The 72089-nt window shown below is 35.2% G+C and overlaps 5 protein-coding genes and 4 non-coding genes across 16 annotated transcripts in view; 4 read left to right on the top strand and 5 right to left on the bottom strand.

Moving 5' to 3' along the window:
* The window catches only part of LOC120417143 (protein winged eye), a 370323-nt gene extending 369256 nt beyond the window's left edge, over positions 1-1067 (top strand). For all 8 annotated transcript variants that reach the window (XM_052710731.1, XM_052710728.1, XM_052710732.1 and 5 more), the window contains 2 exons: positions 42-203; positions 269-1067. In XM_052710731.1, the coding sequence (XP_052566691.1) occupies positions 42-203; positions 269-517 (411 nt within the window). In that variant the 3' untranslated portion in view covers positions 518-1067. The remainder of the gene's footprint in view (positions 1-41; positions 204-268) is intronic.
* A 3732-nt stretch (positions 1068-4799) lies between these two features.
* Positions 4800-5643, top strand: LOC120417148 (proteasome assembly chaperone 2). Its single transcript, XM_039579133.2, has one exon. The coding sequence runs from the start codon at positions 4874-4876 to the stop codon at positions 5600-5602; it is 729 nt and encodes a 242-aa protein (XP_039435067.1). The 5' UTR covers positions 4800-4873; the 3' UTR covers positions 5603-5643.
* A 238-nt stretch (positions 5644-5881) lies between these two features.
* On the top strand, positions 5882-11373 carry LOC120417147 (dnaJ homolog subfamily C member 17). The gene is made up of 2 exons (XM_039579132.2): positions 5882-6570; positions 11041-11373. Exons 1-2 carry the CDS (start codon positions 5986-5988, stop codon positions 11371-11373), a joined length of 918 nt encoding a protein of 305 aa, XP_039435066.1. The 5' UTR covers positions 5882-5985.
* A 44-nt stretch (positions 11374-11417) lies between these two features.
* Positions 11418-36513, bottom strand: LOC120417145 (conserved oligomeric Golgi complex subunit 2). The gene is made up of 3 exons (XM_039579129.2): positions 36317-36513; positions 34533-36250; positions 11418-11933 (listed from the first exon to the last, which is right to left on the bottom strand). The coding sequence occupies exons 1-3, from the start codon at positions 36392-36394 to the stop codon at positions 11609-11611; spliced, it is 2121 nt and encodes a 706-aa protein (XP_039435063.1). The 5' UTR covers positions 36395-36513; the 3' UTR covers positions 11418-11608.
* Positions 36514-41554: 5041 nt separating this feature from the next.
* LOC120417156 (WD and tetratricopeptide repeats protein 1-like) lies at positions 41555-67446 on the top strand. The gene is made up of 8 exons (XM_039579139.2): positions 41555-41688; positions 47927-48657; positions 62487-62732; positions 62794-63044; positions 63107-63395; positions 63458-63570; positions 66978-67291; positions 67351-67446. The coding sequence occupies exons 2-7, from the start codon at positions 47956-47958 to the stop codon at positions 67279-67281; spliced, it is 1905 nt and encodes a 634-aa protein (XP_039435073.1). The 5' UTR covers positions 41555-41688; positions 47927-47955; the 3' UTR covers positions 67282-67291; positions 67351-67446.
* On the bottom strand, positions 48686-48757 carry Trnad-guc (transfer RNA aspartic acid (anticodon GUC)). The gene has a single exon. It is a non-coding gene; the product is annotated as a tRNA-Asp (tRNA).
* Positions 59419-59490, bottom strand: Trnad-guc (transfer RNA aspartic acid (anticodon GUC)). Its single transcript has one exon. It is a non-coding gene; the product is annotated as a tRNA-Asp (tRNA).
* Trnad-guc (transfer RNA aspartic acid (anticodon GUC)) lies at positions 59893-59964 on the bottom strand. Its single transcript has one exon. It is a non-coding gene; the product is annotated as a tRNA-Asp (tRNA).
* Trnag-gcc (transfer RNA glycine (anticodon GCC)) lies at positions 62370-62440 on the bottom strand. The gene has a single exon. It is a non-coding gene; the product is annotated as a tRNA-Gly (tRNA).
* Positions 67447-72089: the final 4643 nt, after the last annotated feature.

The following is a 72089-nucleotide window of genomic DNA, read 5'->3' as shown; positions in this document are numbered from 1 at the left end:
CATGGAATATTTTTTTGAAAATACAATTTTTCTCCTTCTAGGTCGGCGACAGCGCCGTCTTCCTGTCGACGGGCCGGCCCGACCGGCCCTACATCGGCCACATCGAGTCGATGTGGGAAACGTCCACCAACAACATGGTCGTCCGGGTCAAGTGGTTCTACCACCCGGAGGAGGCCGAGGGCTGCCCCAATCTCAAGTATCCGGTAAGTTTTGAAGGTTGACTTTTCTTCGAATCGTATTTTTGACGACGTTTTCTCTCCGTACTTAGGGTGCTCTGTTCCAGTCGCCGCACGAGGACGAAAACGACGTGCAGACCATCTCGCACAAGTGTGAGGTGCTCGCGCTCAAGGAGTACACGGCCAAGTTCGGGGCCGACCCGCGCCAGTACAGTGCCATCTACGACAACAACGACACGTACTACCTGGCCGGGTACTACGACCCGACCGTCGTGACGATCCGGATGCAGCCGGACATTGAGGTGCTGCCCGGAGGTGAGCGATGGGTTAAGACGGACTAAACGCGGGAGGGGAAGAGGAATTCGGAGCGGTGCAATTTTTGGAAAAAAAGATAATTTCGAGGCAATTCAAAGACTTGAGCAAAATATTGGTAGAATTAGGCTGGGGAAGTCTTCAAAAGATTTCCGTCGCAAAGAAAATTACATGGAAACAAATCAGTTAAAATTAAGAAGCACTTTGAAAAAGTGTGTTTGTAAAATTACTGTTAATAGTACGTAAGTTCTGTAAAGTTTGTAAATAAAACAAATAAATAATCACAATTTGCATCTAAATGTCAACACTCAAGTGGTTATCTATTGCAACATGTGGCGCCCGAAACAAAACAAAAACAACAACAAAGAGTGGTAATATATTTTTCTACCTGATGAGATTTTTAACGTGTAGTACGGACGAAAGAGCTTTTGGAACGAAATTCGAAATACCTCTGCTATACATTGATATCAAACAAAAAACACTAACGAAAGCAAGACAAAAATGCAACATATTTTGGACTGACAGGCGAAAACGCTTGAAATTGTGAAAAAAGAAACATTTAGAATCACGCAACAAAAAGATAAATTTGAATTCGTTTCCAGGTTTTCTTCTGATGTACAGCAGGGGTGACGACTAAATTTTGCGAAAGAGGCGCGTTTTAAAAAAGAACCTTAATGTTTTCTACTTAATCAAATCAAACTTTTCAACATGATCTCTTTAATGTTAATTGGTACAACAATACAAATCTGTTTCAAGCTTAGAGTTACAAACACACATATAATTGTTGAATTAGAGCACAAGTAGAGACAGGGAACTTAAAACAATACAAATCTAACAATAGTATGGATTAATTTATTAACATTCTTGGACAAACACAGCAAAAAAAAACAGTTGAAAACTAATCCGTAGAAGGCGACAAACGAAACCCAGTGGCAAACGTTAAATCTTAATATCAGAATAAGCAAAAAAAAATTTTCTTGGTGTAAATAGTCTAGAGTTAGATATTTAATTGATGTCAAAAACTTCTTTTTGCGTGGAAAAATCAACCCCAAAAGAGAAAGAAAACGAGCTTTTCGCTACACTACAAGTTTAGCATAAATTACGCATCTATTTGTTTTTTTTTTTTTCTGAACATGTTGAGTTACTCTATCTGTCGTTTTATTAATCATACATTCAAAAGCAAAAACAACTAGCGCTAAGTTAAGGTCATCTGTGTATGCTGAATTATTCAAACAAAACACTCAGAATGAAATCAAAATGTGCGAGAATGGATGGAAGATTGATTGGGAGAGCGCGAAGCGGAAGCAACGAAGTGATCGCTTATTTTTAGAAGAAATTGAACGATTACTTCTTCCCCCACGAGTATGGTATGTTTTTAGTGTATGTAACGTATGCAATGAATTAAAAATAATTTCAAAAACAAATTTTGTTCCTTAGTTCGAGTATGATGACATAAACCCTTGAAAATATTTACTGTGAAAAAACCATTCAAAATAAAAAAAATCACTCCCGGTTTGAAAATTATTCCAAAAAAATATTTATAAAAACATTGTTGAGTAATTCAATCTTTTCAAAATATTCCGTTTCATATGATTGATTTATTAATCAAATAAGGCATTTTGCCGAGCATTTTGCTCCTGAGCAATTCTCTCAGATTTCGATCATTCGATTTTTGTGTATTTTTCAATCCGACTGAAACTTTTTTCGTGCCTTTGGTATGATGCCCAAAGAAGCCATTTTGCATCATAAGTTTGGGCATATAATTTTCCATACAAATTTGGCAGCTGTCCATACATAAATGATTTATAAAAATTCAAAAATCTGTATCTTTTGAAGGAATTTTTTGATCGATTTGGTGTCTTTGGCAAAGTTTTAGGTATCGATAAGGACTAGACTGAAAAAAATGATACACTCAATCCCCGGTGGTTGGTCACTTTTTCGTTTGACACTTTTTTAGTTTGTACCCCGTTGGTTGGTCAAACTAAAAAGTGACGAACTGTCACTTTTTACACGGCGCTCACGCACACTATCAAAACAAACGTTTGGTAGTGTGTGTGAACTCCGAGTAAAAGGGGTGTCAAACTAAAACGTGACCCCGTTCGTTTGACAACAGTTGGTGTCAAACAAGGTGTCAAACCATCGGGGTTCGAGTGTACACGGTAAAAAAAATTGGTGATTTTTTATTTAACATTTTGTTACTAAAATTTGATGAAAAAACACTATTTTTATGTTTTTTTTTTTTTGTTTTTTTTATATGTTTTAGGGGGCATCAAATGCCATCTTTTCAGAAATTTCCAGGTTGTGCAAAACATCTTTGACCTCGTCTTTGACCAAGTTATAATTTTTTTAATCAATACTGTTTTTTTTACAAAAATCGAAATATTGGTCGCAAAAAAACTTCATTTTTCGATGTAAAATCAAATTTGCTAACAAAAAGTACTTTAATCAAAGATGTTTTGCACAACCTGGAAATTTCATTGAAAAAAACTTTTCTTGCTGTATATAGCCTAGAGTTAGATATTTAATTGATGTCAAAAACTTCTTTTTGTGTGGAAAAATCAACCCCAAAAAGACAACTTATCAAAAAATAAATTAAAAATAGTATTTTTCGCAAATCAAGTTTTAGCGACAAAATGGAATAAAAAATGCCCATTTTTTTATTGTGCGTACCTGAAACTAGCGAAGACACCAAATCGAGCAAAAAAAAAATCCTTCAGAAGATACAGATTTTTTAATTTTTATGCATCAATTTTGTATGGACAGCAGCCAAATTTGTAAGGAAAATTATATGGCACCAAAAAAGTTTCAGACGGATCTGTATCTTGGAAAGGATTTTCTGAATGATAAATCTTCATATGTTTCTTTTTTTATTATGCTTAACATGAAGTTAATTTCCCGAAACCACCTTTTTTTTAATTTTTAGAGGGCTAAAAAGGGCACTTTTTGAGCTTTTTTTTTGTTGACGGAGAGATGAATTAAAAAAAAATATTATGAATTTCTGGTAAGAATCAGTATTTATTTATTTTGTTAGAGTTTGTAAAACGTTGTAACAACCATCAGTAAATCTGATACTTATTTGATTTTTTATCCAAAACAAACAGACTTTTCATTGTTTCCATTTAAAGAGCTCTGGAGTTTTTTTTTTTGAAATGGTCCAATTAACGAAATTTTCAGTTTTTGCTTTTTGGGTGTTTTTTAATACCCCTGACTCAAGACGGTTTCAAAAATACCCAAAAAGCAAAAACTGGAAATTTGTTTTAATGGACCTTTTAAAAAAAAACTCCAGAGCTTTAAAAGGGAGCGAGTCAATGTCCGTGTTACGCTCCTCACAATTTCTTTTTAATTTCTTAGGCTAAAATTTCCAGCGAGACTTCCATAGAGTTATCTAAGCCCGATCTCACGCACACTAGCGCACCATTTGTTTTGCTGGCGGGTACAAAATTTAACCTCAATCTTTTTCGTGTACGTACACGCAATACATGCGCACGTAGATAACTCTATTGTTGAGATGGACAACCCTGTTGACACAATCAAGTTGACCTAATCGGTCGAACTCCCTGAAGCTGTCAGAGCTGCCGAATAACAACAACACTGATAATCAACATTACACACTGTTCAGTTCACTTTTACACACTGGTATGGGATTTTTCAGTTCAAGTATTTTTTTTTTTTTATTCTAAACTTATTTTTATTAGGTCCTCTTAGGTGCTAAGACCAGGTTAGGACCGAGGATCGATCAACATATTAAATATACACAACAAAAACAACTCCTTACATTCCATACTTGGAGATCATGTAACTGACTAGGGTTACTTGGTCCAAGCGGGTCTTGCAGGTCTTGAACCTGCCGATGTACTCGGAGAAAATGCCCCACAGCTCAGCCGAACTGTAGAGCACCTCCCCGGCTTCCTCCTCCGTGGCTCCACCGTCTCGGGAGCCACCTTGGCTGCTTTCTGCGTTTCAGTTCAAGTATGATTACACGAAAGTGTGTAATCATACTTGAACTGAAAAATTCCATACAAGTGTGTAAAAGTGAACTGAAAAAAGTGTAATGCGGTTTACCAGCGAACGTTTTACGCGGTCAAAAAAGATCTCCAGTTTTGTTTAGAGAAACTAGGAAACTCCGCGTTTTTTCCGGGATAAATTCGGCTAAACCTGCCACTCTGCTCAATATCTGCGAAACAAAACATTATTACATATTTAACTACTGATGGCATGGCCAGCCTTGCACAGATGGGCCTTAAAGGGTTTTGTGTAAGGTGTGGTCACACTTTCCAAACAACCTTCTTTAAGGTTATGTTCCATCGAATCAAAACAAAAACACTTATCATCACCAGTGAACGATTCAAAAGTATCCGGACGTAAAACTAGTTTGTCCCGCAAAAATGTTCAAATTCACAAAGGAAATCCACCTGTCCGGTTACACACTGGTCCTGCCGAGCGTTAGCGTCGGAAACGTGGCCCAGCTGGCGGTTGATCTGCTCATCGAAACCCTCAAGCTGGAAAAGGTTGGCCTGTTGTGGCACCCGGCACTGATTCCGATCGTGGGCCCACCGGCCTACGACCACGACCAGGACAAGCTGACCACAACCGCAGAATTGTACGCCTGCACGGAACGCCGGCTGCTGGTTCTTCAGATCCGGGCTCCTTTGGTTGGTGCGCTGCAAGCGGAATTCCTCGACCGGTTGACGGATTTCGTGCGGGATCAAAGTCTCGCGGATGTCATCGTGTTGGCCAGCAGCTTCGCCCACGAGAACCACCGGGTTGGGGCACGGCCGTACAAGTACTTGACCAACGAAAAGTTTGGCACGAGTCACGGTGAGACGTTGGAGCGGTTGAAGTGGGACCCGCTGGACGGAACCGTTATCCACGGTGGAGGTTACGCCGCGAAGCTGTTGGAAGTTTGCACCGCCAAGGAGTTGGCATGCTTTACGCTGTTCAACTACGTGTCCGAGGGGGACAACACGCCGGATGCGGTGCAGCTGGTTTCGCTGCTGGACCAGCTGAAGCAGCCGCTTTTGCCACGGGAAGAAGACGGGATCAAGATTAAGCTGGCGATTCCGAGCTCGTGGAAGCATCTGTTTGGCAACGCGGCACCGGTTAATGTATATTGAGTGAGGTTGTGGGAATAAAGGACGTTCGGGTTGAAACTTTTTACGAGTTTTTTTTAGTGCCCTTGGAAACCCCCAAAATTTTAAATGGTTCTTTAGATGAGAATTCGCAGGATTCGCTAAATAAATTCAATTTTAGTCAGATTTTATTTTGACTCATTTCATGATCCAAAAACACACTGTGCGTTCACATTGAAGAAGTGTGCTTACGCCTGAACCTTTTCCCCTCTCCAAACTGTCATCCTGACAAACAGAAATATCAACGTAAATGTTTGCAAACAACCAGTAAATCAACAACTCGAAACGATTTCAATCAAAATTTTGCCGGTTTTAAACCCAAAGAAATTAAATTTTAACAAACAAATTGTGATTAAAACTCAGCCACCATGGTGGACGTGAAAAAGTTCAGCGAAATCGACTTATACGGTCTGCTCGGCGCAGAGATCAGCGCCACCGAAGCGGAAATCCGCAAGGCGTACCGCAAAAAGGCCCTCCAATGCCATCCAGATAAAAACCCGGACAACCCCAAAGCCGCCGAACTTTTCCAGGAGCTATCCAAAGCTTTGGAGATCCTATTGGACGCTTCCGCACGATCTGCGTACGACAAGCTGCTAAACGCCAAAAAGGCGGCCCAACTGAGGACACAACAGCTGGACAGCAAGCGGCAAAAGCTCAAGAATGACCTGGAAGAGCGGGAACGACGCGCGAGGGAGGCAGGTTCCGGGAAGGCATACAAGGTCAACAAGACGCCGGAAGAGCTGTTCCAGGAGGAGTTTGAACGGTTACGGAAGGAGGGCTCCAAGCTGATCGAGGAGGAGCAGGAGCTGATGCGGCAGCAGCTAAGAGAGGAGCGGGATGAAATGCAAAAGGGAAGCGGTGGCAAGCCGAGCTGGGATTCGAGCCAGCACCGGATTAAGATCAAGTGGAAGGTTGAGAAGGGCGATGAGGCGAACAACGGGGGTTATTCGCAGGTATGTGTTCATAGATATTTAACATAATTTTCAATACAAGGGTTCATTTAATCACGGTATGGATAAAATTTGTCACCTTGAAGAAAAATCAAAAAATTAAGAGTTTAAAAATTTGTTCATTCAACAGCTCAGTAACAACATTTCAAAAGGGCGAAACCTACAATCCTGCCGTTCCGGGAAAATCAACTTACAAAATTTTGCAACTTCGATCAATTCCTATTTCCACAAAAAAGCATGAAAACCATCAATTCTGTCACAATGTAATAGAAAATAGCAATAATTTCGTCATAGAGAGCATTTTCAAATTAATTCAGGTGTTTTTGATATTGAAAATTGAGAAAAAGAAATTACGCCTTTTTGAAGAGCGTGCCTACATTTTCGCCCCACCGTATTCGCCACCCACCCAACCAAAACAACGGTATCGCCCGTCAGGTTACGCCAAAAAGCAGAAGTAAATAACCGATTCGCCCTTTTGTGTGTTTTTTTTTATTTTTCGGGTTTTTAAGGAAAAAAGTGGTTAAATAACTATTTTATCATTGTGAAACCTCAATGATAAAAAACGGGTCTAGGAAGCCTTCAAAAGTAGGGACCTACATTGGGAAATGAAATGTTCTGGGAGAAATTTCAAACACCCAAAGTCATTCAAATTTAAGGTTGAAAAACTTGTGGTCCTTGAGTCTTGAGTCCGATTCAGCCCAAGAATCGTTGAGCAAGGATCACGGCTATAATACACAGTAAGTAGCAAGCAAGCTAGCAAGTTGGTTTGAGGATGTGGTCTATAATGAAGTGACGTTCCTTGGGGTGTCCCCGCCGGAAGTGGGAGACATGGCAGCTGACGACTAGGCCACCCCGCGACACCATCCTGCCTTCACAATCTTTGCATAGCTTCAATGGTTACGACAACCTCCCTACACTAACTTTTTGTCATGCAACTGCTCTACCCAGAGTCCCCGGATGTCCCAAGAATCGGTAAATTATGGACCTTCATGTCAAGATTGTGAAACCAGACCAGATCCGATACTACAATAATTTAAATTAAAAAGTTATGTATTTACGATCATACAAATCTGTGTTTGTTGTGGAATTGTGGTCAAAGACATCAGAAATATACATTTTGATCCATTTTGAGGATTGTCAGGTTAAAATTCACTAAATTATAACGAAAATCTGGTATTTCTAAATATACGTCGGAACTTCAAGAAAACAGTACATTCGCCCCTCGTGATTGGGTGAAAACACAAGGGCGGAAACTCAATTTGGGTTGTTTTGATTGATATTGTTGAATAGCCCTTTTGCTTTTTGCTTGTAAAAACTACGTATTTTCGGAATTTTGAGATGTTGGAGGGTATTTTAGAATCAGTTTTGTTCGCTTTACATGATTCTGACGAAAACCCCGTTTGTTTACATCTGAGGGTTTCGCCCTTTTGAAAAGAGTTACTCATAAAACACCAATTTGAAACACTTAAAAAATTAAAAAGATCTAAAAAACACATTACTTACACACAGTACAGTATTTATTTAAATTTTAAAATGTTTAAGAACATTCAAAATTTAACAGTTATCGTCGTACGAATCTGAATAAAATGCATCTGTTTTAAATTTTTAGATGTTTTTGTTTTTTTTTTAATTTAATTTTTAATTTTTTTGGATTTTAGTTTTTATCTTTTTTATTAAATCCATGATATTTATTTTTTTAGCTTTTTTCTATGTTAAAATTTTATATTTTTTTGAATTTCAATCTCTTTTATGACTTTTTGTTTCAATTTGTTTGTTTACGATTATCATTTTTTTTTAATTCTTAACTTTTTTTAAGAGTTTTTTTTTGATTATAATGTTATTTTTTGTATTTTTTATGTTTTGAAATTTTGATATTTTCTATGGTTTGATTAAACGGATTTTTTCGCCCTTTTCAAAAGAGTTACTCATAAAACACCAACTTGAAACACTTAAAAAATTAAAAAGATTAAAAAAAAACACATTATTTGCACACGGTACAGTATTTATTTAAATTTTAAAATGTTTAAGAACATTCAAAATTTAACAGTTATTGTCGTACGAATCTGAATAAAATGCATCTGTTTTAAATTTTTAGATGTTTTTGTTTTTTTTATTTAATTTTTAAATTTTTTGGATTTTAGTTTTTATCTTTTTTTTAAATCTATGATATTTATTTTTTAGCTTTTTTCTATGTTAAAATTTTATATTTTTTTGGATTTCAATCTCTTTTATGACTTTTTTGTTTCAATTTGTTTGTTTACGATTATCATTTTTTTTAATTCTTAACTTTTTTTAAGAGTTTTTTTTTTGATTATAATGTTATTTTTTGTATTTTTTATGTTTTGAAATTTTGATATTTTCTATGGTTTGATTAAACGGATTTTTTCGCCCTTTTCAAAAGAGTTACTCATAAAACACCAACTTGAAACCCTTAAAAAATTAAAAAGATTAAAAAAACACATTATTTGCACACGGTACAGTATTTATTTAAATTTTAAAATGTTTAAGAACATTTAAAATTTAACAGTTTTCGTCGTATGAATCTAAATAAAATGCATCTGTTTGAAATTTTTAGATGTTTTTGTTTTTTTTTTAAATTTAATTTTTAATTTTTTTAGATTATAGTTTTTATCTTTTTTTTTAAATCCGTGATTTTTATTTTTTATCTTTTTTCTATGTTTAAATTTTTTTTTTTGAATTTCATTTTTTTTGTATTTTTTATGTTTTGAAATTTTTATATTTTCTATGGTATGATTAAACGGATTTTTTTAATACCTTTTTTTCATTTTCAGTTTGTTTTTGTTTTTAAATAAAGATTTTTAATTTTTTTTATTTTTTTATTTGTTTTTATTTCAAATTTTAGCTAAGTTTTACGCAAAGGCTATGTTTATAACGCTTTTTGACATGTCGGCGTCGAATTTTTGTTATTTTAATATTTTATCTGCATTTTTTCGAATTTAGTTTTTTTGAATGTTTTAATCATTTAAATCTTTTAATATTTTTACCTTTCTTAATTTTTTTTGTATCTATATTTGTTAAATCTCAGGTCTTTTTTATTCGGGTTACTTTTGTTTTTGAATGGTCACATAGACTTTGAAAATGATTGCAACGGCCTTAAAAAAAAAGACCAAGTCATCGAAAATCGTGCTAAGTACAGAATGTTTTGTCACAGATTTTTTGATAATGTAGTAAATTTCAAAGTCAGTAAGGTGAAGAAGGCAAAAAATTACAAAATAACGTTTTTATTTAAAAAAGTTTAAATTTTCATAATTTTTATATGAGTTTGCTACTAAGCGAAATTTTGAATACGTTTTAAATTTATTCAAATGTTTTTTTAAATACTCAAATTTTCACAAGTTTCCGTTTTTTTCGATAACGCTGAAATGTTTATAAATGGCAATCAAACAAAGTCAAATTGTGCACGTATTTTCACTTAATAATAGTTTTTTTTTTGTAAAATACTCAGATTTTTACAAAATATTATAGTAGTAAAGCACCATAATTTTCGATAAATTTGAATATTTTTGAAAAATAGGTATTATAAGAGCAAAGCACTAATGAAGTTCAAAAATCACTTTGTTTGAAGCCATGTTACGAATTGTGAACTCTGTAGTATTTTCTATAAAAAAACGGTATTTTGTGAAATTTTGAGTATTTTATAATTTAAAAAACTCTATTAAGGGAAAATGCATACAACATTTTGCTTCGATTCATACTCATGCTGCAAAATATGAAAATTAATTATTTCCAAAAAATACAATATTTTGAAAAAGAATAGTTTTTTTGAAAAAAGAAGATATTTTATGTAAATATTAGTATATTACAAATTGTTTTTAATGAAATGAAATGAAGATGCACACTTTCGCTTTTCTTGATACTTAGCCGCGATTAAAAAAAAATGTAGTCCGTACGGTATTTTGTGAAAATTTGAGTACACTCAAACCCCGATGGTTTGACACCAACTCTTGTCAAACGAATGAGGTTACTTTTTAGTTTGACACCTCTTTTTCACGGAGTTTACACACACTATCAAATGTTTGTTTTGATAGTGTGCGTGAGCGCCGTGTATTAAAGTGAAAAATCATAGAAAGAGCAGACAGACTAACAGACTTTTAACAATGGCAAAATAATGTTACTGTTGAAACAGTTCAATTCTGAGAAATGCTTTCAAAATGCTGAAAATTTGCATGCAAAATGAGCGCTCTACTTACACCGACGAGAAGGTCAAGTACGTAGAAAATTGGCCAATAAATAAGCGTTTCTCTAACACGGAAGTAAACTTCTAGGACCTAGAATGCATACAATTTTGACAGAACTTAACATTTACAACCCCTTAACTAATTTTTTCTATTGAAAACACCATTTAAAAAAAATCAATGAATAATCAAAACATTAATAATTTCTTTTTTTACGATTTTTAAATTTATTTTTATTTTCAAATGTTTCAAAAATGTTTTCTCATTCTGTTCCCAGGAGGTCCTCCAAAAATTCCTCTCCAAGTACGGCGACATCAACGTGCTCGTGATGAGCCCCAAAAAGAGCGGCAGCGCCCTGGTCGAATTCCGCACCCAGGAAGCGGCCGAGATGGCGGTCAGCTACGAGCAGGGCCGCCTGGACAACCCCTGCAAGCTCGAGTGGATCGGAGAAGCTCCGAAGGGGGCGAAAAAAGCGGGATCAACTTCCGGCAGCACGATAACCGACCGGGACTACGAGAGTTTGGTGCTGCGACAACTTCGCCAAGCCGAGGAACGAAAGCGGCTGATCGAGCAGATGATGCGGGACGAAGCGGCGGAAGAGGGCGAGTGATAGCGAGTCAGGATTGAAATTCTTGCGTAACTTTTGTGTATCACTTTCTTTTCTTGTAGTTATAGTTGTGTTTCCTTCGTTTTGGTAGATAATTTTTACAATTTAATTTTAGTTTCACTTGCAAACTACTAAAAACTGTTTTTGCCGGACGAATCGCGCTGCGATCGCGATCAAATGCGATTCTTTAAAATACAGAAACAATTGAAAAAAAAAAAACAAAAGTCCAACTAAACACTCACTGCTGCTGCTGGTTTCCGCCTATCCGAATTTTGGTGGCGTCCTCCACAAGCTGGATAAGCTCCGGTAGCTTTTCAATTTCACCCCGCGCCAGTCCGGATCGTTCGATTTCCTGCAAGTAGTGAATCACGTCCACCTGCAGCTGCAGCCGGATCTTGTCGTCGTCGGACATAGAAGTGGTGCTGCTGCTACTGTTGTTGGTATTACTTGCAGGTGTCACGCCGGTTGGGTTGGCGTTGCGATCGCGCAGGTTCTTTAGCCGGCGCAGCGATTCTTCCGTCTTTTGGACCGAGACGAGCACTTCGTCGACCGCTTGGTAGTAACTGGACACGGGAAAGGAAGGGGGAAATGGAGAATCGGTTAGTTTTATTTTTTCATAACAAAAGAAAAAAGATGAAACGGGCGATTTAATTATTTTTTTTCATAAAATTATTGTTATTAGGTCCTTTTTGGTACTTGGACCTGGTTAGGACCGAGTCGGCTTTTGTAATTACATTTGACTTAATAATTACAGAGGATCTTGTGTACGGGCGATTTTGAAGGAATGAAAACAAAAAATCCATTTAAAAATACCTCAAGAGACGTCAAGAAAAGTGTCACTAAAAAAAATCTTTTTGAAAATCAGAGGGACACTACAATAATTTTGACCAATATAAACAAAATAGAAAAATATAAACCAATATTAAAAAAATTCAAAAATCTAATAAATGAAATTTAACTTCAAAAATATTAGCTAAAAAAACAAAATCTAAAATTTAGCATGATTAAATTTTAGATTTCGAAATTCTAAAAATTCAAAAACTATGAATTTAATACAGGAGTAATTCTCGCTGAAAGTGGACCACTATTTACACAAGGTGCTCAAAAATCAAAAGCAATGTACTTTTCCAATAGCCCCCACCAAGTTATGAAAGAAACCATGTTTGGTTGGTTGAATTTGTCCTCACCTCGGCGCCACGAAGCTAAAACATTTTTTTTAATTGGTAATTTTTTGACTTAGGCGCGTCTACAAAATTGCTAATAACTTTGCAAAACTTCAACGAACCCTTGATGTTTAGGGGTGTTTTGGAAAGGAAATGAGCAGAGCTTTCGAATGCACTTGTCAGAAAAATACCGTTCCATACATTTTTTAGCCATAAAACAACAATGTATTTTTAAAAGTCATTTTTGAAGGCCAGCGCCCCGCTTTATCGAAAAACTGACAAATCCATTCGAAAGCTGAGACGATTTCACATAAAGGACCAATCAATCTAAGGTGTATCTTCCTCCTATCTTTTTAAATCTTATTTTGATTCTGAGAGCGCAGCGCTCCGTTCGTATTTCGGGCGCCCAAAATGTTGCATTAGCTTGCCCTAATTTAAGGTTTTGTCAAACAATATAGGTGCTCACTTTTTAAATGATAGTTTATTATCCAAGGATCAAGATGCACTATCGATAATTGACCAATATTTAAGGTTTTGGGTTCTGCCAGGCAATTTAATGCCGAAAAGTTGTTTTTGTTTACTTTTTTTGTTGTTAAATGCTTATTTACAATTGGGTGGACATTTTTACAGTAAAACTAATGAATGTAGCATGTAGGAAATTTCACTACGAACATTTTTCTCGAGGAGAAAACGTAATTTCGATACTCCAACGCAAAGATATTTGAGTTTTAGTGAGAAAAAAGTGCCAATTTTACAAATTTCCCAGAATTAACAAGCACGGCCTATTATTTACATGCGGCATATGGTTTGGAAGCCAAAGTATGGTTTCTTACAGTTATTTAGGTAGCTGAGTTCGGATCTGCAATCAAATTTCAGATAAACAGTGAACAGTGATATTTGAGCCACGCCTAAATGTTATTTGCATGCAGTGAAAATGGTTGGGAGCGATTTTTCTATTCCTTGCAAAGTTATGGAAATCGTCATTAATTAATGACTGACTTATACAATCGTTCCACAAAATCATAAAAAAAATCCTTAAAAATTTAAAGTTTTCATTTATTTTTAAGTTTACATTGAAACCAGCCAAATCACAAAACGAGGTTTTCTGACATTCTCAAAACAATCAGAACTTGAAAAAAAACATTCTTCATAAAAAAATCCGTGAGTAAAATATCAATTAAAGGTGATCAAAAAGATGAAATATGACCGAATTACCTAGCGATTAAATTTACAGCATATTACCGCAAATAACTTTTGGGTGTGGCTCGAAATTTCACTGTTTATCTGAAATTTGATTGCAGATCCGAACTCAGCTACCTAAATAACTGTAAGAAACCATACTTTGGCTTCCAAAACATATGCTGCATGTAAATAATAGACCGTGCTTGTTAATTCTGGGAAATTTGTAAAATTGGCACTTTTTTTCTCAATAAAACTCAAATATCTCTGCGTTGGAGTATCGAAATTACGTTTTCTCCTCTAGAAAAATGTTCGTAGTTAAATTTCCTACATGCTACATTCATTAGTTTTACTGTAAAAATGTCCACCCAATTGTAAATAAGCATTTAACAACAAAAAAAGTAAACAAAACAACTTTTCGACATTGAATTGCCTGGCAGAACCCAAAACCTTAAATATTGGTCAATTAACGATAGTGCATCTTGATCCTTGGATAATAAACTATCATTTAAAAAGTGAGCACCTATATTGTTTGACAAAACCTTAAATTGGGGCAAGCTAATGCAACATTTTGGGCGCCCGAAATACGAACGGAGCGCTGCGCTCTCAGAATCAAAATAAGATTTAAAAAGATAGGAGGAACATACACCTTAGATTTATTGGTCCTTTATGTGAAATCGTCTCAGCTTTCGAATGGATTTGTCAGTTTTTCGATAAAGCGGGGCGCTGGCCTTCAAAAATGACTTTTAAAAATACATTGTTGTTTTATGGCTAAAAAATGTATGGAACGGTATTTTTCTGACAAGTGCATTCGAAAGCTCTGCTCATTTCCTTTCCAAAACACCCCTAAACATCAAGGGTTCGTTGAAGTTTTGCAAAGTTATTAGCAATTTTGTAGACGCGCCTAAGTCAAAAAATTACCAATTAAAAAAAATGTTTTAGCTTCGTGGCGCCGAGGTGAGGACAAATTCAACCAACCAAACATGGTTTCTTTCATAACTTGGTGGGGGCTATTGGAAAAGTACATTGCTTTTGATTTTTGAGCACCTTGTGTAAATAGTGGTCCACTTTCAGCGAGAATTACTCACAGATTGTATTCCAAATTCCTCACTAAAATTTCATTCGAAAACAAATTTCATTTCCAATATTTGAAAAATTTTCTTCTAAAAAACTACGAATCAAAGAATTTAAAAATTTAAGGATTCAAGAATTTAAGAACTATACCGGATATATTAAGAAATGAGTGTAGTAATAATTTTATTTAAGAAATTCTCAACCATACATTTAAAAAATAATTTCGACATAATCTTCATCTTAATTTTTCGACGGTTCGTATTAAGAAAATACAAACAAACATTTTAAGAAAAAAAATCTATTAATAAGAAATTGAAATTGCACTCAATGGAAAAAAACAATTTCTCGAAATTCTTGATAATATTTTTCTTAATAACTTGAAAGTAATTCTATATATGTATCTATTTATTTATCAAAATTGCCATCCGCGCCTGAGCAAAATTAGTCAGCAAATCCGCGCCAAATCCGCGCCGTCCGTAACAACCTTGGAATTTAAGATTACTCGACTCTTTTTGAATTTTTAATAGTTTCAAAAATTTAATATAATTTTATTTTAATTTTGGACCTCACGAATTCCTAAAATTTAAATGTCTGAGATTTGTAATTTTTAAATGCTTAAAACAATATTTTTTTGTAATTGAGCAATTCCATGCCAAATAGGGAATCGGTTGTACCCGACCCTCTCCGATTTCAATGAAACTGGACCGAGTCGGCTTTTGTAATTACATTTGACTTAATAATTACAGAGGATCTTGTGTACGGGCGATTTAAACTTGCGAAAATATTTGCGACGGTCTAACTGAATTCTGCATAGGGACCATCCATAAACCACGTGGACACTTTTTTGGGAATCTGTTACCCCCCCCCCCCCCTCGTGGACAATTGTCCATACAAAAAAAACCTTTTTTGTATGGATCGTGGACAACCGTCATAACCCCACCCCCCCCCCCTAAAGTATCCACGTGGTTTATGGATGGTCCCATAGAAATATTCGGATAATCAAATTTCAGCGTTGTTACGGGAAAGTCGAAAAATAATCCGCGTTAAATTCGCGCCGACCGAAACCTCAATCCGCGCCATATAAAAAAATGGCGACCAGCATTTAAGAAATGTTATTTCCAAAGAAAAATAAACTAATACAGAAAGTATTTGATAAAAAAATGAAACTCGTTTTATTTTTGAAGGAATGAAAACAAAAAATCCATTCAAAAATACCTCAAGAGACGTCAAGAAAAGTGTCACTAAAAAAAATCTTTTTGAAAATCAGAGGGACACTACAATAATTTTGACCAATATAAACAAAATAGAAAAATATAAACCAATATTAAAAAAAATCAAAAATCTAATAAATGAAATTTAACTTCAAAAAATATTAGCTAAAAAAACAAAATCTAAAATTTAGCATGATTAAATTTTAGATTTCGAAATTCTAAAAAATCAAAATCTATGAATTTTAATACAGCTTGTATTCCAAATTCCTCACTAAAATTTTATTCCGAAACAAATTGCATTCCAAATATTTGAAATATTTTCTTCGAAAAAACTACGAATTAAAGAATTTAAAAATTTAAGGATTCAAGAATTGAAGAATTGAAGAATTTAAGAATTTAAGAATTTAAGAATTTAAGAATTTAAGAATTTAAGAATTTAAGAATTTAAGAATTGAAGAATTGAAGAATTTAAGAATTTAAGAATTTAAGAATTTAAGAATTTAAGAATTTAAGAATTTAAGAATTTAAGAATTTAAGAATTTAAGAATTTAAGAATTTAAGAATTTAAGAATTTAAGAATTTAAGAATTTAAGAATTTAAGAATTTAAGAACTTAAGAATTTAAGAACTTAAGAATTTAAGAATTTAAGAATCTAAGAATTTAAATTTTATTTGAGATTTTTTAGAATTCCGTTTTTTTGTTTTCAAAATTGTTTTAAATTTAATATGTTTTAGTTTTTAAATTTCGATTTTATTTAATTTTTTTTTATTTTGATTCTTTTTAATTTTGAATTTTTCTTCAAATTTTGATTTTTTAGTTTTTTGGAGTTTTGAATTTCAGATTATTAAAATTCTCAGGAGCGGCCGTGGCTGACTGGTTACGGTGTTCGCTTTCTAAGCGAATGGTCCTGGGTTCGATTCCCATCTGCTCCCAACGAGAAAGTATAGGACATATTAATCTTGAAACTCTGAACACGAACGAAAAATCAAAGTCGCCCGAGTCGGGGTTCGATCCCCCGTCCTTTGGATTGGTAAGCAAAAATGCTAACCACTAGGCCATCACGGCTTGGTGAGCGATGCCTGGAATTAGGAATACTGTTACTATCAAACTATATACGCGCTGGATCCTTGTCCATTTGACAAGGGTTCGGAAGTTCTAAATAACGTTTGAACCCGATTGGTGCAAACGTTCTTCAGGGCGGGGCTTGTCGATAAAAGCTGAGGGACTTCGCGCTCGGCTAGCCAGCGTAGAAATGGGTCACTGGAGCTCGGCAGAGCTAACACCTTCCAAATGCCTATGCGAGTTATTTGCATGTATAGAATGAAGATCTAAAAATACATGGAAACAACTCAATTTGTAAGAAGTGACCGCGTGGTCCCGTTTGGTTGGTTGCACACACACACACACACACACACACATTAAAATTCTCAATTTAGAAATTTCGGTTTTAATTCCAATTTGAAAATCGAAAATTTTTTAATCTGAATTTTAAACATTTTTAATAAAAAAACTATTAAAATATAAGAAAGCTTCGAATTTTTGAAATTTGAATTTTGAATGGTGGAGCATTAATTTTTGAATGATCATATCTTTTTATTTTTCGCCAAGAATGTTTAAATTTAGAAAAATATTTCTACGGGTAAATCCCATCTAAAATTCAAAGGCAAATTGAATATATCCACTATAAAATTAAATATAAATAAGGTAAACAAAACATTACTCAAAAGAAATTACATATTCAGAGCCGGATATATTAAGAAATAAGTTAAGTGTAGTAATAATTTTATTTAAGAAATTCTCAACCATACATTTAAAAAATAATCTCTACATAATCTTCATCTTAATTTTTCGACGGTTCGTATTAAGAAAATACAAACAAACATTTTCAGAAAAAAAATCTATTAATAAGAAATTGAAATTGCACTCAATGGAAAAAAAAACAATTTCTCGAAATTCTTGATAATATTTTTCTTAATAACTTGAAAGTAATTCTATCTATTTATCTATTTATTTATCAAAATTGCCATCCGCGCCTGAGCAAAATAAGTCAGCAAATCCGCGCCGTCCGTAACAACTCTGGAATTTCAGATTACTCGACTCTTTTTGAATTTTTAATAGTTTCAAAAATTTAATATATATTTTTTGAATTTTATTTTAATTTCGGACCTCACGAATTCCTAAAATTTAAATGTCTGAGATTTGTAATTTTGAAATGCTTAAAGCAATATTTTTTTTGTAACTTTCTGATTCTAAACCATTCGGAAGTCGCGTTTTTCGGCTCTTACAAACGGTGCACAAAGTACACTAGCCAGGGGAAAAATACCCTTTTTCAGCCCATTTATATTATCGGCTTATCAGAACTTTGATCATGAATTACAGCTTTTGAGCAGTTCTCTAGGATTTCGGTCATTCGATTTTTTTTGTATTTTTTAATCCGACTGAAACTTTTTTGGTGGCTTCGGTATGCCCAAAGAAGCCATTTTGCATCATTAGTTTGTCCATATAATTTTCCATACAAATTTGGCAGCTGTCCATACAAAAATGATATGTGAAAATTCAAAAATCTGTATCTTTTGAAGGAATTTTTTGATCGATTTGGTGTCTTCGGCAAAGTTGTAGGTATGGATATGGACTACATTGGAAAAAAATGATACACGGTAAAAAAAATTTGGTGATTTTTTTATTTAACTTTTTATCACTAAAACTTGATTTGCAAAAAAACACTATTTTTAATTTTTTTTATTTTTTGATATGTTTTAGAGGACATAAAATGCCAACTTTTCAGAAACTTTCAGGTTGTGCAAAAAATCTTTGAACGAGTTATGAATTTTTTAATCAATACTGATTTTTTCAAAAAATCGAAAATTGGTCGCAAAAATTTTTCAACTTCATTTTTCGATGTAAAATCAAATTTGCAATCGAAAAGTACTTTAGTAAAATTTTGATAAAGTGCACCGTTTTCAAGATAAATCCATATTTAGGTGACTTTTTTGAAAATAGTCGCAGTTTTTCATTTTTTTAAATTAGTGCACATGTTTGCACACTTTTGGAAAAAATATTTTTGAAAAGCTGAGAAAATTCTCTATATTTTGCTTCTTCGGACTTTGTTGATACGATCTTTAGTTGCTGAGATATTGCAATGCAAAGGTTTAAAAACAGGAAAATTGATGTTTTTTAAGTCTCACCCAAACAGCCCACCATTTTTCAATGTCGATATCTCAGCAAATAATGGTCCGATTTTCAATGTTAATATATGAAACATTTGTAAAATTTTCCGATCTTTTCGAAAACAATATTTTCAAAATTTTCAATTCAAGACTAACATTTTACAAGGGCGTAATATTGAATGTATGGCCCTTTTGAAATGTTAGTCTTGAAACATATGCTGCATGTAAATAATAGACCGTGCTTGTTAATTCTGGGAAATTTGTAAAATTGGCACTTTTTTTCTCAATAAAACTCAAATATCTCTGCGTTGGAGTATCGAAATTACGTTTTCTCCTCTAGAAAAATGTTCGTAGTTAAATTTCCTACATGCTACATTCATTAGTTTTACTGTAAAAATGTCCACCCAATTGTAAATAAGCATTTAACAACAAAAAAAGTAAACAAAACAACTTTTCGACATTGAATTGCCTGGCAGAACCCAAAACCTTAAATATTGGTCAATTAACGATAGTGCATCTTGATCCTTGGATAATAAACTATCATTTAAAAAGTGAGCACCTATATTGTTTGACAAAACCTTAAATTGGGGCAAGCTAATGCAACATTTTGGGCGCCCGAAATACGAACGGAGCGCTGCGCTCTCAGAATCAAAATAAGATTTAAAAAGATAGGAGGAACATACACCTTAGATTTATTGGTCCTTTATGTGAAATCGTCTCAGCTTTCGAATGGATTTGTCAGTTTTTCGATAAAGCGGGGCGCTGGCCTTCAAAAATGACTTTTAAAAATACATTGTTGTTTTATGGCTAAAAAATGTATGGAACGGTATTTTTCTGACAAGTGCATTCGAAAGCTCTGCTCATTTCCTTTCCAAAACACCCCTAAACATCAAGGGTTCGTTGAAGTTTTGCAAAGTTATTAGCAATTTTGTAGACGCGCCTAAGTCAAAAAATTACCAATTAAAAAAAATGTTTTAGCTTCGTGGCGCCGAGGTGAGGACAAATTCAACCAACCAAACATGGTTTCTTTCATAACTTGGTGGGGGCTATTGGAAAAGTACATTGCTTTTGATTTTTGAGCACCTTGTGTAAATAGTGGTCCACTTTCAGCGAGAATTACTCACAGATTGTATTCCAAATTCCTCACTAAAATTTCATTCGAAAACAAATTTCATTTCCAATATTTGAAAAATTTTCTTCTAAAAAACTACGAATCAAAGAATTTAAAAATTTAAGGATTCAAGAATTTAAGAACTATACCGGATATATTAAGAAATGAGTGTAGTAATAATTTTATTTAAGAAATTCTCAACCATACATTTAAAAAATAATTTCGACATAATCTTCATCTTAATTTTTCGACGGTTCGTATTAAGAAAATACAAACAAACATTTTAAGAAAAAAAATCTATTAATAAGAAATTGAAATTGCACTCAATGGAAAAAAACAATTTCTCGAAATTCTTGATAATATTTTTCTTAATAACTTGAAAGTAATTCTATATATGTATCTATTTATTTATCAAAATTGCCATCCGCGCCTGAGCAAAATTAGTCAGCAAATCCGCGCCAAATCCGCGCCGTCCGTAACAACCTTGGAATTTAAGATTACTCGACTCTTTTTGAATTTTTAATAGTTTCAAAAATTTAATATAATTTTATTTTAATTTTGGACCTCACGAATTCCTAAAATTTAAATGTCTGAGATTTGTAATTTTTAAATGCTTAAAACAATATTTTTTTGTAATTGAGCAATTCCATGCCAAATAGGGAATCGGTTGTACCCGACCCTCTCCGATTTCAATGAAACTGGACCGAGTCGGCTTTTGTAATTACATTTGACTTAATAATTACAGAGGATCTTGTGTACGGGCGATTTAAACTTGCGAAAATATTTGCGACGGTCTAACTGAATTCTGCATAGGGACCATCCATAAACCACGTGGACACTTTTTTGGGAATCTGTTACCCCCCCCCCCCCCTCGTGGACAATTGTCCATACAAAAAAAACCTTTTTTGTATGGATCGTGGACAACCGTCATAACCCCACCCCCCCCCCCTAAAGTATCCACGTGGTTTATGGATGGTCCCATAGAAATATTCGGATAATCAAATTTCAGCGTTGTTACGGGAAAGTCGAAAAATAATCCGCGTTAAATTCGCGCCGACCGAAACCTCAATCCGCGCCATATAAAAAAATGGCGACCAGCATTTAAGAAATGTTATTTCCAAAGAAAAATAAACTAATACAGAAAGTATTTGATAAAAAAATGAAACTCGTTTTATTTTTGAAGGAATGAAAACAAAAAATCCATTCAAAAATACCTCAAGAGACGTCAAGAAAAGTGTCACTAAAAAAAATCTTTTTGAAAATCAGAGGGACACTACAATAATTTTGACCAATATAAACAAAATAGAAAAATATAAACCAATATTAAAAAAAATCAAAAATCTAATAAATGAAATTTAACTTCAAAAAATATTAGCTAAAAAAACAAAATCTAAAATTTAGCATGATTAAATTTTAGATTTCGAAATTCTAAAAAATCAAAATCTATGAATTTTAATACAGCTTGTATTCCAAATTCCTCACTAAAATTTTATTCCGAAACAAATTGCATTCCAAATATTTGAAATATTTTCTTCGAAAAAACTACGAATTAAAGAATTTAAAAATTTAAGGATTCAAGAATTGAAGAATTGAAGAATTTAAGAATTTAAGAATTTAAGAATTTAAGAATTTAAGAATTTAAGAATTTAAGAATTTAAGAATTGAAGAATTGAAGAATTTAAGAATTTAAGAATTTAAGAATTTAAGAATTTAAGAATTTAAGAATTTAAGAATTTAAGAATTTAAGAATTTAAGAATTTAAGAATTTAAGAATTTAAGAATTTAAGAATTTAAGAATTTAAGAATTTAAGAATTTAAGAACTTAAGAATTTAAGAACTTAAGAATTTAAGAATTTAAGAATCTAAGAATTTAAATTTTATTTGAGATTTTTTAGAATTCCGTTTTTTTGTTTTCAAAATTGTTTTAAATTTAATATGTTTTAGTTTTTAAATTTCGATTTTATTTAATTTTTTTTTATTTTGATTCTTTTTAATTTTGAATTTTTCTTCAAATTTTGATTTTTTAGTTTTTTGGAGTTTTGAATTTCAGATTATTAAAATTCTCAGGAGCGGCCGTGGCTGACTGGTTACGGTGTTCGCTTTCTAAGCGAATGGTCCTGGGTTCGATTCCCATCTGCTCCCAACGAGAAAGTATAGGACATATTAATCTTGAAACTCTGAACACGAACGAAAAATCAAAGTCGCCCGAGTCGGGGTTCGATCCCCCGTCCTTTGGATTGGTAAGCAAAAATGCTAACCACTAGGCCATCACGGCTTGGTGAGCGATGCCTGGAATTAGGAATACTGTTACTATCAAACTATATACGCGCTGGATCCTTGTCCATTTGACAAGGGTTCGGAAGTTCTAAATAACGTTTGAACCCGATTGGTGCAAACGTTCTTCAGGGCGGGGCTTGTCGATAAAAGCTGAGGGACTTCGCGCTCGGCTAGCCAGCGTAGAAATGGGTCACTGGAGCTCGGCAGAGCTAACACCTTCCAAATGCCTATGCGAGTTATTTGCATGTATAGAATGAAGATCTAAAAATACATGGAAACAACTCAATTTGTAAGAAGTGACCGCGTGGTCCCGTTTGGTTGGTTGCACACACACACACACACACACACACATTAAAATTCTCAATTTAGAAATTTCGGTTTTAATTCCAATTTGAAAATCGAAAATTTTTTAATCTGAATTTTAAACATTTTTAATAAAAAAACTATTAAAATATAAGAAAGCTTCGAATTTTTGAAATTTGAATTTTGAATGGTGGAGCATTAATTTTTGAATGATCATATCTTTTTATTTTTCGCCAAGAATGTTTAAATTTAGAAAAATATTTCTACGGGTAAATCCCATCTAAAATTCAAAGGCAAATTGAATATATCCACTATAAAATTAAATATAAATAAGGTAAACAAAACATTACTCAAAAGAAATTACATATTCAGAGCCGGATATATTAAGAAATAAGTTAAGTGTAGTAATAATTTTATTTAAGAAATTCTCAACCATACATTTAAAAAATAATCTCTACATAATCTTCATCTTAATTTTTCGACGGTTCGTATTAAGAAAATACAAACAAACATTTTCAGAAAAAAAATCTATTAATAAGAAATTGAAATTGCACTCAATGGAAAAAAAAACAATTTCTCGAAATTCTTGATAATATTTTTCTTAATAACTTGAAAGTAATTCTATCTATTTATCTATTTATTTATCAAAATTGCCATCCGCGCCTGAGCAAAATAAGTCAGCAAATCCGCGCCGTCCGTAACAACTCTGGAATTTCAGATTACTCGACTCTTTTTGAATTTTTAATAGTTTCAAAAATTTAATATATATTTTTTGAATTTTATTTTAATTTCGGACCTCACGAATTCCTAAAATTTAAATGTCTGAGATTTGTAATTTTGAAATGCTTAAAGCAATATTTTTTTTGTAACTTTCTGATTCTAAACCATTCGGAAGTCGCGTTTTTCGGCTCTTACAAACGGTGCACAAAGTACACTAGCCAGGGGAAAAATACCCTTTTTCAGCCCATTTATATTATCGGCTTATCAGAACTTTGATCATGAATTACAGCTTTTGAGCAGTTCTCTAGGATTTCGGTCATTCGATTTTTTTTGTATTTTTTAATCCGACTGAAACTTTTTTGGTGGCTTCGGTATGCCCAAAGAAGCCATTTTGCATCATTAGTTTGTCCATATAATTTTCCATACAAATTTGGCAGCTGTCCATACAAAAATGATATGTGAAAATTCAAAAATCTGTATCTTTTGAAGGAATTTTTTGATCGATTTGGTGTCTTCGGCAAAGTTGTAGGTATGGATATGGACTACATTGGAAAAAAATGATACACGGTAAAAAAAATTTGGTGATTTTTTTATTTAACTTTTTATCACTAAAACTTGATTTGCAAAAAAACACTATTTTTAATTTTTTTTATTTTTTGATATGTTTTAGAGGACATAAAATGCCAACTTTTCAGAAACTTTCAGGTTGTGCAAAAAATCTTTGAACGAGTTATGAATTTTTTAATCAATACTGATTTTTTCAAAAAATCGAAAATTGGTCGCAAAAATTTTTCAACTTCATTTTTCGATGTAAAATCAAATTTGCAATCGAAAAGTACTTTAGTAAAATTTTGATAAAGTGCACCGTTTTCAAGATAAATCCATATTTAGGTGACTTTTTTGAAAATAGTCGCAGTTTTTCATTTTTTTAAATTAGTGCACATGTTTGCACACTTTTGGAAAAAATATTTTTGAAAAGCTGAGAAAATTCTCTATATTTTGCTTCTTCGGACTTTGTTGATACGATCTTTAGTTGCTGAGATATTGCAATGCAAAGGTTTAAAAACAGGAAAATTGATGTTTTTTAAGTCTCACCCAAACAGCCCACCATTTTTCAATGTCGATATCTCAGCAAATAATGGTCCGATTTTCAATGTTAATATATGAAACATTTGTAAAATTTTCCGATCTTTTCGAAAACAATATTTTCAAAATTTTCAATTCAAGACTAACATTTTACAAGGGCGTAATATTGAATGTATGGCCCTTTTGAAATGTTAGTCTTGAAACATATGCTGCATGTAAATAATAGACCGTGCTTGTTAATTCTGGGAAATTTGTAAAATTGGCACTTTTTTTCTCAATAAAACTCAAATATCTCTGCGTTGGAGTATCGAAATTACGTTTTCTCCTCTAGAAAAATGTTCGTAGTTAAATTTCCTACATGCTACATTCATTAGTTTTACTGTAAAAATGTCCACCCAATTGTAAATAAGCATTTAACAACAAAAAAAGTAAACAAAACAACTTTTCGACATTGAATTGCCTGGCAGAACCCAAAACCTTAAATATTGGTCAATTAACGATAGTGCATCTTGATCCTTGGATAATAAACTATCATTTAAAAAGTGAGCACCTATATTGTTTGACAAAACCTTAAATTGGGGCAAGCTAATGCAACATTTTGGGCGCCCGAAATACGAACGGAGCGCTGCGCTCTCAGAATCAAAATAAGATTTAAAAAGATAGGAGGAACATACACCTTAGATTTATTGGTCCTTTATGTGAAATCGTCTCAGCTTTCGAATGGATTTGTCAGTTTTTCGATAAAGCGGGGCGCTGGCCTTCAAAAATGACTTTTAAAAATACATTGTTGTTTTATGGCTAAAAAATGTATGGAACGGTATTTTTCTGACAAGTGCATTCGAAAGCTCTGCTCATTTCCTTTCCAAAACACCCCTAAACATCAAGGGTTCGTTGAAGTTTTGCAAAGTTATTAGCAATTTTGTAGACGCGCCTAAGTCAAAAAATTACCAATTAAAAAAAATGTTTTAGCTTCGTGGCGCCGAGGTGAGGACAAATTCAACCAACCAAACATGGTTTCTTTCATAACTTGGTGGGGGCTATTGGAAAAGTACATTGCTTTTGATTTTTGAGCACCTTGTGTAAATAGTGGTCCACTTTCAGCGAGAATTACTCACAGATTGTATTCCAAATTCCTCACTAAAATTTCATTCGAAAACAAATTTCATTTCCAATATTTGAAAAATTTTCTTCTAAAAAACTACGAATCAAAGAATTTAAAAATTTAAGGATTCAAGAATTTAAGAACTATACCGGATATATTAAGAAATGAGTGTAGTAATAATTTTATTTAAGAAATTCTCAACCATACATTTAAAAAATAATTTCGACATAATCTTCATCTTAATTTTTCGACGGTTCGTATTAAGAAAATACAAACAAACATTTTAAGAAAAAAAATCTATTAATAAGAAATTGAAATTGCACTCAATGGAAAAAAACAATTTCTCGAAATTCTTGATAATATTTTTCTTAATAACTTGAAAGTAATTCTATATATGTATCTATTTATTTATCAAAATTGCCATCCGCGCCTGAGCAAAATTAGTCAGCAAATCCGCGCCAAATCCGCGCCGTCCGTAACAACCTTGGAATTTAAGATTACTCGACTCTTTTTGAATTTTTAATAGTTTCAAAAATTTAATATAATTTTATTTTAATTTTGGACCTCACGAATTCCTAAAATTTAAATGTCTGAGATTTGTAATTTTTAAATGCTTAAAACAATATTTTTTTGTAATTGAGCAATTCCATGCCAAATAGGGAATCGGTTGTACCCGACCCTCTCCGATTTCAATGAAACTGGACCGAGTCGGCTTTTGTAATTACATTTGACTTAATAATTACAGAGGATCTTGTGTACGGGCGATTTAAACTTGCGAAAATATTTGCGACGGTCTAACTGAATTCTGCATAGGGACCATCCATAAACCACGTGGACACTTTTTTGGGAATCTGTTACCCCCCCCCCCCCCCTCGTGGACAATTGTCCATACAAAAAAAAACCTTTTTTGTATGGATCGTGGACAACCGTCATAACCCCACCCCCCCCCCCTAAAGTATCCACGTGGTTTATGGATGGTCCCATAGAAATATTCGGATAATCAAATTTCAGCGTTGTTACGGGAAAGTCGAAAAATAATCCGCGTTAAATTCGCGCCGACCGAAACCTCAATCCGCGCCATATAAAAAAATGGCGACCAGCATTTAAGAAATGTTATTTCCAAAGAAAAATAAACTAATACAGAAAGTATTTGATAAAAAAATGAAACTCGTTTTATTTTTGAAGGAATGAAAACAAAAAATCCATTCAAAAATACCTCAAGAGACGTCAAGAAAAGTGTCACTAAAAAAAATCTTTTTGAAAATCAGAGGGACACTACAATAATTTTGACCAATATAAACAAAATAGAAAAATATAAACCAATATTAAAAAAAATCAAAAATCTAATAAATGAAATTTAACTTCAAAAAATATTAGCTAAAAAAACAAAATCTAAAATTTAGCATGATTAAATTTTAGATTTCGAAATTCTAAAAAATCAAAATCTATGAATTTTAATACAGCTTGTATTCCAAATTCCTCACTAAAATTTTATTCCGAAACAAATTGCATTCCAAATATTTGAAATATTTTCTTCGAAAAAACTACGAATTAAAGAATTTAAAAATTTAAGGATTCAAGAATTGAAGAATTGAAGAATTTAAGAATTTAAGAATTTAAGAATTTAAGAATTTAAGAATTTAAGAATTTAAGAATTTAAGAATTGAAGAATTGAAGAATTTAAGAATTTAAGAATTTAAGAATTTAAGAATTTAAGAATTTAAGAATTTAAGAATTTAAGAATTTAAGAATTTAAGAATTTAAGAATTTAAGAATTTAAGAATTTAAGAATTTAAGAATTTAAGAATTTAAGAATTTAAGAACTTAAGAATTTAAGAACTTAAGAATTTAAGAATTTAAGAATCTAAGAATTTAAATTTTATTTGAGATTTTTTAGAATTCCGTTTTTTTGTTTTCAAAATTGTTTTAAATTTAATATGTTTTAGTTTTTAAATTTCGATTTTATTTAATTTTTTTTTATTTTGATTCTTTTTAATTTTGAATTTTTCTTCAAATTTTGATTTTTTAGTTTTTTGGAGTTTTGAATTTCAGATTATTAAAATTCTCAGGAGCGGCCGTGGCTGACTGGTTACGGTGTTCGCTTTCTAAGCGAATGGTCCTGGGTTCGATTCCCATCTGCTCCCAACGAGAAAGTATAGGACATATTAATCTTGAAACTCTGAACACGAACGAAAAATCAAAGTCGCCCGAGTCGGGGTTCGATCCCCCGTCCTTTGGATTGGTAAGCAAAAATGCTAACCACTAGGCCATCACGGCTTGGTGAGCGATGCCTGGAATTAGGAATACTGTTACTATCAAACTATATACGCGCTGGATCCTTGTCCATTTGACAAGGGTTCGGAAGTTCTAAATAACGTTTGAACCCGATTGGTGCAAACGTTCTTCAGGGCGGGGCTTGTCGATAAAAGCTGAGGGACTTCGCGCTCGGCTAGCCAGCGTAGAAATGGGTCACTGGAGCTCGGCAGAGCTAACACCTTCCAAATGCCTATGCGAGTTATTTGCATGTATAGAATGAAGATCTAAAAATACATGGAAACAACTCAATTTGTAAGAAGTGACCGCGTGGTCCCGTTTGGTTGGTTGCACACACACACACACACACACACACATTAAAATTCTCAATTTAGAAATTTCGGTTTTAATTCCAATTTGAAAATCGAAAATTTTTTAATCTGAATTTTAAACATTTTTAATAAAAAAACTATTAAAATATAAGAAAGCTTCGAATTTTTGAAATTTGAATTTTGAATGGTGGAGCATTAATTTTTGAATGATCATATCTTTTTATTTTTCGCCAAGAATGTTTAAATTTAGAAAAATATTTCTACGGGTAAATCCCATCTAAAATTCAAAGGCAAATTGAATATATCCACTATAAAATTAAATATAAATAAGGTAAACAAAACATTACTCAAAAGAAATTACATATTCAGAGCCGGATATATTAAGAAATAAGTTAAGTGTAGTAATAATTTTATTTAAGAAATTCTCAACCATACATTTAAAAAATAATCTCTACATAATCTTCATCTTAATTTTTCGACGGTTCGTATTAAGAAAATACAAACAAACATTTTCAGAAAAAAAATCTATTAATAAGAAATTGAAATTGCACTCAATGGAAAAAAAAACAATTTCTCGAAATTCTTGATAATATTTTTCTTAATAACTTGAAAGTAATTCTATCTATTTATCTATTTATTTATCAAAATTGCCATCCGCGCCTGAGCAAAATAAGTCAGCAAATCCGCGCCGTCCGTAACAACTCTGGAATTTCAGATTACTCGACTCTTTTTGAATTTTTAATAGTTTCAAAAATTTAATATATATTTTTTGAATTTTATTTTAATTTCGGACCTCACGAATTCCTAAAATTTAAATGTCTGAGATTTGTAATTTTGAAATGCTTAAAGCAATATTTTTTTTGTAACTTTCTGATTCTAAACCATTCGGAAGTCGCGTTTTTCGGCTCTTACAAACGGTGCACAAAGTACACTAGCCAGGGGAAAAATACCCTTTTTCAGCCCATTTATATTATCGGCTTATCAGAACTTTGATCATGAATTACAGCTTTTGAGCAGTTCTCTAGGATTTCGGTCATTCGATTTTTTTTGTATTTTTTAATCCGACTGAAACTTTTTTGGTGGCTTCGGTATGCCCAAAGAAGCCATTTTGCATCATTAGTTTGTCCATATAATTTTCCATACAAATTTGGCAGCTGTCCATACAAAAATGATATGTGAAAATTCAAAAATCTGTATCTTTTGAAGGAATTTTTTGATCGATTTGGTGTCTTCGGCAAAGTTGTAGGTATGGATATGGACTACATTGGAAAAAAATGATACACGGTAAAAAAAATTTGGTGATTTTTTTATTTAACTTTTTATCACTAAAACTTGATTTGCAAAAAAACACTATTTTTAATTTTTTTTATTTTTTGATATGTTTTAGAGGACATAAAATGCCAACTTTTCAGAAACTTTCAGGTTGTGCAAAAAATCTTTGAACGAGTTATGAATTTTTTAATCAATACTGATTTTTTCAAAAAATCGAAAATTGGTCGCAAAAATTTTTCAACTTCATTTTTCGATGTAAAATCAAATTTGCAATCGAAAAGTACTTTAGTAAAATTTTGATAAAGTGCACCGTTTTCAAGATAAATCCATATTTAGGTGACTTTTTTGAAAATAGTCGCAGTTTTTCATTTTTTTAAATTAGTGCACATGTTTGCACACTTTTGGAAAAAATATTTTTGAAAAGCTGAGAAAATTCTCTATATTTTGCTTCTTCGGACTTTGTTGATACGATCTTTAGTTGCTGAGATATTGCAATGCAAAGGTTTAAAAACAGGAAAATTGATGTTTTTTAAGTCTCACCCAAACAGCCCACCATTTTTCAATGTCGATATCTCAGCAAATAATGGTCCGATTTTCAATGTTAATATATGAAACATTTGTAAAATTTTCCGATCTTTTCGAAAACAATATTTTCAAAATTTTCAATTCAAGACTAACATTTTACAAGGGCGTAATATTGAATGTATGGCCCTTTTGAAATGTTAGTCTTGATTTGAAATTTTTGAAAATATTTTTTTCGAAAAGATCGGAAAATTTCACAAATGTTTCATATATTAACATTGAAAATCGGACCATAAGTTGCTGAGATATCGACATTGAAAAATGGTGGGTTGTTTGGGTGAGACTTAGAAAACATCAATTTTCCTGTTTTTAAACCTTTGCATTGCAATATCTCAGCAACTAAAGGTCGTATCAACAAAGTCCGAAGAAGCAAAATATAGAGAATTTTCTCAGCTTTTCAAAAATATTTTTTCCAAAAGTGTGCAAACATGTGCACTAATTTAAAAAAATGAAAAACTGCGACTATTTTCAAAAAAGTCACCTAAATATGGATTTATCTTGAAAACGGAGCACTTTATCAAAATTTTACTAAAGTACTTTTCGATTGCAAATTTGATTTTACATCGAAAAATGAAGTTGAAAAATTTTTGCGACCAATTTTCGATTTTTTGAAAAAATCAGTATTGATTAAAAAATTCATAACTCGTTCAAAGATTTTTTGCACAACCTGAAAGTTTCTGAAAAGTTGGCATTTTATGTCCTCTAAAACATATCAAAAAATAAAAAAAAAATTAAAAATAGTGTTTTTTTGCAAATCAAGTTTTAGTGATAAAAAGTTAAATAAAAAAATCACCAAATTTTTTTTACCGTGTATCATTTTTTTCCAATGTAGTCCATATCCATACCTACAACTTTGCCGAAGACACCAAATCGATCAAAAAATTCCTTCAAAAGATACAGATTTTTGAATTTTCACATATCATTTTTGTATGGACAGCTGCCAAATTTGTATGGAAAATTATATGGACAAACTAATGATGCAAAATGGCTTCTTTGGGCATACCGAAGCCACCAAAAAAGTTTCAGTCGGATTAAAAAATGAAAAAATTAAAATTGAAGAAAAAAGACCGATTTCGTAGAGAATTGCTCTTTTGTAAAGTGTGGTTGATAATAAATATCTCAATAGCTCAAATAAAAATTAGATTCAAGATGGCAGCCAAAATGGCGGTGATAAAATATTGAGAAAATGCATTTGGTAATTGAATTTGTATTTCACAGAATAAAAATTTGATGATAAAAAATAAGACAAAAAAAGGCAATAGCTTTTTTCTATCATGAAGCCCCACTCACCCCTTCTGATAATCAGCTCTGAACTGTGCTTCCAATTTTTTTTTTCAATGCGTATAAGGTTTTTTTTTTAATTTTTTGATCTTTGAACTTTTGAATGTTTACAGATTTACATTATAAAATATGAATAATTTAAATATCTACTTATTTTTTTATCTTTCGATTTTTCATCATTTTTTAACATAACATTTTCAAAATTTCGGAAATGTAATAATTTTTTGATTTAAAAATTTAAATTTAAATAAATTGAGTTTATGAAGTTTTATGGCTTTAAGTATTAAAATTATTTGAATCTTTTAATGTTTGCATTTTTATTTTTTAATGTATACATAAAACTATTCGAATTCCAAATGTTGAAATATTTTGATTTTAAAATTTATAATGCTTTGCATTTTGAAGTTTTAATTTTAACCTTTATGCCTTCCTCACCTTACTGAACTCCACCTAGAAAAATGAACTTCCTAATTTAATCTCATAGACCCACCTTCATATCGTCTCAGAATCAACTTTTTTAAAATACTTGCCACGGCTTAAGTTTTAATTTCGAAAAATTATTATTTTTATATTTTTAGATTTTAAATTTGATTGATCTAATCTAATCTAATCAGACCCTAGCGCAGCCAATCTTTCGAAGGGATCCTGGAGAGTGCCTTAGGTTAGATGACGCCTAGCACTCTTCTTGTCATTTATTAACATTTGCAGTGCGCCATTGCATTAGAATGCATTGAAACATCACAAGCGTTAAAGCGGCCAGGCCTACTGCGTAAAGCCGTATCGCAGAGATGATTCGTAATTGGGTTGAGTTTGAGCACTGAGTGTTCGAACAACAACACAATTCTGAATCGACAGGGGAGGAAGAAGCGTGGGGACACACCACCATAGGGGGATGGCGTCGCTATTTTTAGACCACGTTTTCCACTTTTTCGTCCCTATAGGGACGTGGCGTTACATCGTGCTGCCACCTGGTTTTTTTAAGTGCAAGAGTGGAAAAGTGCTGAGTCATCATCTAAAAATAGACGGCTTCCTATCTCGCCCAGCAAAATGAAGTCGATAAAGTAGTCGGTTTCGATGAGAAAAAGTGGAAAACGTGGTCTAAAAATAGCGACGCCATCCCCGTATACGCTCCGAGATTTGGTTGTATTCGTTGGGAGCACCATGCTAAGAAGTTTTGGTGCTCCGGGACCCTCTGGGATGGGACATTGTATTTCCACGAATGCCCTGGACTCTATTTGCCGTGGTTAAAGCGCCACAACTCGCTCTCTGTAACAGTATTCCTAATTCCAGTCCACGCTCACCAAGTCGTCATGGCCTAGTGGTTAGCATTTTTGCTTACCAATCCAAAGGACGGGGGATCGAACCCCGCCTCGAGCGACTTTGATTTTTCGTTCATATTTATCATTTCAAATTCATGTGTTCTTAACTTTCTCGTTGGGAGCAGATGGGCATCAAACCCAGAACCATTCGCTTACAAAGCGAACACCGTAACCAGTCAGCCACGGCCGCTCCCTTTAGATTTTAAATTTGATTGAATTAATAAATTTAGTACTTTTTGATTTTATTTTTTAACTTTTAATAATTAATATCTGTTTTTTTTAATTTTTCAGTTTTAGAATCTTTGTGTTTTCGACATTGTTGTTTTGAAATTGTTGAATATCTGGATCATCTGGATCGCAAACATTGTTCAACTTTTTTTTTTCGATGTAAAATCAAATTTGCAATTAAAAAGTACGTAAGTGAAATTTTAAAAATTAGTGCCCATGTTTGCCAGTTTTGAATTTTTTTTTTTTGAAAAGCTGATAAAATTCTCTAAACACTCAAACCCCAATGGTTTGACACCAACTGATGTCAAACGAACGGGGTCACTTTTTAGTTTGACACCTCTTTTACACGGAGTTCACACACACATTACCAAACGTTTGTTTTGATAGTGTGCGTGAGCGCCACGTAAAAAGTGACACTTCATCACTTTTTAGTTTGACTTTGACCAATCAACGGGGTACATACAAACAAAAAAAGTGTCAAACGAAAAAGTGACCAACCACCGAGGGTTGACTTTTTTTTAAGGGTCGTATCAACCCCTTAGTATGAAACATTCGTGAAATTTTCCGATCTATTTGAAAACAAATTTTTGAAAATATTGTTTTCGGAAAGATCGGAAAATTTCACGAATGTTTCATTTTTTTAACATTGTAAATCGGACGATTAGTTGCTGAGAAATGGAGGGTTGTTTGGGTGAGACTTAGAAAGCATCAATTTTCCTGTTTTTAAACCTTTGTATGGAAAATTGATTTAAAAAAATTTGGCAACCAATAATTCGAATTAAAAAAAAAGTTTAAAGATTTTTACACAACCTAGAAATATCTGAAAAGTTGGCATTTGATGTTCCTTAAAAAACATAAAAAAAAGTGTTTTTTTTTTTGCAAATCTAGTTTTAGTGACTAAAAGTAAAAAAAAAATCAGCAATTTAGTTTTTTACCGTGTATTATTGTTTTTCAGTGTAGTCCTTATCCTTATCGAAATCAATCTTTTTTTTTAATTTTTGTAATTTGTTAATCCGGCTGAAACTTTTATGGTATATATTTTAATTTTTTTTAAATCAATACTAACATTTTAAAAAGGCCAAACATTCAATATCACGGCATTTATTTTTTTTGTGAAATTTTTGAAGAGGGCTAAAAAGTTTTATTTTTTTCTATTTAACACAAAAAACGTTTTTTTATTAGAATTTGGCAGTTCTGCTCCAGGTTGTTGCATTTGCAATTCAGAGATTAGGAGAACCTTTCAACAGATAGTTTGGAAGGAAGTGGAGGAAGATCTGGAAAGTGTGGGGGTTCTGAGTTAGATGGCAACGCATCTGGAGAAAACTCATGACCCGGAGGTTGTCCAAGCCATAAAAATAAAGTAAAGTAAAGTAAATTAAATCAGACTAAGAGACTTTAACAAAAGTGGTTACTGAAGGGATTTTATAACTGAATTACCGAAGAGCAGAACCACAAATTCCTCGATGAAGAAAAACTGATTAAATAACTAACTTTCTACTCACTTCAACGTCAAGCTCGCGTACACTCCCGCCAGAAACTCCTTCAACCGCTCCGCCCCAATCAGCTCGGCGTACCGCTCGCGAAACGTCCCCACGGGTGCGACCATCTGTTCCATGTACTGACAACAGCGGCTCGGCACTTCCCTCCCAGTTTTCCTGTACAGCCGCGGAATGTCCGAAACCTGCTTGAGGTGGGGAATCGCCGCCTGGACCAGCTCTTGCACGACGAGCGTCTGCAGACGGTTCAGCTTGGTCGTCAGGGAGGAACGGTTGTCGAAGAATAGTTCGTCCAGGGAGGATTGGGGAAGGGTTAGGGAGGGCGGGGATTTCGAGTGGATGAGGTTGACGATTTGGGGGATTTTGCGTGAGAGGTTCGTGATGTCGGAGAAAAGGGTGGCGAGCAGTTTGAGCTTGAGGGAGGGGTCCTCAGGGGGAGAGCTGATGTCCGTGTCGATCCAGGTCGTGGTGCGGGAGAGAAGTTGCAGGGTTAGCTTGAGAAAGCGGTGAAATAGTTGAGGCAGGTAGATTCCGTCCTGCCAGCAGCTGGAAATGCAGGTGAGGGCGACGGAGAATTGAAGCAGGTTGAACTGGGCGGGGCTGATTTGCTGGGTGGTGAATTTGGGTGCGTCTAGCTCGCGGCCGCAGGCTTTCTCCAGGTTGGATCCGATCTCCTGGAAGCGGATTTGGAAGTAGACTGGGAGGTTCCACCGCACCTGGAAACTCTTGTATTGCGGGTGCGCCTTAAAGGCGCCAATTTCCGACGGATCTTCGATGATGAGCTCGATTCGTTCGAGGAATTCCAGCGTGCACTTGTACTTTTGGTAGAAGGACTCGGGGTTGCCGGGCGCGAAGATCGACGACATGTTGGTCTCCATCCGTCGCTCGACCTCCGTCCAGAAGCTGTGCACGATAAAATTGTACCCTTTGACTTTTCCGTTTTTCTTCGTTAGCGCGAGCAGGTTCTTCATGTTGAGCGAAATAAAGTCCAGAATTTGGTTGTAGATTCCAGTAAGGCCTTGAGGCGAGTTCTGCAGGCCACTCTCAGACACGACCCGACCCATGTAGGGAGACACGATTTCCGTCTTGAAGACTTCCTCCGCCGTTCCACACTCGTCCAAGGTGCAATAAATCCGGAGACACCGCTCCAACCCGTCCAAATCGTTCTGCTTCAGCGTCCGCAGGAAATATCCCTTAATCTGAGCCAACAAACTCGCTTTCAACTCTTCCGACTTATTCAACTGATCCTGGTTCAAAAACTCGCTGCAGAACTTGATGTTAAACTGCAACTGAATCGATTCCAGTGCCGCCCTCTCCAACAAGGTCGGATTGATCTCTTCCGCCGCCGCCGGCCTCAACAAACTCTCCAACTTGACCAACGCGCCCTGCACCTTCCCCAAACTCTGCAAGCCTTTCTTGTACCCCCGCAGCGCCTTCTTCTGCTCCAAACAGTCCGAAATGTCACCCATCGTGCCCTCCAACGCGTCCCGAACCGCCACAATCTCCTCCCGCAGCTTCTCCAGCGGCCCACCAATCCCGCCAATCTGCTGATCCAACCCGATCAAATTCGCCGACAAATCCACGAAATCCGCATAATCCTGGTTGATCAACTCGATCATCGCCGAACGCAGCACCTTCAAGTAAACCCCCAAATCATCCCGGATGATCTCCAAACTACCGGCGTTCCGATTCTCGTGCAGGAACTCGTCCACCGAAAAGGTTTTCTACGAAAACAAAAAGATCCAAAATAAGTTCAACATTCCCCCTCAACCAAATCCAACTCCTCCGACCTTCATAAACTCGTTCTTGTCGAAGCAAAGCTCGGCGGGGCCGGCCGGCAAGCTGAACAGATCCCGTCCGGTGGACATGGCGGCACTCGACGCGGACAACGCACTCAACTGTAGTTTTTTTTTACGAATTATTTAGCATTTTTTTTTTTCGTTTTCGCTGGAAAGAAAACTTGCGGAAAGAATCTTCACTTTTCTGCGGCTGCCGTTTTGACGTGACTGACACATCACCCATCATCGTCATCGCTGATGGTGAAAAGTAATCGTCATCGGGTTTTGCGGCTGTCATCAGCAGTGTTGCACAAATTTATTGTTTTTATGGGGGTAGGAATGTGGAAAGACACGGTGGGATAAAACAAAAAAAAAATTAAATCTTTAAAGGAGCACAAAAAGTCATTTCGACGCCAAAATTTTAAAAAGCATATTGCGCGTATTCCCGAAAATGATAAGGGACCATCTATAAACCACGTGGACACTTTTTTGGGAATCTCTTACCCCCCCCCCTTCGTGGACAATTGTCCATACAAAAAAAACTTTTTTGGATGGATCGTGGACAATCGCCATACCCCCCCCCCCCCCCCCCTAAAGTGTCCACGTGGTTTATGGATGGTCCCTAAGCAGCGTATCAGCTACGAAACGACGAGCCGTTTTTTCATCAAATGCTCTCTGTCAAATCCCATACTGCCAAAGGGGTTGACACTCGATCATTCTGGAATCAAAAAATCAAATTATTCGCTCTACAGCCTTGGCGTTTTTTGTTGCGAGATTCCTACTTGAACTACCTAGGTGTCCGAAGGCTTGATTTTTGAGGCAATTGCAAACCTCTTTTTACACCTTAGCTTCCATCCACCCCGGAATTCGAATTGATGACTTTTGCATCGGAGTCCAACTGCCTACCAGCGACTCCGCCGAGAAAGGGAGACGACTCCTACACCTGGATTGAGCTCACGACCTAACCTCTAGGTTAGACCGGGGCCAACATTTACTTCCCCGTCCGACGGAAGGCGTGATCAGACAAATCTCGTCTCGAACAATGCCACCGGGACCATCTGGGATTGGACCCAGGACGACTGGGTTACATTACGCTTATCCCAACACCACGGTTCCCGGCATTCTGGAATCATTTAAAGGCTGGTATGCAGATCGGAAGGAAAGGGGTCAAGAACGTGATCCCAACCATCCCAACGAGGCACCCGGAAGTGGACCTCGTTGAATTTACTGGTGGAAGAGAACGTTTAAAAAATAAGCCAGTGACGAGCTGGGTGGAGGAGATTAAACCAGCAATCCAACCACCATCGCGGCCACCTTCATTTCGACTATCGTCTCTATCGTAGATTGCCGTGGCGGAAGACTGTCTCGTGGTGAACCAATCCGGCGGGAACCCCCTCCACCTACGGTGGCCGTACTCCGGCACTTCGAAACGGTAACCGGGGAGATGCGTCCGCTGCATGGCTTTCTACCTAAGGTACACGCGATTGAGTGTGTAGTAGTGCGGTTGTCAAAATCGCTATCTCTGACTCTCTCACTCCGATGGAAGCTGACTTTGTTTATGTTTTGGTTTTCCTGGCAAAGTCCAATCCATTGTTAGTTTGTTTTTGTTTTCATGGCACGGAGTGATGCACTCACGCAGAAAAATGTTTTGTAAAATCAGCCTGTACGAGGGTTTATTCAACAAAATATGTTGTTGAATATAATCAACAAAATTTTTGCGTCAAATCAACACTCAAGTTTTGTTGTTTCAAATCAAGGTTTTTTTGTCGACTCAAAGTAGTTTTTTGTTCACCCTATCCTTATTTTTGCTGATTAAAATTTGACAGAAGGTGCGTTCAAATCGGATTTTTGTTGAGACAACGTCAAGTTTTTGTTGAAACAACACATACATTTTTTCAAATTAAGGTCAGGAATTTATTTGTACCAAAAATACATTGAGCTGAAATTACAATGCTTGTTTATGGTGGAATTTTGCATTTTATTTTATTTATTCCAAGAAACGAAATATTTCCATCTACGCCTCCAGCTAAATGTTGCCGTAGCCACCCCCGGGTGGATCAATGATCCCAAGTAACCATCCTGCACTAATAGAAATCATTATTAGGCTGTAATCCAGCATTCCACAGCTAATCTGCATTAAAACAGCTAATCTTAGAGCAAATTAGCTCTGAAGCAACTGCTCTAGCATATGCTGAAATGCAGCTTATTTAATGCTGCTACCAGCAACACTGCCTAATTTTTTCCCATTAAACTGGCAACACAGTTGAGATGTGAAAGAGAAAGAATGATGAAAACCAAAACAAAATATCTCTGGCTCGCTCACCCCTAACGAAAACCAACCAGCTGAGTAAAAAACGGAACGACTGTCGGTTGCAGCTGAGATTGAATTTAATTTTGATATTTTGCATGATTAATTTTATGTTTAAGCTGTTTATGTGATATTACGTTGTAACCAAGGTGTAACATCACAGAAGGGGAACAATCACTTTTGCTGGACAAATTCTATAGAGGATGGAGGTTGGCATTTTTGGGGCCAGTATGATTTCAAATGCAAACGGCAATTACCGGTGTTTACCGTAAGAACCACAATTTCCCAAGGAGTGATTGCTTTCAATTGATAATTTTGAAAATGGTTCTCCGTTGAGAGTTGGACATGCTGTTCCGGGGTTGCAAACACACCGTGGATTAATCTGTTCAAAACCGTCGTTTGGCTTCCTTTTTATGATGATTTAGTCTGAAGAAAAAGTTAGCACATTCCAGTTCCAATGCAACTTACATATACTACTGAAACTGCGCCCGGATCTCACCACTTATTTAGGCGTGACGGCAAGCGTGCATGGTTTGATCAACGAAATTCTCAACAACCCGTTCCTGGCATCCAGACTCCAACACCAAGCATTTCAACAAATAAATTGTTCCCCCCTCTCAGCCCTTTCCTCACATCAAGCTGTGTCGGTAAAGAAGTAAACCATCAACCGAAAATAGAACTGGGGCAGGAGGACGAGAGAGAAAGAGATAACAACATTTTTGCATCTTTTATTTTTCTTTGACGTTTTGCAGGGCCGGATCAAGAACAGTAGGGGCTCAGCTCTAAAACAGAAATATAAAGTCCAAACTCAGCTGTAAATCTGCTGTAAAAGCGCTTTTCCAGCAATTTCCAAAACATTTCAGCTGTTATTCACTGCATGAAAAGCGCTGTTAGTGCTGAACAATTACTACTTTTAGTGCTGATTGGTTACTTGGGATGAGCTGTAGCCGAGGGTCCAATTGATCATGTTGCCACTTGTGCCAGGTTGTTGTCTGCAAAGTACGAAAATGCTTTATAAATGGGGTCATTTAAGATTTCTTTATAGAATGCTAAGGCTTTTACCAAACGTGTTCCGTCCAGGGTTGGGACAGAACCGGAATGGTTCTCCATCCCGGGAGTAACAGGCGGTGCTCAATTGCCGCTTCTGGGTAGGCCTGCTAGTTACGGCTGCTAGATATAGCGAGATTGTCACTGCTGTTGCTTTGGCTTCTCTGATCAATGGAATATTTGGTTCGCATTGATGGCGGAATCGCTACGAATATCACGCCCAACATTTTTAAATTTTACTAGATTACGTCATCGACTAGCAGACAGGTCAGGGATCAGATACATTACGCGAACAGAACGGAAGTAAAAAGCGAAAACAGGCTTACAAACTTAAAAGAAAAACTGACAAACTATCAAAAAATAATAATTTTGACAGATGGCGGGCACGTGTAAACAACAATTATTTTTATTTAAATCAATCTACACAGCTTAGTTAAATCAATGCCGTTTTTTAGGTAGAATCAACGCAATAATTTTGTTGTTATTTTATACAAGGGTTTGACAAAACACAGCGAGTCATTTCAACGCAAAATTTTGAGTTGTTTAAATTGTTTTTTAGAGTTATTTCAACAAAAAATCGTAAAGTTAAAACAATAAAAAAAATTTTGTTGTTTCAAACAGGTGATTTATTTTGCGTGCTCACACTAATGTAAACCAATATCGCGAGTACCTATGATATACAGCCTTGCGTCCGCTGTCTCCGGTGGGGAAGCTCCGCTGACCAACGGTGGAAATGACCCAGGTCAGGATGGCAGTCTCACCGGAAGGAGGAGATGATGCGCGGACTAGTGCGCGGATCACGATTCCGGTCGAGCTAAATTTATTAAAAACGGAATAATCATGCTAATGCCAGCATCATTTCAGAATAATTCTGAAATGAACAGAATGATTCGAATGAAAATATTTGATGTGTTAACCCCGTGATTAACCCCCTTGTTTAACCCCCTAATTGGGTCCTAAAATGAAGCTTAGTTTGCTGATATTATTGTTTACAGCGATAAAGCTTTTTTTTCTGAGTACAATGACCCGTGGTACGACCACAAAGAGTTCTGGAGTTTTTTTTTTTAAAAAAAGGACCAATAAACCAAATTTCCAGTTTTTGCTTTTTGAGTGTTTTTGAAACCGCCTTGAGTCAGGGGTATTGAAAAACACCCAAAAAGCAAAAACTGGAAATTTGGTTTATTGGTCCTTTTCAAAAAAAACTCCACACAGTTTAAAATTGATTTTTAAATCAATTTTGAAAAATTAACCTCGCGGTCCTTCTTGACAGAAAAGCTCCTTGACAGCTCGTTCCAAGGAGACCAAACTCTTTTTGGTCGTACAAAGGGTCTTTGTACTCAGAAAAATAAGCTTTATCGCTGTAAACAATGATATCAGCCGAGATATCAGCAATCTAAGCTTCATTTTAGGACCCAATTGGGTCCTAAAATGAAGCTTAGATTGCTGATATTATTATTTACAGCGATAAAGCTTATTTTTCTGAGCACAATGACCCTTTGTATGACCACAAAGAGTTTAAAATGGATTTTTAAATCAATTTTTAAAAATTAACCTCGCGGTCCTTCTTGACAGAAAAGCTCCTACTTGACAGCTCGTTCCAAGGGGACCATAGTTGATCCATCGAAAAAATGTTGTATTGTCAAATTTTTTTTTTTGCATTAAAATGAAAAAAAAAGTGATCAGAAATGGTTTTTAATCGTGTTTTTTACCGTTGTACATAAAAATTGACATAGGGTTTTAGTACCCAATTGAACAGGAAATTATTGATAGTTTCCCACTGTGCGATCTGTGCAGTGCACTTTCATTTCCTACCCCTTGCCCCTACAAAGCAAAAGCAAAAACAAACCTGACAGTTGTGTGGGAAAAGAAAAAAAAGTTGTTTTTCTCTTGCACTTTTCTTTTCCAAATCGGCTGCAGCCGTCAGTAAAAATTTCCAACTAACTTTTTGTGCAATCCAAAGTTTTCCTCAAAGTACCCGTGAAAGTAGTGAAAAATAGTGCAATTCGTGATTAATTCTGTGCACCACCAAGTAAGTGACAATCGGAGCATGAAATTTGATGAATTTGCGGTGTTTTTTCGGGGAGAAAACCCCGATTTCGTTTTGCAAATCAGTCACGTAAAAGTTGTGACGACCTTTTTTTGCTGCTGTCGTCTTGGCGAAATGGGTTCTCGTCTCGTCATAATTTTATTATTTATTAATCGACAACATTGGCCGTCGTCACTATCACTGTTGGTGCAGCTGATAACAAACCCTCTTCTCAGCTGAGCTCGCGCCTTGAAACCAGAGGGAGATGATTGACGTCGGAACGATCCACACTATCGGAACCGGGCTGGAAACCAGCTGTTTTGGGTGGAATCGATTTTTTTTCCTTCGCCAATTGCTAGTAGCTTGTGCTGGAATGTTTCCGGTTGGGGGTGGTGTCTTTCAGTTGATTGATTCCAAGTTATTTTTCAATCAAATTGGAAAATAAAGTTTTGTCTTCCCACAAATGATAATTTTTTCAATATTCAAAGAAATTATTTGGGCCGATGCAAATATTTTTCAAAGTTGTTGTCAAACGGCTCTGGCCGGGGTCGAGGGGCCCACCCCAAATAATTTAAAAAATATAAATATTAAAATAACAAGCAATAGTTGAACATTTGCATGGAAAAGGGGTTTTAAAATGCATTTAACACAATTGTTTTGCAATCATTACTTTTCAAAAAATGTGTGACAAAAACTTTAAATAAAATTGGTACCAGCCTTAAATGTACGTGTAAATCACAACAACAAAAAAAGCCAAAAAAATGCTGAAATCATCAATGAATGTTTGGAGGTTAGACCATTTTAAGTATGAGTAATTTTCTTGGTTTTCGCGAAATGATTTTTCCTTTTATTTTTTTTTATTGAAACTTTGTTCATTACGAACCATAAGGTTTCTCATAAGTCTCCTACAGAATTGGGTTCTGAAAATAAGCCTAAATTTGAGATCTTATTGGTCACAACGATAAAGCTTATTTTTCTGAGTACAACGACCCTTTGTGCGACCGCAAAATATTTAAAATGGATTTTTAAATCAATTTAAACAAAATAACTTCGCGACCCTCTTGGCGGTCTTCCTTGATCAGGGGGGCGTCATCTATATCTCACTACAGGCAGCTCACGCGTAGCCAACACAAGCTGTCAACTTCGGCACAAGAACAAAAGGGAGCTGTCAAATACGGCGCCAGCACAAAAGAACAGCTGTTCGTTACGGAACCAAAACAAAGCTACTGCGCACTGTAAAAAAAAGTACAAAAACTGCAGGCCTAAAATGAAAATAAGGTAATTATTATTTTTATGTAAAATTTTACCGCAATGTACATTTAAAAGTTAGTTTATGTTTTTGAGGTGATTTTCATCAATTAATTTGCAAAATAAACAACTAAACTTGGGATATTAAGCACACACCGGGCCGATGACCTCATTTAAAGTTGTACTTTTATCACAAGAATCGTTTAACTTAACTACTGTGTAATATGACTTTTACTACTTTTGTTCTTATAACAAAAATTGAATTATCATTAAAAAAAATATTTGTTTTCACTGTGCACAGTTTGCGCGCGTTATCAATCTCAATTACCCAAGATGGCGGCCTTTAGCATCCCTCTGTTCTTGACAGAAAAGGTCCTACATGACAGCTCGTTCCAAGGGGAACATAGTTGATCCATCGAAAAAATGTGGTCTTGTTTTTTTTGCATCAATGGGTTACACACATGTAGAAAATCACCAAATTTCATATGTCACAAAATTCACTAAATTAAAACGAAAACGATGTTTTTTCAATCACTTCTGAGAGTTTCATGAAGATATTTCGTGACAGGTACTGAGTAAGAGACGATTTAAGTTCACATTTTGCCATGCGTAAAGCGAACTGTCAAACTTTGTGAACGTTTTTCTCTAAACACCGAGTTGATTTAAGGGGGCCACAATATCTCAATATGGGATGGACCAAATTAGCTGAAATTTGGGGTGAAGACTCCCAAGACATATCCCGTGTGCATGACAAAGCCCGATTTTGCAATTTTACTTTTCTCAAAAAAAAAAAAAAAAATACAAAGATGAAAAACTGACGATTTTTTACATGGAAAACATAAAAATATTTTTATCTATTTTAAAAATTAAATTTTTGAAATTCGATCTTCATGTACACAGGACCGGGTTAACAAGTCTTCACCAAAATTTTGAGCCAAATTGGTCAAAGCAGTGATGAGATCCAGATGGTTCCATTCCTGATTTGTAAATCGACTTTGTTTACAACTGGCTCTTAAAACATGTTGAAAACTAATCCAAAATTTGACGTATAAAATAAAATGTGTACACTTCGAATCCGGTTTTAATAACAAAAACTATGACTACAAAATTGTGCATGTAGTCTTCTACCCCAGAACGTGTTTCAAAAATAAAAGTCTTGAGACAATCCTTTCCGGTTGGAAAATATCCATAAATATATTGAAATCTTATCAATGTCATTCCGGTCTGTGGCAATTTTATTTAAAAAATTTGGCAAAGTTACATGATTGAAACATATAGAATCATAAAATCCAAGATATTCTTTAAATTTGAAAATTCTCAGTTCTTAAGCTTTCTGAAGATTCTTATTGGTTTAGAAATGGATCCGAAAATTTTGCAACGTTTCGTTTAAGGTGAAACGGGACGTCTGTTCTTGAAAACTTCTGTTCGAGTTAAATTTATTTCTGAACTCGACTGATTTCTTGTTTAAGCTCTATTCATGTTCAGGCCAAGGATTGATACCTAAGAGCATGCAATGGCACTGACCTTGTTGCGTGCTCTTCGGTTGACGTCCACGTAAGGAACATCCTGGAAGGAGCGTAACTAACTACATCCGTGGTTCTGTTAGATCATCCGAATTATCTTGATCAGAACAGTATAGCTCTGGTTCCTTGCGAGTGTCCTATTTTCTTACCTCCACGTTGGCTTGGTTTTCATGATGACCTAGCTGGTGGCCTGTGGAAACGGATCGTAAACCTTTGACCACCGCGGGTCAGAGTCGAGACGGCTAAAAGAAAGGGGCGCGACAATGTGGGAAAGGTAAGTTATTTGTGATTGTAGACGGTATTGTTTTGATTCGCAGTATGTTGAGTCAACTGCTGTGGATGTACCTGAAACATCGCACAACGGGGTTTCTCTTCTCTTCATTCTCAGCTACCACCTATCTCCTATTTTTATTTTGCTCTTCTGATTCCCAATTCTTCACTGATTCTTCTATTTAATATCCAACATTTGATTTTAATTTTACTAACTTTTGATTCTCTTATCTCTCAAAGCTTTTCCACTCTTTTCTATCAATTGATACTGCTGTAACAAACTTTGTTTTGTTTTTTTTTCCTTAAAAATATACTTTTCCTTAATGTACTAGTAATATCAAGTCTATTTATCATTCGCCTAATCTTTTTTGATTTTATTGCGAATTTATTTATTTGAATAATTCTTTATTTGTCCTATAAATTATCATTACTATAATCTAAGCTTGTTTTGTATCTCTATTTATTAACTATTGTCTAATTTTACATCTAATACATCTAGCTTCTCATTTTTATTCTTCAAAATACGCTCATCATTCTCTTACTATTGATACTTGATTTTTATAAAATCTCTTTTACTGTCTATTGTTTTCAATCTTCACCCTTTTTTCAAACAAGTGAGGTTTGAGCCCTTACTCAATTTATGGAATGGTTAAAGGATTAACACAAATATTACTATTGTATTTTTGGTAAACTTTTATAACATGCTTAGGACCAAAAATTGTAACAAAACACCGCGACAAAAGAAATAGCAACAGATAAACAGACTCAACAATAGGGAAGATTTCAGGAGAAAACAATACACAGTAAATAACAATAAGTTTTTGAATTCAAACTAAAAATAAAACAGTTTTTGCTTTAATGAAAGTTGTTAGGCACACTTTAAATGGTTAGGCGCTTATACATACATCAAACCCAACGTAATGTACCACCCCCGGCCGAGTTAAAATGCGTAACCGGAAAAGAAGGTGTGCATGCCTGGCACGAACACTCAAAGCGTGTTCTAGCGTGTTGCTCGTACTGACTCAGAGCAAGGGTGAGATGTAGGTGTGAGGGCAGTGCGTGTTCGTCGGGAACCTGGTGCATAAGATCGGTCAAGGCCCATTCTTACACTGAAAATTGCGAATTGCGAATTGCGAAGCTCTATTCATGTTGGTAAAAAAATGAAAACTTTGTAAGTAACTGTACTTTTCTTAAAACTGCGTTTAAAAACTCGAGTGCCTTCTCGTTTCACCATAACAATGAACTGCAATATTTTTTCTTAAAAAGTTTTTCAGTAGAAATAATATGTTGGCTTATAGGAATTCTGTGAGTTAATATTGGTCTGAATTACGAAGTCAAAAAGACAAAATAAATTTGTTGGTACCAAAAAGTTGTCAGAGACAAACTTGTAGGAAATTTGACGGGCATTCCGAAAAAATAATACAGTGAAAGAAAAAAAAAACACGCCACTTCTATGACTTTTTTGATTTTAGAGTTTTAAGTCAATTTTGAAGGTGAGGCCACGATTTTTTTTCGTTAATTTTTTTTGTAAAAATAGCATAAAGCATAAAATAGCTAAATCGGTTCAAACAAAAAAAACTTCAAAATGTTAAAGGAAATAAAAGTATAACCAACTGAAAACTAAATACATTTTCCTGCGTTTAAAATCATATTTAGCATGTCTGGGATCGATCAAAAATATTTTCAATTTTTGTGGAATTCCAATGTGCAGCACCGCAAAAAGTTTCTTTTTCCGGCGAAAAAACAAAATCTCTTCAATACTTGGATATTTTGAAATTAAATGATTGCGAAACAACTGGCCAGGTGTAAATAGTAGTTTATGCAACAAGTTGCAAAAAGAAGATTTTTTCAGCACGAGTTGTACATTTAACCAACGAGGTTTACCGAGTTGGATAAATACGACGAGTGCTGAAAAAATCAAGTTTTGCAACGAGTTGCTTACAACATTTTTTGCAATTTCGAAAAACGCTTATTTAATGGAATTTTATGTCAAACATTAATGTGTTTAGTAAATTCATCGTTTAAAACACAAAAATATTGAAAAATGTTACGTTTCGATACTAGTGCTGAAAAGTTCAACTTTTCAGCACTCATTTCAGTGCTGAAAAGTAGAACTTTTCAGCACTGTTATTGAAAGGTATTGATTTTCCATTCTGTTATTTTTGGTAGGGAAAAGTAGGCCATTTCGTTTCTCCAGAAGGGCAGGAAAAGTTGACAGTTTCACAGTGGAATTGCAAAAAAGCACTTCAAAACACTTTTTTCATTCAAATGTTGAGACCATGGCTTGTTATTTCAATTTTTATATTTTTTAATTTTATTTTTGCCTACCCCTTGGCTTTTTAAAGCTTAGTTTTATATGAAATAATTACTGTAATTACTAATCCGAATTATTAAGTAAAAACTAGGCATTAAATTTCAATTTAGTATCGAAATAAATTCATAGACAAAACTGGCAACACCTTGTTATACATGTATTAGTGATAGCCTTGAACTGAAGGAAAAGTAGCTCCAAAAACTGATCCAACGCGGCTGATTTGAAAATATTTTTCAATTGATTTTTTTTTAACTATTCGGTAATTTAAACGGTTTAGTGACTAAAAACATATGAGTATAAATAACACTTACATTACTCAGAAACCGATTGAAAATAACTTGATGCCAGTGAAAAACAGAATGTTGTACAAGGTGTCTCGAGCCAAAAATGATAAGCAACGAGGTCGAAATTTTTGGACCTAATCGATGTGCTAGGAAAATTAAAGAAAATTGGAATTGGAAAGAGTTGCTGAAAAAGTGGAAATAATCAAAAATGTTACCATTTTCTGGAAAGGTAAGCTAGAAAATGACCCTGACTAAACTTTCTGTTCGTTGGTTTCAATTAAATCCTACATGAAATGCCTGAATTAACTCAATTTAAGAAAATAGGTACTGGGTCCAAAATAGGGTCATATACCCTATGACCATTTAAAAAAGAGGTTTTTTGAAAAAAATAAAAAAAATATGAAAATCACAAAACTTTGGGGCGGTGCCAAAAAAGAAGGGGTGGCGCCAGTTGTCGCGAAATGACTCAAATATATTTAAGAGACTGAAAATTCAAGTCTTTCATATAAAAATTTTCATAAACCATCAAAAACCCATTTTTTCAGCATTTTTACTAAAATCGATCCGACTAAACAAATTTATTAAAAATTGCCTCCTTTCAGACCGCGAGGTGCACCGGAAGTCCCGCACGATGAAGCGCAAGCACCACTACACTTCCGCCACGAACGTGGCCCAGATCGTATCTGCGCGCAACAACGGCGGAAATGATCCGATCTTGTTCCAGAATCGGCTCAAGTCGGCCCGCCCCTTCATCGACATGATCGAGCTGGAAGCGGAACTGAAGGGCCACATGGGCTGCGTCAACTGTCTCGAGTGGAGCGAAGACGGCCGGATTCTAGCTTCGGCCTCCGACGATTTCCACGTGATGCTGTGGGATCCGTTCACGCATCGACAGCTGTACGATCTGGTCACGCCCCACGACGGGAACATTTTCTCCGTCAAGTTCATCCCGAAGCGAAACAACTCGATCCTGGTGACGGGCGCCGGCGACTGTCGGACGTTCGTGTTCGACGTGAACCGCGGGAACGACTTCCCCCTGCGGAAGTGCACCTGCCACGGCCAACGGGTCAAGCGGTTGGCGACCGTTGCGCGCCACTCGACGCTGTTCTGGTCGTCGGCCGAGGACGGGAAGGTGTTCCAGCACGATCTGCGGACGCCGCACACGTGCCGCGCCGACGACGCCATCGTGCTGATCAACCTGCGCAACCACATCAGCGACATCCCCGAGGTGAAGTGCATCGCGTTGAATCCGCACCGGCCGGAGCAGATCGCCATCGGGGCGAACGATTGCTACGCGCGGGTGTACGACCGCCGGATGCTGTCACTGATGAAGGTAGGTGGGATAGGCAAAAAGTAGATTCCTCCCCGACGGGGAATCGAACCCCGGTCTCCCGCGTGACAGGCGGGGATACTGACCTCTATACTATCGAGGATGTGGTGATTGTTGGGTGGCGCAGATTCGTTCGCAGCTTTCGTGCGTTACGGCCAAGGCGCGTGTGGCTATAATTAGGAGAGCAAATTCGGCGTTCGGATTTTTTTCTGTTGAGCAGTTCTCTAGGATTTCGGTCATTCGATTTTTTTTGTATTTTTTAATCCGACTGAAACTTTTTTGGTGCCTTCGGTATGCCCAAAGAAGCCATTTTGCATCATTAGTTTGTCCATATAATTTTCCATACAAATTCGGCAGCTGTCCATACAAAAATGATGTATGAAAATTCAAAAATCTGTATCTTTTGAAGGAATTTTTTGATCGATTTGGTGTCTTCGGCAAAGTTGTAGGTATGGATACGGACTACACTGGAAAAAAATAATACACGGTAAAAAAAATTTGGTGATTTTTTTATTTAACTTTTTATCACTAAAACTTGATTTACAAAAAAACACTATTTTTAATTTTTTTTATTTTTTGATATGTTTTAGAAGGCATAAAATGCCAACTTTTCAGAAATTTCCAGGTTGTGCAAAAAATCACTGACCGAGTTATGAATTTTTTAATCAATACTGATTTTTTCAAAAAATCGAAATTTTGGTCGTAAAAATTTTTCAACTTCATTTTTCGATGTAAAATCAAATTTGCAATCAAAAAGTACTTAACTGAAATTTTGATAAAGTGCACCGTTTTCAAGTTATAGCCATATTTAAGTGACTTTTTTGAAAATAGTCGCAGTTTTTCATTTTTTTAAATTAGTGCACATGTTTGCCCAGTTTTGAAAAAAATATTTTTGAAAAGCTGAGAAAATTCTCTATATTTTGCTTATTTGGACTTTGTTGATACGACCTTTAGTTGCTGAGATATTGCAATGCAAAGGTTTAAAAACAGGAAAATTGATGTTTTCTAAGTTTCACCCAAACAACCCACCATTTTCTATCGTCAATATCTCAGCAACTAATGGTCCGATTTTCAATGTTAATATATGAAACATTTGTGAAATTTTCCGATCTCTTCGAAAAAAATATTTTTGGAATTTTCAAATCAAGACTAACATTTCACAAAGGCCAAACATTCAATATTACGCCCTTTTAAAATGTTTGTCTTGATTTGAAAATTCCAAAAATATTTTTTTCGAAAAGATCGGAAAATTTCACAATTGTTTCATATATTAACATTGAAAATCGGACCATTAGTTGCTGAGAGAAACTTAGAAAACATCAATTTTCCTGTTTTTAAACCTTTGCATTGCAATATCTCAGCAACTAAAGGTCGTATCAACATAGTCCGAATAAGCAAAATATAGAGAATTTTCTCAGCTTTTCAAAAATATTTTTTTCAAAACTGGGCAAACATGTGCACTAATTTAAAAAAAATGAAAAACTGCGACTATTTTCAAAAAAGTCACTTAAATATGGCTATAACTTGAAAACGGTGCACTTTATCAAAATTTTAGTAAAGTACTTTTTGATTGCAAATTTGATTTTACATCGAAAAATGAAGTTAAAAAATTTTTACGACCAAAATTTCGATTTTTTGAAAAAATCAGTATTGATTAAAAAATTCATAACTCGGTCAGTGATTTTTTGCACAACCTGGAAATTTCTGAAAAGTTGGCATTTTATGTCTTCTAAAACATATCTAAAAATAAAAAAAATTAAAAATAGTGTTTTTTTGTAAATCAAGTTTTAGTGATAAAAAGTTAAATAAAAAAATCACCAAATTTTTTTTTACCGTGTATTATTTTTTCCAGTGTAGTCCGTATCCATACCTACAACTTTGCCGAAGACACCAAATCGATCAAAAAATTCCTTCAAAAGATAAAGATTTTTGAATTTTCATGCATCATTTTTGTATGGACAGCTGCCGAATTTGTATGGAAAATTATATGGACAAACTAATGATGCAAAATGGCTTCTTTGGGCATACCGAAGGCACCAAAAAAGTTTCAGCCGGATTAAAAAATACAAAAATTAAAATTGAAGAAAAAAGACCGATTTCGTAGAGAATTGCTCTGTTGTAAGCGCATCGCACCTCACGCAGATAACACGGTATGAGCATGCGCGGAAAGATTAGACGGATTGAGTTCGCTTGCTTTTAATTTTGCCGACGGTGCGTTATTTTAAGGGGTTTGTTTTTGGCGAACAAAAATAAACATCTCGTTTTACGATTTGATTTAATGTAGAGAGGAGACGCAGTCAGCTTAATTCACAGATGTTCAAATCACGCTGCACATCAACCGTCAACCAAAGTCAACAACCTCCCTTTTGACACCACCCCAAAGATTCGCCTTTTTTGCAAAAAATTTCAAACCCTCCTTTCTCAAACTGCAACCGCAAACAGTACAATGCCAAGCCAGGACTCATTTCAAAGAAAATTGGACGTGGAAATGATTGACGTAGTCGTAATACTGCCGTTCTACGCATAATTGTCCCATGTTCAAAAAAGTGCAAACGTGATTGAAATTTTTCGACCGTTTTTTGTGTTTCTACGCATAATTGTCCTGTAGGTTCCTATTCACCCATTAAGTCCCTTATCATTCCAGTCAGCAGTTTATCACTCTTATTTGCAATCCTCTTGCTATACAATAGGTAAACAAGACACAATTTTTCGTAAAACGGATAATTTCGTGAAATTCAATTCAATTGAATTCGGTTTTATTAGTGAATAATCATGTTACAATAAGTTCTTTTGCAGTTCATAACAGAGTTTTGGAGTTCCTTTCAGCTGTGTGTTGAATCTCAATCGATTTTTGCTTATGACTAAGAGATTATCAAGAGTAAGAAAAAATATAGAAAAAACTTACTAAATTTGCAAAAGAAGGGGGATAGAAATAGAAAAAGCTTACACTAGATCACAGTTTTTTTTTTATCTATTGTAGACGTGCTTGATCATCAGCTCCCCGAGGGCCAGAAATTGCTCCGCCTTGTTACGACAGGTCCGAAACCGCGTCATCATCTCCCCCGCGAGAGCAAAAAATTCCGGCAGTGTAAAGAGATCTTCCCCGGCGACTCCTTGCTGGACCGCATCGCCGCTACCGGCAGCGACCACGCTTGCAAATGATCGCCCCCATCCAGGAGGGAACGCTGGGTTGTCCGCTGGAACCGTACGCTGGCCAGCTGCAGGAACGGCTGCGCTCGTACTTCGCTGAGGAGGGTGGGATGCTGCTTTTTTCCTGCTCCTCGAGGTAGGACTTGCGCGCGACGCATCCGCGGTGATTACCGGAATGGTTACCGTCACAGTTCGCGCACTTTACGCGCGACTTGGTTTGTTCTGCGTTTTCCCCCAAGTCCGCCTTTCGTGGCAGTGCGCACGCCTCCAAGAGGTGTGACTCACCGCACTTCACGCAGCGGGGCCGGAGGTTGCAGTTCCGCGAGCCGTGGCCAAATTTCTGGCAACGGTGGCATTGCGCTACGTCCGTCGGGTTCTTGGTGTAAAACCGCCAGTTTACCCAAAAACCGTCCAACGTCTTAGTCCGCCGCAGGTCTTGGATCTTGACGGTGCCGTGGTCGAAGTACAACAGGTACAGTGTGTGTGTACCTGTTACCGTTGTCTTGCGCGAGAGCACTTTAATCTCCCGCGGTTTTATTCCGGCGTCCGAAAGGTGACCCTTCAGGTCGGAGATCGGACGGTCTTGATAACCCTGCAAGACGACCTTAACAGGGGGCTTCTCGGGGTTAAATGTGTAGAAGTTGAAGTTGCTACGCTTCAATTATTCAAACACCAGGTCGAAATTCTTTTTGGTCAGTGTGATCACTTGCACTGCCGACTTACCCATTTTCAGACAATATCCGAGGCCTTCCAGCAACTCGTCAACATCGTCCGCTAACGTGTCCAAAACAAAAATTGGAGGTGGTCTACGTTCCGCTGGAGAGTTGTTCTTTTTTGACGTCGGCACTTTTTTCCGTGCACGACCATCATCGTCGTCGTCGTCGTCGTCGGTAGTGCTGCTACCGTCGGTGTTGTTGTTGTTGTTTTCTTCGTCGTCGCTCAGCATCTGGAACTCGTTCCTGATGGGGATGTTGGCGGATGTTGATGTGCCACTGGTCGTGGCACCGAAAGTACCGGAACGGGTTCGCACTGGTGATCTCGGAACATATCCGGGATGTAGTAACTTTTTGTCGATGCCTTCTGCGTTCACGCTCCCCTGCGCGATGGCGGTCGACACGGCGTTGGTTTGTTTACCTTTTTGTACACGGCCGGTAGATGAACTTCGCCGGTTTTTCGAGGCCGCACTCGAACTGCCACGGCCACGGCCGGCCTTTGGCATGCTGGAGAAGCAAACTCGCGGGTAATCACAATCAATTACGGCGAAAAAAATCGAAAAAACGATGGAGCACTGAGCACTAGCTGCATGCTCTCGTGCGTACACGGAGGGAGCTGCGTATAATTTCGTGAAAGAAAATACTTGGTGGAACAATTATGCGTAGAAGTACAACGATAGGACAAACAGACTTGGTTTCGTTTTCAATGAGTTTCCGAACAAAGTACTAGATTTTATGTATTTTTCAAAAGTAAACGTCTAACTAAACCTAAAAATGACAAAAAGTCAAAATCGACCAAAAATGACATGGAACAATTATGCGTAGAACAGTATGTTGTGCAAATGAAAACTTGTTGATTAATTTTCACACTGAGCGCATATTTTAATTTTGGTTTTGCACTTACCGTTGTGTTCCTGAGAAAATTTTACATAGGTTTTCAAATTTTGTTGATTGTTTTATTTTAAGTTCAAGAGCTATTAAATTTTGATGGATTGAAGCCTTATAAATTTATAATTTTCAAAAATGCAGGTTAAAAATTGAATTGGTGTCCTTTTAGAGGACCTACCACGAAGAGGCGTTCATAGACAAACAGACGCAAATTATTAAAAACAAAAATCCACCGCTCAATCCTCACAAATGCCATCTAATTGTGCACATGCACACTGCACAAAAGGTATGGTAGCAACCAGGCCTGCAAAAAGTTTCCAACCCAGCGTACATATGATCGCTTTGTGACTGTAAGCCTACTGTGTCTGTTCAACCACTGCCGCCTGACTCGTGCCGGTGTCACATGACTGACTCGTAAAATTCTCTTTAAACACTATTTGGCTTTTTTCAAACGATTGAATGGTTCTAGGCTGTGCAAAACAGTTAAAACAACAATAACTTATATTCAAAATTACATTTCCACGCATAAATACAAACTTTTTGGGTAAAAACTTGTTTCTTATGTGTGTGCGTGCAACGTCGAAAGAGCGTTGGTCGACTACTGCCACACAGTGCAGCTGCTCAATGAGCTAGGGCACTCACGACTGCTCCAGGTTTGTTTATGTCACGGTTTGCGTGTCAGTGTCGTTGATTTTTGCGTCATGACCCCTGACATTTTCAGCACGAGAATTTTGTCAACAGTAGTCTAGGAATTATGAAAAATGATTTATTTTGTGAGTTTTGTTCGAAAAATTAACAATCAAAAGAATCGTTTCACGATATTCTACAGCATAATCCATCAATTAGTTTCGGAATCGACGGATCGGGCCGCGGATTTTTTGGTCATTTCGCGTGAATTCGCCGTCGTCGTTGTGGTATGTTGGCATATTGTGAATCTGCGTTGCGTATGGAAAACGTCGTGACTGGACCTGGCCATCATCATCATATAAGGAAAACTAGAGGCAGCTGCTTCGCGAATTTGGTGAGATCAGTCCATATTGAACATTTTGAAACCTGACATATTTTTGCTAGCAATTTACTAAATACGCGCCGATCCCTGTTTTGCCTGATGGGATTGGAAGTTTAAAGATAGATCGAGGACCCGTCTGGTTCTTGCTTTATCTTTAGGCGGGGCCAGACAATGCCCAGTGACCTCGGAATTGGACCGCAAGGAGCTCTGTCATTCTGAAATGGGTCACTGGAAGCAGCGCGAGGGCTAACACAACCTAATACCCGGGACTGAGATAAGCTGTATCAGCATAACCCAAGTCTGATACAAACTATACTTTCCCATAATTTCGCTGCCGGCCAGCGGGTATTGGATTGGACCACAAACAAACAAAAAAACATGACCCCTGACATTTTCAGCACTGGTAGCAACTGTCAAACGCGTGTAAGCGAACTGTGGTGAATTCAAAACTGTCTTGGTGAGTTTTCGATCATTCAAATTGATCGTTAAATTGCTGATTGATGGATTTTGAAGGAGAATTGCGTCTGATTGGTATTCTTTTAGATGCGCCCTTTCTATAACGCCCATGGTTACTCCAGAGCACCACTAATATTTAACTTCAAAGTAAAAAATATCTTGTCGACAAGAGAATTTTTCATCCAGATTTAACCTGCACTGATTTGTGTAGAATATTGTCAGTCAGCCATTAAAATTTTATCTGTTTTGGTCAAAACTAAACAGCTCAATTTTGCTCTGTTGATTCTGAAACGAAATGTTTAGGAAGCGTTCTTTTTTTTACGTTACGCAATGATTATTATTGTTAACTTATCTCCACCCATCGTAACAAAATTTCCGTACGAATTAGAAAAAAAATCTGGAGCGTTACACAGCCTACGACACTCTTCCCCCGACTCCGTTGCGTAATAAGAGAACGCTCCCTACGTATTTTTTTTGTGTGAAACACTTTTCTCAATAAAAAAGGCAAAAATAATAAAGGGCGGTTTTGTATGCTTTTGCAAATAGACTTTTCTTTTATTTTTATTTGTATGAAACATTGTCTATGCATTCCCTATGCCAAAAGAGGTCATGTTGTGTTGGGAGACCAATCTTTATTGTAAATTTTGCATCATTAGTTTTTCGATACAAGTCTCCATACAAAGCCTTGAGGGCTGGTCATACTAAATGAAACTTTTTAGGCTGGTTCAAATATTATTAAAATTTTCTGTCAGCTTAGAATTTTTTTGGTGCTTTCGGAATGCCCAAAGAAGCCATTTTGCATCATTAGTTTGTCCATATGATTTTCAACACAAATTTGGCAGCTGTCCATACTAAAACGATGCATGAAAATTCAAAAATCTGTATCTTTTGAAGGAATTTTTTGATCGATTAGGTGTCGTGGGCAAAGTTGTAGGTATGGATAAGGACTACACTGAAAAAAAAAATGATACAGGGTAAAAATTTTTTTGGTGATTTTTTATTAAATATTTTGTCACTAAAACTTGATTTGCAAAAAAACACTATTTTTATTTTTTTTTTCATTTTTTGATATGTTTTAGAGGACATCAAATGCCAACTTTTCAGGAATTTCTAGGTTGTGCAAAAAATCTTTGACCGAATTATGAATTTTTGAATCAATAGGGTAATTCTCCGCCAACTCACACAGCAGTTGCCCCGACCCCTCTTCGATTTGCGTGAAACTTTGTCCTAAGGGGTAACTTTTGTCCCTGATCACGAATCCGAGGTCCGTTTTTTGATATCTCGTGACGGAGGGGCGGTACGACCCCTTCCATTTTTGAACATGCGAAAAAAGAGGTGTTTTTCAATAATTTGCAGCCTGAAACGGTGATGAGATAGAAATTTGGTGTCAAAGGGACTTTTATGTAAAATTAGACGCCCGATTTGATGGCGTACTCAGAATTCCGAAAAAACGTATTTTTCATCGAAAAAAACACTAAAAAAGTTTTAAAAATTCTCCCATTTTCCGTTACTCGACTGTAAAAAATTTTGGAACATGTCATTTTATGGGAAATTTAATGTACTTTTCGAATCTACATTGTCCCAGAAGGGTCATTTTTTCATTTAGAACAAAATTTTTCATTTTAAAATTTCGCGTTTTTTCTAACTTTGCAGGGTTATTTTTTAGAGTGTAACAATGTTCTACAAAGTTGTAGAGCAGACAATTACAAAATTTTTGATATATATACATAAGGGGTTTGCTTATAAACATCACAAGTTATCACGATTTTACGAAAAAAAGTTTTAAAAAAGTTGGTCGTCATCGATCATGGCCGTTCATGGTCACCCGCGACAGACACGGACGACGAAACAAAGAGAAACGCAAAAAGCAACTTTTTCAAAACTTTTTTTCGTAAAATCGCGATAACTTGTGATGTTTATAAGCAAACCCCTTATGTCTATATATCAAAATTTTTGTAATTGTCTGCTCTACAACTTTGTACAACATTGTTACACTCTAAAAAACAACCCTGCAAAGTTAGAAAAAACACGAAATTTTAAAATAAAAAATTTTGTTCTAAATGAAAAAATGACCCTTCTGGGACAATGTAGATTCGAAAAGTACATTAAATTTCCCATAAAATGACATGTTCCAAAATTTTTTACAGTCGAGTAACGGAAAATGGGAGAATTTTTAAAACTTTTTTAGTGTTTTTTTCGATGAAAAATACGTTTTTTCGGAATTCTGAGTACGCCATCAAATCGGGCGTCTAATTTTACATAAAAGTCCCTTTGACACCAAAATTCTATCTCATCACCGTTTCAGGCTGCAAATTATTGAAAAACACCTCTTTTTTCGCATGTTCAAAAATGGAAGGGGTCGTACCGCCCCTCCGTCACGAGATATCAAAAAACGGACCTCGGATTCGTAATCAGGGACAAAAGTTACCCCTTAGGACAAAGTTTCACGCAAATCGAAGAGGGGTCGGGGCAACTTTTCCCGATTTCGTGTGAGTTGGTAGAGAATTACCCAATACTAATTTTTCAAAAAATCGAAATATTGGTCGCAAAAATTTTTCAACTTCATTTGATTGGTGCGCTGGAAGTGGGGACGCGAAATCGTGATTATGCAGGTTAATTTTTGGTGTGCTTTTGTGTCGCTGTTCGTATGGGATGAGTGATTGTGCTAATCGAATAATAGCATCATTGGTGCGCTGGAAGTGGGGACGCGAAATCGTGATTATGCAGGTTATTTTTGTGTGTGCTTTTGTGTCGCTGTACGTTAGGGGTGAGTGATTGTGGTGATCGAATAATAGCATGACTTACTGAATTATTTGTGTCTTGAGCGTAATTTTTTTTTTGAGATCTTACTTAATTGTTTTGTGATTTTCAAAGCCCTTCCTATATCATCGTTGATCGGAAGGCACGGCGTCGGGTAAATTGTGTATAATGTTTTGAATAAGGTTTTATTTTTAATGGTGAAAAAGCCATTTCTATATAATGATCGAAAGACGCACTGACATTTTGGATTAATTAATAGCGGAGTGAAATAATTGTGTGTGAGTGACTTTGTGTGTTAACCAAAAAGACCTTCCCATAGCATCGTTGCTCGGAAGGCTCGCCGACGGGTCTGTTATGAAAGTCCTCCCCATAGCATCGTAGCTCGGGAGGCATCGAAAAGCCAACACCTTATCCTACTAACCCAAAAAAATAATAATCACGTGATGCTTGAAGGAGATGCTGTGGATTCAACGGTCTCAAGCGGTATCAACAAGTATATAGCGAAAAACTGTGTGCTTGATGAGTCTGCAACTTCAACTATCGGACTAACATTCCTCCCTTTCGTTGAACTGCAGGCTTCTTGGGAGGGCGCCGGTATTGACTAATAAAGTAGGGATCTTCAGAGGTTAAACAGTGAACGGATGGTTGGCTCCCACTGATCATTTTTGATTCATTGTTTAACTTCAGCTGATCTGTCAATAACGGAGTAGCAGCTCATTGGCAGTCAACCATGCTCATGCTCATGCTCATGCTCATGCAAATCGAAATATTGGTCGCAAAAATTTTTCAACTTCATTTTTCGATGTAAAATCAAATTTGCAATCAAAAAGTACTTTAGTGAAATTTTGCACCGTTTTCAAGTTATGGCCATTTTCAGGTAACTTTTTTTGAAAATAGTCGCAGTTTTTCATTTCTTTTTTTGCACATGTTTGCCCACCTTTCAAGGAAAAAATATTTTTTAAAGGTGAGAAAATTCTCTATATTTTGCTTTTCTGAACTTTGTTGATACGACCCTTAGTTGCTGAGATATTGCCATGCAAATGTTTAAAAACATGAAAATTGATGTTTTCCAAGTCTCACCCAAACAACCCACCATTTTAATGTCGATATCTCAGCAACTAATGGTCCGATTTACAATGTTAAAATATGAAACATTCGTAAGATTTTCCGATATTTTCGAAAAAAATATTTTTAAAACTTTTGAATCAAGACTAACATTTCAAATGGGTCAAATATTCAATACTACGCCTTGTTGTTAGTCCATACCTACAACTTTGTCCAAGACACCAAATCGATCAATACATTCCTTCAAAAGTTACATATTTTTGAATTTTCATTCATCATTTTTGTATAGACAGCTGCCAAATTTGTATGGAAAATTATATGGACAAACTAATGATGCAAAATGGCTTCTTTGGGCATACCGAAGGCACCAAAAAAGTTTCAGTCGGATTAAAAAATACAACAAAAAAAATAATCGAATGACCGAAATCTGAGAGAACTGCTCAGGTGTCACCTAATTAACTTTTAGTGATATAAAGTTAACTAGAAAAATCGGATTTTTCCCGTGTACTTGTATCGGCAAAATAATGATGCAAAACTGCATTCATTCAAATTAAAAAAAAATCAAAATCAAAAAAAAAAATGCGAAATTGTAGATATCTTCTCTAAAGTTAAAATAAAATCAAAAATTTTCGACGTTGAAAACAATGCCTTAAAATTGCCAAAAAAGCTACGTTATTTGTGGATGACGCCATTTTTTTAAGTACATTCAATGCAAAAATTATACTCCCCGACGGGGAATCGAACCCCGGTCTCCCGCGTGACAGGCGGGGATACTGACCTCTATACTATCGAGGATATTGGACAAGGAAGGTTTTTTTTAAAAGATCGTAAATTTTTATTTAAAAAAAAATGTGTTTGATTGAAAAAATGTTTTTGTTTGGGTAATGGTAGAATTAATCAAAAAAAAAACCCAGTTTTAATTAAAAAAGCGTAGTTCAGAGCTCATACTTAAGCTCTACAATGTAAAATAAGAGATCGCTCGTTCGATGTATTTTTTTTTTCAAGTAAAAAAATCGATTCTAGACTGTTAGAAACACATTATTAACAATGTGTTTCATGATACATAGCTAAAACAAATTTGATATTGATTTGATATTCATTGAAAAGTTTAAGTAGTTCTGGTAAACAAAACGATTTGTAAGTGGGTTGCAGCAGTGTATCGAATGTTTTTATGGAAAGATATTTCAAAAAGAACTCCTCCCCGACGGGGAATCGAACCCCGGTCTCCCGCGTGACAGGCGGGGATACTGACCTCTATACTATCGAGGATGTGGTGACTGTTGGGTGGCGCAGATTCGTTCGCAGCTTTCGTGCGTTAAGGCCACGACGCGTGTGGCTATAATTAGGAGAGCAAATTCGGCGTTCGGATTTTTTTCTGTTGAGCAGTTCTCTAGGATTTCGGTCATTCGATTTTTTTTGTATTTTTTAATCCGACTGAAACTTTTTTGGTGCCTTCGGTATGCCCAAAGAAGCCATTTTGCATCATTAGTTTGTCCATATAATTTTCCATACAAATTCGGCAGCTGTCCATACAAAAATGATGTATGAAAATTCAAAAATCTGTATCTTTTGAAGGAATTTTTTGATCGATTTGGTGTCTTCGGCAAAGTTGTAGGTATGGATACGGACTACACTGGAAAAAAATAATACACGGTAAAAAAAATTTGGTGATTTTTTTATTTAACTTTTTATCACTAAAACTTGATTTACAAAAAAACACTATTTTTAATTTTTTTTATTTTTTGATATGTTTTAGAAGGCATAAAATGCCAACTTTTCAGAAATTTCCAGGTTGTGCAAAAAATCACTGACCGAGTTATGAATTTTTTAATCAATACTGATTTTTTCAGAAAATCGAAATTTTGGTCGTAAAAATTTTTCAACTTCATTTTTCGATGTAAAATCAAATTTGCAATCAAAAAGTACTTAACTGAAATTTTGATAAAGTGCACCGTTTTCAAGTTATAGCCATATTTAAGTGACTTTTTTGAAAATAGTCGCAGTTTTTCATTTTTTTAAATTAGTGCACATGTTTGCCCAGTTTTGAAAAAAATATTTTTGAAAAGCTGAGAAAATTCTCTATATTTTGCTTATTTGGACTTTGTTGATACGACCTTTAGTTGCTGAGATATTGCAATGCAAAGGTTTAAAAACAGGAAAATTGATGTTTTCTAAGTTTCACCCAAACAACCCACCATTTTCTATCGTCAATATCTCAGCAACTAATGGTCCGATTTTCAATGTTAATATATGAAACATTTGTAAAATTTTCCGATCTCTTCGAAAAAAATATTTTTGGAATTTTCAAATCAAGACTAACATTTCACAAAGGCCAAACATTCAATATTACGCCCTTTTAAAATGTTTGTCTTGATTTGAAAATTCCAAAAATATTTTTTTCGAAAAGATCGGAAAATTTCACAATTGTTTCATATATTAACATTGAAAATCGGACCATTAGTTGCTGAGAGAAACTTAGAAAACATCAATTTTCCTGTTTTTAAACCTTTGCATTGCAATATCTCAGCAACTAAAGGTCGTATCAACATAGTCCGAATAAGCAAAATATAGAGAATTTTCTCAGCTTTTCAAAAATATTTTTTTCAAAACTGGGCAAACATGTGCACTAATTTAAAAAAATGAAAAACTGCGACTATTTTCAAAAAAGTCACTTAAATATGGCTATAACTTGAAAACGGTGCACTTTATCAAAATTTTAGTAAAGTACTTTTTGATTGCAAATTTGATTTTACATCGAAAAATGAAATTGAAAAATTTTTACGACCAAAATTTCGATTTTTTGAAAAAATCAGTATTGATTAAAAAATTCATAACTCGGTCAGTGATTTTTTGCACAACCTGGAAATTTCTGAAAAGTTGGCATTTTATGTCTTCTAAAACATATCAAAAAATAAAAAAAATTAAAAATAGTGTTTTTTTGTAAATCAAGTTTTAGTGATAAAAAGTTAAATAAAAAAATCACCAAATTTTTTTTTACCGTGTATTATTTTTTCCAGTGTAGTCCGTATCCATACCTACAACTTTGCCGAAGACACCAAATCGATCAAAAAATTCCTTCAAAAGATACAGATTTTTGAATTTTCATACATCATTTTTGTATGGACAGCTGCCGAATTTGTATGGAAAATTATATGGACAAACTAATGATGCAAAATGGCTTCTTTGGGCATACCGAAGGCACCAAAAAAGTTTCAGCCGGATTAAAAAATACAAAAATTAAAATTGAAGAAAAAAGACCGATTTCGTAGAGAATTGCTCTACTCTCAAAATTTTCTGGCGTGTTTTTTTAAATATATATTTTTCATGTTCAGGATCATTAAAAAAATGTTAGCAAATTAAATGTCTAAACTTTATCTTAAAGCCGATTTGATTAGAACAAAAATTTATAAAGGAGACTACAGCATGTGATTCCATCGAACACCTATTGTTGGCATATCAGTACTTAAACGTTCAATTACAGCTTCTTAAAGGGGGTTTCAGAATAAAATCGAATTAAAAAAAGCTTAGGATAGCAAGTGACTAAACAAGCTCCTATCAAAATTTTTGCATTTTTTTTAATAGTGCGAAACAACAAATTGGATGGAAATTGGAACCGAATCCTTAATCTGCGTAACAGATGATAATGTTATTAATGATATTGCAGCATATTTGAGTGCATCGGCCGGGAATCGAACCCGGGCCGCCCGCGTGGCAGGCGAGCATTCTACCACTGAACCACCGATGCTTCTTGCGATTAGTCGACTTTTATTGAATTGGGTCCTTTTTCACAGCTCAACGCCACCGGCGAGACCGTGAAACCGAGCGAGCTCGACGGCGGGGACAACATTCCGCGGGACGGATGCGTCCAGTACTACTGTCCGGGCCACCTGAGCCGTTCGAAGGAACCGGTGTACTCGATTTTCCAGCAGAAAGCCATCACCTACCTGACGTTCAGCCCGGACGGGACGGAGCTGCTGGTGAACATGGGCTCGGAGCAGATCTACCGGTTCGATCTGAACCGGCCGCGGGAACCGATGGTGAGTCATGTGAGCGTGATGATTCCTAGGGGATGTTGATGCGAGCGGTTGTTACTTGCAGTTTCTTCAGTTGCCCAAGTTTACGGAGCACCTCAACGGAACGAACGGGACGACGGTCAAGAACGGCGAAAAGGTCAAACAGAAGCTTCCAGCCGAGGTCGAGCAGATGAAGAAAGAGGGCAACGCTAACCTGGAGAAGGAGAAGTACCTCCAGGCGATCCAGCAGTACACGTTGGCCATCCGGAAGGCCCAGGAGAAGGACTGCTCAATACTGTACCTGAACCGGGCGACGGCCCTGATGAAGCGGAACTGGTGAGTTGTCCGTTTGCCCCGTCGCTCTTTCAAACGTCCTCCTAATCAAAAAATCCAACCAGGTACGGTGATGTGTACGCGGCGGTACGTGACTGTCATCGGGCCTTGCGGCTCGATCCACACTACGTCAAGGCCCAGTTCCGGCTGGCCCGGGCGCTGCTCAAGCTGGGTCAGCTGCGCGAGGCGTCCGAATGTTTGGCCGAGCTGATCCGGCGGTTTCCCTCGTACGCGAAGAACCACGGCGTGCTGATGCTGGAGAAGGACATCGAGGCGGAGCTGGAGAAGCAGCGGCAGCGGGTGCGCGATCAGCCGCAGGACCAGGACGCGGATCAGTTCTCCGGGAATGAGATGGTGGGTTTGGGGAGAGGGGTCTTTGAAGAAACGGATTTGGACTGATTGTTTGGTTGTTTTAGGCTTGGAGAGCGGCTGCGCTGGATTACGAAGACTGTTACGTTGGGCATTGCAACACCAAGACCGATATTAAGGAGGCCAACTATTTTGGCGATTCGAATTATATTGTTGCCGGGTAAGTAAACAATTCTGGATTTTTTTGTTTTTTTTTAAAAAAGGTCCAACAAACCAAATTTTCAGTTTTTGCTTTTTGGGAGTTTTTAAAACCACCTTGAGTCAGGGGTACATAAATCATACATAAATCATACATAAAACATTAAACATTAAACATTAAACATTAAACATTAAACATTAAACATTAAACATTAAACATTAAACATTAAACATTAAACATTAAACATTAAACATTAAACATTAAACATTAAACATTAAACATTAAACATTAAACATTAAACATTAAACATTAAACATTAAACATTAAACATTAAACATTAAACATTAAACATTAAACATTAAACATTAAACATTAAACATTAAACATTAAACATTAAACATTAAACATTAAACATTAAACATTAAACATTAAACATTAAACATTAAACATTAAACATTAAACATTAAACATTAAACATTAAACATTAAACATTAAACATTAAACATTAAACATTAAACATTAAACATTAAACATTAAACATTAAACATTAAACATTAAACATTAAACATTAAACATTAAACATTAAACATTAAACATTAAACATTAAACAAAAAAATAAAAATATTAAAAATATCAAAAGAAATAATAAAACATGAAAAACATTAAAACATGAAAACATGAAAACATGAAAAACATGAAAAAACATGAAAAACATGAAAAAACATGAAAAATATGAAAAACATTAAAAACATTAAAAATATTAAAAACGTTAAAAACACTAAATTGAAACAAAACATTAAACAAAAAAATACCAAAAGAAATCAATAACATGAAAAACATGAAAAACATAAAAAGCATGAAAAACATGAAAAACATGAAAAACATTAAAAACATTAAAAACATCAAAACATTAAAAACATTAAAAACATTAAAAACATTAAAAACATCATAAACATTTAAAACATTTAAAACATTTGAAACATTTAAAACATTTAAAACATTAAAAACATTAAAAACATTAAAAACATTTAAAACATCATAAACATTTAAAACATTTAAAACAATTAAAACATTTAAAACATTTAAAACATTTAAAACAATTAAAACATTTAAAACATTTAAAACATTTAAAACATTTAAAACATTTAAAACATTTAAAACATTTAAAACATTTAAAACATTTAAAACATTTAAAACATTTCAAACATTTAAAACATTTAAATCATTTAAAACATTTAAAACATTTAAAACATTTAAAACATTAAAAACATTAAAAACATTAAAAACATTAAAAACATTAAAAACATTAAAAACATTAAAAACATTAAAAACATTAAAAACATTAAAAACATTAAAAACATTAAAAACATTAAAAACATTAAAAACATCATAAACATTAAAAACATCATAAACATTTAAAACATTTAAAACATTTAAAACATTAAAAACATTAAAAACATTTAAAACATTTAAAACATTTAAAACATTTAAAACATTTAAAACATTTAAAACATTTAAAACATTTAAAACATTTAAAACATCAAAAACATTAAAACATTAAAACATTAAAACATTAAAACATTAAAACATTAAAACATTAAAACATTAAAACATTTAAACATTTAAAACATTTAAAACATTTAAAACATTTAAAACATTTAAAACATTTAAAACATTTAAAACATTTAAAACATTTAAAACATTTAAAACATTTAAAACATTTAAAACATTTAAAACATTTAAAACATTTAAAACATTTAAAACATTTAAAACATTTAAAACATTTAAAACATTTAAAACATTTAAAACATTTAAAACATTTAAAACATTTAAAACATTTAAAACATTTAAAACATTTAAAACATTTAAAACATTTAAAACATTTAAAACATTTAAAACATTTAAAACATTTAAAACATTTAAAACATTTAAAACATTTAAAACATTTAAAACATTTAAAACATTTAAAACATTTAAAACATTTAAAACATTTAAAACATTTAAAACATTTAAAACATTTAAAACATTTAAAACATTTAAAACATTTAAAACATTTAAAACATTTAAAACATTAAAAACATTAAAAACATTAAAAACATTAAAAACATTAAAAACATTAAAAACATTATAAACATTAAAAACATTAAAAACATTAAAAACATTAAAAACATTAAAAACATTAAAAACATTAAAAACATTAATAACATTAAAAACATTAAAAAACATTAAAAACATTAAAAACATTAAAAACATTAAAAACATTAAAAACATTAAAAACATTAAAAACATTAAAAACATTAAAAACATAAAAACATCAAAAACATTAAAACATTAAAACATTAAAACATTAAAACATTAAAACATTAAAACATTAAAACATTAAAACATTAAAACATTAAAACATTAAAACATTAAAACATTAAAACATTAAAACATTAAAACATTAAAACATTAAAACATTAAAACATTAAAACATTAAAACATTAAAACATTAAAACATTAAAACATTGAAACATTAACACAGTAAAACATTAAAACATTAAAACATTAAAACATTAAAACATTAAAACATTAAAACATTAAAACATTAAAACATTAAAACATTAAAACATTAAAACATTAAAACATTAAAACATTAAAACATTAAAACATTAAAACATTAAAACATTAAAACATTAAAACATTAAAACATTAAAACATTAAAACATTAAAACATTAAAACATTAAAACATTAAAACATTAAAACATTAAAACATTAAAACATTAAAACATTAAAACATTAAAACATTAAAACATTAAAACATTAAAACATTAAAACATTAAAACATTAAAACATTAAAACATTAAAACATTAAAACATTAAAACATTAAAACATTAAAACATTAAAACATTAAAACATTAAAACATTAAAACATTAAAACATTAAAACATTAAAACATTAAAACATTAAAACATTAAAACATTAAAACATTAAAACATTAAAAATATTTAAAAAAAACATCAATTCGAAAAATCCATGAAAATAGTGAAAAATCATTCTTTTTATAATGGAAATTTATTTTTACATTGTTTTTAATTTAATATTTATAAGCAAATTTGTAAAAGTTAAAAAATAATATTCAATTTTTAGTCTCTCGGTTGCGGTCAAAAAAAAAATACTTAATTTCGATTTGCTAGTCTAATTTTAAATTGAAACATCGATACAAGAAACTCGATTTTTAATACAGATCGATATAGTTATGATTATGACAATTTTTTCTGAGGTTTTTCATCTTTTTCTGATTTATGGCCCAAAAATTCAAAAATTGTAAAAAGGCTTGAGGAGACAAAGAAAAAAACAAAAACTTGATGTTGAATGAGTCAGAAGTAAAACTTTGGAACCCAAATTTAACATTCTTCCTCCCTCCTCCCTCTAAAAAAAACCTAGCTCCGACGACGGCAACTTCTTCATCTGGGAGCGGGACAGCGGCCTGATTGCGTCCATCTACCAGGCGGACGAACTGATCGTCAATTGCGTCCAGCCCCATCCGCACGTGTGCATGCTGGCCACCAGCGGCATCGACCACGAGGTGCGGCTCTGGTCGCCGCAGTCCAGCCAGGAGAACGCCCCGGCTAAACACCGGGTGGACAGTGCCGTGCTGGAGGAAACGGTCACCGCGAACCAGGGCCGCATGCAGCAGGACCCGTTCGACACGATAGCCCCGGACCAGAACATGTGCCGGACGAGTTAGTTCCGGGATGGTGAGAAAGTTTTTGCACTTTCTTCGTCGATATAAGGACTAATTTTCTTTCCTTTCCAGTTTCAACCTATTTCATGTGATTGAGCGTAGTGTTAATAAATTATTCGCCTAGGGTACGATTTTTATAGCTGGACTTCACCGCCCACCCCAACAAAATAAAAAAAAAACAGCAACCGTTATTTGATGCAAGAAATTCACCGGATTATTACGTAAACCACCTCCTCCAGAAAACTAACACAACCAGCGGCGTTTGTTGCAGATACTGTTTACACACACTCGAGTTTCATTGTTACACACTCTCGCACACACACCAAGTCAAGACTCTTTTTTTAACTGGAAAAGACAAGAGTAACAGGATTAGATGTTTGGTTTCCTTATCGGGCTCAACCCCAGCAATATATAATATATATTCGATTATTTTTTTCTGTATTGGAAAACTATATTTTTTCGACGTGATTATGAAGTTGTTTTTTCTGTTTATATTACCTTTACTTCATCGGTTCAATAATTAAGAAGAACGATTTTTGTTAGTTGCCGATGTCTACAATAAAATATTATTGTATAATGAGAAACGTTGTTGGTTTTATTTCTGAAAGTAAATGAAAGAAAAATCCCTACTTTAACAGGCTTCTTTTTTTTTTTTTTTTTTTGCAGGCCAAGTGCGAATGATTCTGATGATATCTCTTCAGTTGACGCTCAGGCGAGGAACATCCTGGAAGGAGCGTCACTGACTACGCCCGTAGTCCTGTTAGATCTTTCTTGATCAGGACAGTATAGCTCTGGTTCCTTGCAAGTGTCCTATTTTCTTACCTCCACGTTGGCTTGGTTTTCATGATGACCTAGCTGGTGGCCTGTGGAAACGGATCGTAAACCTTTGACCATCGAGGGTCAGAGTCGAGACGGCTAAAAGAAAGGGGCGCGTCAATGTGGGAAAGGGAAGTAATTTGTGATTGTAGACGGTATTGTTTTGATTCGCAGTATGTTGAGTCAACTGCTGTGGATGTACCTGAACGTTGCAGAACGGGGTTTCCTCTCTCCTTTCCATTTCCAGCTACCATCTATCATCTGTTTATTTTGTTTCACTGATTTTCTTAAACGGCTTCTGTTTACTATCCTCCGTTTGATTTCGATTTTACTTATTTGATTCTCTTATTTCTCAACGCTTTTCCACTCTATTTTACCAATTGATTCTGCTGTAACAAACTGTCTGCTTTCCCTTAATTTGGCAGAGATGTCAATTTTGTTTATCATGTGCCTTTTCTTTATTTATCTATTTGAATAATTTCTCGTCTTCCCTGTAAATTTGATCAATACAATCTAAGCATGATTGTTACCTCTATTTATTAACTATTGTTAATTTCTTTATCTTCTTCATAAATTACTATCTTTCTTTTACTATTGATTCTTTACATAGTATATTTCTTTCACTGTCCATTGTTTTGAAACTTCTCCTTAAGCAAGTGAGGTTCGAGCCCTGACTCAATTTATGGAATGATTAAAGGATTAACACAAATATTACTATTGTACTTTTGAAAAACTTTTCTAAAATGCTTAGGACCAAAATATTGTAACAAAACACCGCGACAAAAGAAATAGCAACATATAAACACGACTCAACAATAGGGAATATTTCAGGAGAAAACAATACTCAGTAAATAACAATTAGTTTTTGAATTCAAACTAAAAATAAAACAGTTTTTGCTTTAATGAAAGTTGTTAGGCACACTATAAATGGTTAGGCGCTTATACTTACATCAAACCCTACGTAATGTACCACCCCCGGCCGAGTTAAAATGCGTAACCGGAAAAGAAGGTGTGCATGCCTGGCACGAACACTCAAAGCGTGTTCTAGCGTGCTGCTCGTACTGACTCAGAGCAAGGGTGAGATGTAGGTGTAAGGGCAGTGCGTGTTCGTCGGGAACCTAGTGCATAAGATCGGTCAAGGCCCGTTCTTACACTGAAAATTGCGAATTGCGAATTTAACAGGCTTCTTTTTTCAGCTCTTCATCAAAAAAAAAAAAAAAAAAGATGTTGCTTAACTTTCTACTACCTATCGAGGCTTGAAACTAAATAGTTCCTGACATGGATTGCACGAAATTTGACAAAGCAAGACAGTCAGCATTCATCAATAGCCAGGGAAGGGACTTCCGGCTGAAGTTCTGGCTACACTCCTGCTTGAGAATCTTCACCTAAAATTTCAGCCTATTTGGTCCATCCAATCTAGAGATATCGTGGCACCCGTATATCAACTTGGTGTTTAGAGAAACACGTTCAGAAAGATAGACAAAATCGCATGGCCAAATGTTGAGCTTAAATCGTCCTTAACTAAGGCCAGTGTTGCGATCCTCACGCGCTCGTGAGCGCTCATTTTTCGCTCATTCGTGAGGAGAAGCGCTGCGCGAGCTAGCTCACGTTTGCTTCGATTTTTTCAGTTCGCGTTGGCCCCACGCTCGTGCTCGCTCTCATTTTACGCTCACGGAGCGCTCACTTTGGAAGTATCGCGAACCGTTTTACGTTTTTGTGAAAGTTTTTGTTTTTCAATCCTAGTTAGATTGTTTGCTTTAGTCACTTAAAAACATTTTTTATACATTAATTGGAATAGCTTATTTTCATTAACTATGTTTTTGAATAGTAAATCGGATTCGCAAGGGTCAAATCATATTGGAGACCAGCAGGGTGGATTAATATGCACGGTGTCGTGCTAAAATCAAAGGAGGTGGGTATCAAGTTGTCACCTAGCACGCATGTTTTTCAGTGCCTATGGTGATGCACGTCATTTGTTTATTTTCATGTGCTTACTTTTCTGGTAAGCACGTCACAAGACAAGCACATTACTGCACGTGTGCTTACTTGAAACTGATTTTTTTCCAAATTATTTTAAGAGGTTTGCTAAATTCTGTTTTCTTTCATGGGATCACATTTAAAAAATATTTTTCAATTTTAGATACTGTATGAAACAATAGGCAACTCCAGTTATTCAAGACCAAGATGTTGTGAAAATAAAATCCACCCGGAAAAGTTAGACGGGGGATGTGGTTTACTGGATGCAGTGGCTTGTTTTCAGCAACGATAGTCCGGTATTCAAGTGCCGGGTGCAGCATTCTTCGCTGACCTTTGTGACCGGCTTCGCTTCCACGGCATCATGCCGATTTCGGGACTGGGAACGACCAACAGGCGCTGCGTCTAAGTTCCTCTCCTTGGCTGTTTGGGAGCCCCAGTACCACTTTTCCGGGCGTATCGAGGGGCCCTCCTCTGAAGATAAGGCCTGCGACTTTACGTTGAATGGCGCGGAGTGTCACTAAATGACAGATTGTGGTCCAATCACTAATAGAACCAATTTCGGGACAGAGCGAGTGCGCACGTTACCTAACAATGGCAAGGGCGGTTGCCAATGTTACCCCTAATCGGTCACTTCCATCAAAGAGGTTACCTATTTTCAATATCTCCATCCGGAATTCATGAGATTGGTTGGTTAACAGTTATCATCTTAGTCTATCAAGTCCGCGGAATAAAAAAAAATATTTGGCTGGGTTCAAAATAATATTTTTAACCATAGGCACGGGAAATCATAAGCACCGTGTGCCTAACATAAGCACGAGCACTGCTCGTCAATATTTCGCGTGCAGAACCAAATCTAAGTTCACCAAGAAAATTCATGTGTGTCTATCAATCAACCCTGGAGACCAGACAGAGTTGAAAATATAAATATTTTCGAATTAATTGGTCTTGCATTAATAAAAGTTAAGGTAAGCAGAGACAATTGCTGGGAAAAGTACTAAAATCCTTAGAACAACTTACAAAACAATGAATTAATTCAAGAAGATTTATGCTTTGGTAAATTATATTTAATACCGCTACCAAGCCCCTGAAAATATTAAATTACAGATTCATTAAATGATTTTTTTAATAAGGACCAATAAAACAAATTTTATTTTTTTTGCTTTTTTGTGTTTTTAAAACCGCCTTGAGTCAAATTCCGGATTCTCAAAACATAAAATAAATATAATTTGTCAGTTAATTCAATTTTTTGTACATATCAGAGCATCTTTTCACGTCAATGAATTTTTACATTAAGAATGAGTTAGTTCATTGCTAGCTCACTCAAGTGAATCATTCTTCCTTTGGCTAATTCTGAATGATGGCAGGTGCTTCAACAGGGAAAAACAACTACCTACTTTGGCTCACCAGCTCACGTGAGCGCAAAACGCTCCGGTGAGCGTGAGCGAGCACGAGCTACCTGATGAAAACTCACGCTCCAGCTGGAGCGAGCACACCTTCCGCGAGCGCTCGCTCATTCGCAACCCTGACTAAGGCTACCAACACAAACACCAAATAAGTGCTAAAAAGTGCAAAAAATGCCTCACGGCAAGAAAAAGAGGCGGTCCTCACCAGCAGGATCGGCAGATTTAAAGAAGCTAAAGAATGCCGAAGCGCTACCTGCAAAGCCAGGCAGTTTGAGCAAGGACGCTCAAAATTCGTCTGAAAACCAGTTCGCTACCCTCCCTGTGGACGTGAGCGAGAAGGAAGAATTTGAAGGACGGGAAAAGTTGCCACCCATTTTTGTGAAAACATCGTCATCGGATTCGGTGCGAAAGTGGCTGACCGGGTTTATCAAATCTGCTGCTTTACGAGCAGCCCGGGAGCATGTTGACAGCTCCCATACAAACTGAGCGTACCCCGTTTTGTGGGCCCAGTGGGCCTAAGATGGCGGCCTTCGATATTATCTAGCCAAACATTTGAAAATGGCGAATAGTTTAAATAAATATAGTTTTTGCCTTGTTTTGGCTTAAAACGACAAA

This window comes from Culex pipiens, chromosome 3 (genome assembly GCF_016801865.2).
Source record: "Culex pipiens pallens isolate TS chromosome 3, TS_CPP_V2, whole genome shotgun sequence".
NCBI classification, from domain to species: Eukaryota; Metazoa; Arthropoda; class Insecta; order Diptera; family Culicidae; genus Culex; species Culex pipiens.
The sequence above is the reverse complement of the archived record's forward strand: the minus strand, read 5'-3'. Positions and strand labels throughout refer to the sequence as shown.

Coding starts and splice junctions, on each gene's coding strand:
- LOC120417148 (XM_039579133.2), top strand. CDS start 4,874: ATGTTCAAATTCACAAAGGAAATCCACCTGTCCGGTTACACACTGGTC.
- LOC120417147 (XM_039579132.2), top strand. CDS start 5,986: ATGGTGGACGTGAAAAAGTTCAGCGAAATCGACTTATACGGTCTGCTC. Junction 6,571..11,040: donor ACAACGGGGGTTATTCGCAG/GTATGTGTTCAT, acceptor TTCTGTTCCCAG/GAGGTCCTCCAAAAATTCCT.
- LOC120417145 (XM_039579129.2), bottom strand. CDS start 36,394: ATGTCCACCGGACGGGATCTGTTCAGCTTGCCGGCCGGCCCCGCCGAG. Junction 36,251..36,316: donor ACAAGAACGAGTTTATGAAG/GTCGGAGGAGTT, acceptor TTGTTTTCGTAG/AAAACCTTTTCGGTGGACGA. Junction 11,934..34,532: donor TACGCGAGCTTGACGTTGAA/GTGAGTAGAAAG, acceptor TCCCGTGTCCAG/TTACTACCAAGCGGTCGACG.
- LOC120417156 (XM_039579139.2), top strand. CDS start 47,956: ATGAAGCGCAAGCACCACTACACTTCCGCCACGAACGTGGCCCAGATC. Junction 62,733..62,793: donor ACCGGCCGCGGGAACCGATG/GTGAGTCATGTG, acceptor TGTTACTTGCAG/TTTCTTCAGTTGCCCAAGTT. Junction 63,571..66,977: donor TCGAATTATATTGTTGCCGG/GTAAGTAAACAA, acceptor AAAAAAACCTAG/CTCCGACGACGGCAACTTCT.